General features: G+C 42.9%; 2 protein-coding genes across 2 annotated transcripts; both read right to left on the reverse strand.

Moving 5' to 3' along the window:
* Positions 1–2,864: 2,864 nt before the first annotated feature.
* On the reverse strand, positions 2,865–39,971 carry LOC130463051 (uncharacterized). The gene is made up of 4 exons (XM_056832070.1): positions 39,384–39,971; positions 38,292–39,152; positions 38,153–38,195; positions 2,865–3,061 (listed from the first exon to the last, which is right to left on the reverse strand). Exons 1-4 carry the CDS (start codon positions 39,969–39,971, stop codon positions 2,865–2,867), a joined length of 1,689 nt encoding a protein of 562 aa, XP_056688048.1.
* An 80-nt stretch (positions 39,972–40,051) lies between these two features.
* On the reverse strand, positions 40,052–42,282 carry LOC130463052 (uncharacterized). The gene is made up of 3 exons (XM_056832072.1): positions 41,568–42,282; positions 40,847–41,451; positions 40,052–40,759 (listed from the first exon to the last, which is right to left on the reverse strand). Exons 1-3 carry the CDS (start codon positions 42,280–42,282, stop codon positions 40,052–40,054), a joined length of 2,028 nt encoding a protein of 675 aa, XP_056688050.1.
* Between the last annotated feature and the right edge of the window lie 29,807 nt (positions 42,283–72,089).

A 72,089-nucleotide genomic window follows, 5' to 3' on the forward strand; every position in this document is an offset into this window, starting at 1 on the left:
CATGTGACTACCTTGACCATGGCAATGTCGCACAATACAACATTTACAAGAGAAGTAGCAAATCACTACTCGAGCGTACCTCACACTAAACGAGTCTGGTTCAAACTATTCATGATCCATGTCACCATGAATGCATAAAAACGTATGCCAAGCATTATAGCACCAAGCCAATCCCGAAGCTACAATTGGGGGCTTGAGAAAGACACTCTAAAAATGCTTGAAATGACGATTTTATCGCAAATTCTCGACGCTAATGCTATACACACGTCATAGGGGCACAATCCTAAGGTTTGATCGTGTAAAACGAACCTTAGAATGGCTACGCCCCCCCCCCCCCCCCAAATTCTAAGCGCTACTTAGAATATATAAAGTCACCCCACTAACAAGGGTAACTAAAAATCGCGAGTCACCAAAACTCCGATCATACTACTGCACATAACGCTCGCCCTACAAGCGCCCGTTACACAGTCTACGCGAATGAAAAATCAAGGATAAAAAAGAAAGAAAGAAACATCTATGAATCCTTGCATCGAACGAAGTAATAAGACGTGCACACCCACCCAGAAGGTGCTACACTTGTTCGAGCACCTGAACGAGGCGTGATGAAGTAGTCCAATGCAAAAAATAATAATGATATCCCAACACCTGGAGGAATGTTCTAAGACACGCTGTTAGGCCACACAAGCCTACTTCGCACCATAAGTTCAACCATCCCACTGTACAAGTCTAAAAAAAAAAAGAGTAAGGCATATTGCACTAATGCGGGCACGACCAAGAGTATGAGGCAAAGACTACTTATCGCCCAAATTCAAAATGCAAGCCACACGACTTCTACATTAAGGATTAAAGGTAGCAAAATATTACCTACCACGGAAGGGATAGCTCGCACCTACACGAGCGGGACCCCAATGCATCTTTCTCGAAAGAACCTACAAAAATCGTACGCCAAAAGGAAGCATCCCAACATGCATATTTGGGGGCTCCAAGCTACGAAACAACCATAGCAAAATAAAAATCTCGAAGAAAATCTTTGAACAATCAAAAGGGCACGATGTTTTGAAGGAAAGGAAGCATCCCAACATGCATAATTGGGGGCTCCAAGCTACGAAACGACCGTAGCAAAATAAAAAAATATATACGCGATCAAAGTCTTACGCCTCAAGGTATGTTCCTAGGGCCATATAGACTCTCCCAACTATTGCAATAATTGTACGCCTTAAGAGCGACAATTCCTTTAAATAATTGCCCAAAGCGACAAACACCGTAGTCCACCAATCGGCTACGGCTTCTCGAGAAATCATCACGATCACTCAACTCATTGTGATCTCTAATAAAATTCTACGTTCCAAAAATAAAGAAAAACAAAAGAGAAGAGAATACGTAGAATTTCCAAGTGAAATAAACGAACGAACAAGAGGCCAACTGTGTCATCAAAAGACCAGCCCAAACAATATTTTCAACGCCCCACTTGGCCGTGAATTATTTCTAACGCCCAGGCCTGGGCGCCGAAAATGAGCCCAGGCCCAAAAGAAGCCCTGACTTCTATAGGGTCCTGCCGTATCCATTCGACTCGAAAATTGCCGATTTCTTTACTGAAAGTCGCACCTCACGGCTTTGTTAAGAGTAGCACACCACTACAAAGATCGCTCGCACTTACGAGCACGATCCCAAACACGATCAAGGACATTACAAAATGCGTATCCCCAAGGAACCTCTTTGACAAGAAATGACCGTCAAGAACGAGTGCTTGGGGGCTCGAAAGAAAATATATATTTCAAAAGAGAATATGCAAAGTTAAAACAATATTCCCAGACTCACTACAAAAAAACACGACTCATAGTGACGCTTTTTTGGTCGAAAAGTGGCGCTAAAAAGCGTCACAATTTTCTATAATGACGCTTCACAAAAGCGTCATTATATTTTGGGCCACTATATAATGACGCTTTTAGTAGCCACAAAGCTCAAATTTTGTGACGCTCTTTTTAGCCACTCCTTCAATATAAGGACGCTTTTAATGGTTGATTTTTGTCGGGCTACATTTGAGCCAAATCGATTGTGATGCAACAAAGCGTCATAATTTACCTCCCCATATTTCCCAACAAAACAATTATGATGCAAAAAAACGTCACAATTTACCTCCCCAATATTTCCTACCAAAACCCTTTTGATGCAAAAAAGCGTCACAATTTACCTCCCATATTTTTTTAATGCTTGAATTAATAATTATGTTGAAACTAATTAAGAAGAATCAAATATATGAAATTAAATAATATATCTGATCATAATCACACTTACTTTTCTAATCAATTAAAATTACAAGTCGATATATATATAGCTATAAATTAAAATAACTACATAATTTGAAAACACACTTAATTTAATTAAAAAACATCCATGTGCATAGTTGCATTGTCCAATAATCAAAATAGCAATAGTTTATAGATCCGTACATCAAATTTTTGAACTATTAAATCACACTAGAAATAAAAATAACTTCTTAGGATTATCCAACTAACGTAACATTTGTTCTTGTAACATAAAAAAATGATTGTTCCTAAATCCCCTATGATTGAGACCGGAGCTTCAATGTCTTGATCTAATTATTATCTTTTCCACCTGAATCATCGTTAATGTACACATAAGAAAATATTTCATATATATGCAATATAAGAAACATTATAACACTATTTTCTTTGAGGAGATACTTTCATAAAAAAATCAGACATATATAGGAAAAGTATAATATTTCCAAAAGGTTATAATATAATAAGTTAAATAAGTAATAATTCCAGCCTTCAATAACAAGACAAATCTGAGTAGATCAGCATTAGATAGAAGCCAAAGTAAGAACAAAACAATAACAGTCAAGAATAACAGAAGCCTGAAACATTGATTTGGAACACATCAGAGACACTAAGCACACCATAAGCAACAAAGCAGAACCCGCAGAACAGCAGCAGATCAGGGGAAGAACCGGAAGAACAGAAGCAGAATAAAATCCGCAGATCAGAATAAGAAGGCAGAACCATAGCAGAACAGAACAACAAGCAACAAAAGCAGTCTGCAACAGGTATAACAACAAAGAAAACAACAGCAATAACACTTTCCTACAACTGAAAATAATTAAGAAAATAAATTGATTTTTCTTATTCTGAACTCATCACGATATTTATTGATAACAAGGTTAATGGACCTATACATAGTCAAAAGAATGTCACCAGATTCTTCTAAAGATCTCTGAGTTTCATCCTGAATGTCATCTTGAGCATTCTCTAGAGTTTGTTGTTCGACTCGAATTTCTTCGAGGTCTACTTTTCTCCCACTTGTCATTTTGGAAATGTGATCCTTCTCCAAAAAGACACCATCTCGAGCAACAAACACTTTGTTCTCAGATGTATTGTAGAAGTAATACCCCTTTGTTTCCTTTGGATAGCCCACAAGGATACATTTGTCAGATTTTGGATGAAGTTTGTCTGAAATTAATCGTTTGACGTATACTTCACATCCCCAAATCTTAAGAAAAGACACATTTGGAGGCTTTCCAAACCATAATTCGTATGGAGTCTTTTCGACAGCTTTAGACGGAGCTCTATTTATAGTGAGTGCAGCTGTATTTAGTGCATGTCCCCAAAATTCTAATGGAAGTTCGGCCTGACCCATCATTGACCTGACCATGTCTAGCAAGGTTCTGTTCCTCCGTTCCGACACACCGTTCCATTGTGGTGTTCCAGGAGGAGTCAATTCTGATAGAATTCCACATTCTTTCAGATGGTCATCAAATTCATAGCTCAGATATTCACCGCCTCTATCAGACCGCAGTGCCTTAATCTTCTTGCCTAATTGATTCTCTACTTCACTCTGAAATTCCTTGAATTTGTCAAAGGATTCAGACTTATGCTTCATTAGGTAGACGTAACCATACCTACTGAAGTCATTAGTGAAAGTGATAAAGTAGCTGAAACCACCTCTAGCATTTGTACTCATTGGTCCACATACATCTGTATGGATTAAACCCAATAGTTCATTTGCTCTTTCTCCAACTTTAGAGAAAGGTTGCTTTGTCATTTTGCCAAGTAAACATGATTCGCATTTACCATAATCCTCTAAGTCAAATGGTTCTAGAATTCCTTCCCTTTGAAGTCTTTCTAAGCGTTTCAAGTTTATATGGCCTAATCGACAATGCCACAGATAGGTGAGATCTGAATCATCCTTTTTGGCCTTTTTGGTATTTATGTTATATACTTGTTTGTCGTGATCTAATAAATAAAGTCCATTGACTAATCTAGCAGATCCATAAAACATCTCTTTAAAATAAAACGAACAACTATTGTCTTTTATTAAAAAGGAAAATCCCTTAGCATCTAAGCAAGAAACTGAAATGATGTTTTTAGTAAGACTTGGAACATGGAAACATTCTTCCAGTTCCAAAACTAGCCCGGAGGGCAACGACAAATAGTAAGTTCCTACGGCTAATGCAGCAATCCGTGCTCCATTTCCCACTCGTAGGTCGACTTCACCCTTGCTTAACTTTCTACTTCTTCTTAGTCCCTGTGGATTGGAACATAAGTGTGAGCCACAACCTGTATCTAATACCCAAGAAGTTGAATTAGCAAGTATACAGTCTATAACGAAAATACCTGAAGATGGAACGACTGTTCCGTTCTTCTGATCTTCCTTTAGCTTCAAGCAATCTCTCTTCCAATGCCCCTTCTTCTTGCAGTAGAAGCATTCGGATTCAGAAGTGGGTTGACTGACCTTCCTCTTTGCAGATTTGGCGCCAGTTTGCTTAGTTGGGCTGGCCTTGTTGCCACCTTTCTTAGCATTCCTCTTCTTTCCAGATTTCTTGAACTTGCCCCCACGCACCATAAGCACATCCTGCTTATCACTTTTGAGCGTCTTTTCAGCGGTCTTCAGCATACCGTGAAGCTCAGTGAGCGTTTTGTCCAGACTATTCATACTGTAGTTCAGTTTGAACTGATCATACCCGCTATGAAGAGAATGGAGGATGGTGTCTATAGCCATTTCCTGAGAAAATTGCTGATCCAGCCGACTCATATTCTCAATGAGTCCAATCATTTTGAGAACATGTGGACTTACGGGCTCGCCTTTCTTAAGCTTGGTCTCAAGAATTTGCCTATGAGTCTCGAATCTTTCGACTCGAGCCAGATCTTGGAACATGTTCTTCAACTCACTGATGATTGTGAAAGCATCTGAGTTGATGAACGTTTTCTGCAGATCCGCACTCATGGTGGCGAGCATTAGACATTTCACATCCTTGTTGGCATCAATCCAACGATTGAGGGCTGCCTGAGTGACCCCGTCGCCTGCAGCTTCGGGCATCGCCTCATCTAGGACATACTCCTTTTCTTCCTGCATAAGAACTATTTGCAAGTTCCTTTGCCAGTCAAGGAAGTTTTTCCCGTTCAACTTCTCCTTTTCGAGAATTGATCGAATGTTGAATGAATTGTTGTTTGCCATATTAAAAACTACAATTGAAAAGAATAAACAAATAAATAACCATTCACAGTTTCTCTTAATAAACTTAAATTCTAGCATACATGCATAATTCAATGTTTATTAAGCATTTTATTCAAATTATGTGTTCCGGCAGGTGTGAATAAAATGATTCCAAGATCCTAAAATCATTGAAGAACTAAGCACAGTTTGTCGACTTAATCCTAGAACATCTTAGGTAAGCAAAAGCCTTTTGCTAATAGTCTAGAAACTATTCTTGGTTGATAGGTACGTCTAAGAACTTATTAGGTAAACCTATCTCATTTGCCACGACATAAAAGGACTCCTTACTTATATCGTTGAGTTTCACCAAAACTAACATGTACTCACAATTATTTGTGTACCTTGCCCCTTTAGGACCAATAAGTAACACCTCGCTGAGCGAAAACTATTACTAGATTGATGTAAAGGATATCCAAGCAAGTGTATATTTTGGCATGGCACCTTTTAACTCAATTTTTAAGTTTGGAACTTAAGGCTCTTACTATGTTGGTTAGATTTTAAGTGAACTAAAATCCTTAATCATGCTACATAATCAAGCTTTTGATCTCATGCATTTTAAGACATATTTAAAAGCAATAAATAACTTAAAACATGCATAAGATATTTGTGATCTAGTATGGCCCGACTTCATCTTGAAGCTTTGACTTCAAAGTCCGTCTTGAAAATCTCCGTGGGAGGCACCATTTTCTTCAAATAGGATAAGCTATAACTAATTACAACTATTTGATGGTTCGCAGACCATATTTGAATTGAAAAATAACTTTGGTACTTTAGACCAATTACATTCAAATTAATGGTACGCAGACCATATTTTCTATCCTATTTGGGCCATACTAGTCACTTCATAACCTGCAAAACAGTACATATACAATATATACCATTCACCCATTCATTATCATGAATGGCCCACATAGCTGGTTAGTAAAACACATTATGCATCACGTAAACATTTGCAGCAATTAATCAAGGGCACCAATAATCTACCAATTATTCAGTCCTTATTAATTCTAATCAAGTTGTTTTAACCTTAAGGATTTGTAGACCTAATCAAGAGTTTATGACTAAAAAGCGCTCCCACTTAAACCAATAAATTCATATGCTTTACTAATTTTAAACATAAAAATGTATTTCTAGTCTAACCGGAAACATACAAATTTAATTAAAATTTAAAGCTCATATAAATTTATAATTGAATCCAAAAAATTTAATTTAATTTCAGTCGTATTTAAATTAATTCATGATTTTAATTTTAGTAAAATAATTAGAATAAATAACATTTATTATAATTACAATATTCAAAATTAAAATCCAAGAAAATAATTTAAATTATTAATTTTAAAATTAATTAAAATTACGTGAACTGAAATTTTCAAATTAAACATTCAAAACGATCTAATCGTAACGCAAACACCCTACGCATTGCACGCCCATGGGCCGCTCGCACACAGCCATCGCTGGCCATGTGCGCGCAGCCCATGCGCTCGTCGCATAGCTGCTGCATTTCCATTGCAAGCCCTCGCACGCTGCGCGCGCGCCAGCGCTCGTCGCACGCGAGCCATCGCTCGCAGTGCGCGCGAGCCATCGCTCGCTGTGCGCGCGACATCGCTCGCTAGGCGCGCGACATCGCTCGCTGTGCGTGCGAGCCATCGCTCGCTGTGCGCGCGACATCGCTCGCTGGGCGCGCGACATCGCTCGCTAGGCGCGCGACATCACTCGCTGTGCGCGCGAGCAACGCTGGGCGCAGCGCTCGTGGCACGCGAGCTTGCGCTCGCTGCGCGAGCTTGCGCTCGCTGCGCGCGAGGCTGCGCGCTCTTGCGCGAGGCAGCGCGCGTTGTGGCGCAGCTCGCTTGCTGCCCACACGCGACTTCCTTGGCTCGCCCTTCGCCCATGCCCATTCGTCCATTGTTCGTGGCATACGACACAAGGCAGGGCTGCTGCCTTGTGCTCGTGCACTACGCCCTTGCTCATTGCATTCGTGCCGCACGGGCGACGAGCACCCTTGCTCGTCGTCGCATGCCCGCATTATACAACACCCCTTAAGGGTAACACGAAGCGTCCATTGCTTCGTGCGTGCAAGTTTTATGAACGAATCGCATAAAAATTTAAAATTTATATTTAAAATTAATGACAAATTAATAAATAATATTAATTTCATAATTTTAGGGCGAAAAAATCGAAAATTTATTATCCAATTGATTTCCGATTGTTATGGATTCAAGTCTAGGTCATAAAAATTTAAAATTTATCATAAATTTACAATTTTTATGGTGGTTTTTAATCATAGGTTTCTAATTAAATTACAATTAATTATGAAAATCAAATTAATTCTAAATTATTCTAATTTTCAACAAATTAATCATAATTACAAATTAGATTGCATAATTAACAAGACTAGGCATTCAAACTTGTTAAACATATGCAGTAGGTCAATCAAAAATTCAAGATTTATCAACAAGAATCGCAAATATTTAATTTAACATCTTAAATTTACGAAATTTTGCATTCGAAAAACTAAAACCTTCGAAAAGTCATACTATTTTTGTCAAAATTTTAGAATGCCTTTTACATGCGGAATTGACACAAAAATCACTCAATTCGGATGAGTAACGAAGAAACTGCCGAAAAACTGCGTACGTATAATTAAATAAACGCAATTTGCAATTAATTAACAATTACGAAAATTAATCACCCTTTTTAATTCTTGCAAATTTGTAATATTTAACCATGTTCATGCAATTTAGATTATGAAAATAATAAGGGGCTCGTGATACCACTGTTAGGTTATGATACATATGACATTACATAGATCATGCGGAAACAACCATTAACCCAGGACAACATATTATTTACACATAATCATATAGCATAATTTAGATGCATACTCTTTGTTGCGTGCCCTCCCTAGCTGCGCCCGAACCGAACAAGAAAAAGTCTTTAGGACTCCAAGTGTCGTCCCTCCGTAGATAGTCCACAGCACGTCCGGATCCGCCTTAAGATTGACCAACTAGAATCGCCCTTAAGGTACTAGAAAATTTCGGCAATTTGAGCAAGATGTGTGTTTGATTTTTCTCTCAAAAAACTCACTTTGAATACTTTGAAAACTTGTTATAAATTGTGAGCCCTAGCCTCATATTTATAGGGGTATGGAAAGGGAATCGAAATCCTATTCAGATACAAATTAATTAAACCTAGAATCCTACAAGAACTCTAATTTAATTAATTTTATCAAATAGAAATAGGAATTTAATCATTAACCGAACTCTGCATGTTTTAGGAAACGTGCACGAACACAAACACTTGCACACACACGCACGGCTGCCACGATGGGCCCCATGCGTGCGCGCGAGCAGCAGCCCACACAGCGCCCGCGCGCGCTGCGCGCTGCGCGTGTTGTGCGCGCTGTGCGCGCTGTGCAGCCTGCTGGGCCTGGCCTTGCGCTGGGCCTGGCGTGGCTGTTTGTGCGGCGCGCTTGGCTTGCTGGGTGATGGCCTTGCTTCGTGCTGGGCCTCGTCCGGCAGGCCTCGTCCGATGCTTATTCGTACGATGCGCTTCCGATTAAATTTTCCGATTCCGGAATTCATTTCCGATACGAACAATATTTAATATTTCCGATTCCGGAATTAATTTCCGTTTCGAACAAATATTTAATATTTCCGTTTCCGGAATTATTTTCCGATTCCGGTAATATTTCCGATTCTGACAATATTTCCGTTTCCGGCAATATTTCCGATTCTGGCAATATTTCCATTTCCGATAATATTTTCCGATACGTACCATGTTTCCGTTTCCGGTAACATCTACGACTTGGATAATATTTATATTTCCGATACGATCCATATTTCCGTTTCCGGGAATATCATCGTTTCCGGAGTATTCATTTCTTGCCTGTGACGATCTTAGCTCCCACTGAAACCAAGATCCGTCGGTTCCGAATATTCATAGATGGAGTATTTAATGCCATTTAAATACTTGATCCGTTTATGTACTATTTGTGTGACCCTACGGGTTCAGTCAAGAGTAAGCTGTGGATTAATATCATTAATTCCACTTGAACTGAAGCGGCCTCTAGCTAGGCATTCAGCTCACTTGATCTCACTGAATTATTAACTTGTTAATTAATACTGAACCACATTTATTAGACTTAACATAGAATGCATACTTGGACCAAGGGCATTATTTCCTTCAGGCATACGAGTCGACAAGGCTCATCGAAGAAATGCACGAGGGAACTTGTGGAAACCATGCCGGCGGGAAACCACTCGCCATTATTTGCCAAAGATAAGGCTATTACTGGCCAACACTGTTAGAAGACGCCCGGGCATACGTGAAAAAATGCGATAAGTGTCAAAAATTCTCCGCGGTCATCAACTTGCCGACAAATGATTTGATGCCTATTCTAAACCCAAACCCGTTCGCACAATGGGGAATGGACATTGTAGGGCAATCCCCAATGGCGGCGGAGGGACGAAAGTTCCTAATCGTAGCCGTTGACTACTTCACCAAATGGATTGAGGTTGAGCCAGTAGCTAAAATAATGGCAAACCAGGTGAAAAAGTTCATATGGCGAAATACATAACAAGGTTCGGATTACCATAGGCAATAGTCTTCGACCATGGAACACAGTTTGACTGCACACCCATACAATGCTTCTTGGGGATTGTAGGGGGTTTTTTCCCGTTTCCTACAATGGGGGGTTTTGCACGCGGCGGTTCGTTTAGAGAACTGTTGAATTGTTTTTGCACCTCGAAGGAGTCGCCACCAAACTTATTTTAGGTCTCGTTTGGGAAGACCGCACAATGACTCTATTTTTGGATAAGGCCTTGAATCCTTGAAACAGATGGGTGAGATCCGGGCTCGGGAACGAAAATGCTTATTCGGCGAGCTTTAGAAATATTCAAGTACGTTGGCACAAAATTGTTTCGAAAATAAACCCTAAGATTAGACTATGTGGGTTTGCAAATTAGGACAAAATAGAATTTCTTATTGTACGGTGGTCACTTTGCTTTAAAGATTGATTTAAGGAACCTAAGGCCGGTTTGTCCAAAAATATCTTCGTTAAGCGTGGTGTAACCTTTGTATTTTGTTGTATTTAGCATGTTGGTGATGAAAGCGATAAAGCACATAAAGCAACATTACAATACTAAATAAAGTGCGGAATTAGTAAATACAAGACCCCTAGAAAAGGACTAGGGAGTAGGTCCACATTGCCTAGAAATGGACTAGGCAAGTAAAGGTGCGGAATTGAAAGTGCGAAATTGAAATTGCGGTATTGAAATTGCGGTATTGAAAGTGCGATATTGAAAGTGCGATATTGAAGTTGCGATATTGAAATTGCGATATTGAAATTTGTACTTGGGCACATGAGATTCGAACGCCAAGCGGCTCCTTAAAAATAAGTGCGCCCAACACGAATTCAAAGCCAAAAATCTCAACTTGGGAGAGGTTGCTCAACCCAAATGTCCTAGATTTTGCATATTGAACTTAAAATTGAAAGCTTGAATATTGAAAGGTTTGAACTTGAAAAGATTGAAACTTTGAACTTAAAATGTTTGAAATTTAAAAACTTGAACTTGTATGTTGAAATTTGAAGACTTGAACTTGTATATTGAAAAATGGAGTTTTGAATCTCAAAAGATTAAACTTAAATTCTAAAAGGTGTCATCTTTGATTACTCCATGTTTGAAGGTGATTCTAATTCAAAGAGAGGAATGCACGCAACTTTGAACATCTTTGAATCTTGAAAGTTTGTATTTTGTATTTTGAAAAAGTTTGTATTTTTGAAAAAGCATGTATGATTGTTGCAAGTGGTGATTTTTATGACAAAAAAGACACCAACTTGCTAATCATTTGAAATCAAAATAGCATGATTAATTGAAATGGGATTCGGATTTACCTAGTTAAGCTTAGGCTCGAGCTCCCAATTGCTCTTGAATTTAGGACTTTTTGTATGTGTTTTGAAGAGTTTTGAAGTTTGTATTGTGAGGAGTAATGTCGAAATTACGACGTTATGTGTGGTGTGCTCCCCCTTTTTCGAAGGAAATGAGGGGTATTTATAGGAGGGAAATGGTGCAAAACGCCAGCACACTCCAGCGCCTGGCGCCAGGCCAGCGCTGGGCGCTGCTGACGTGGGGCCGAATGCCACCAAAAAGGACGGAAAGATGCCGTCCTTTATTTGTCTTGTATGGGTGTACCTTCGTACGAATAGTACGATGTTTGGCACGTAGTGTTTGCTTGGAGGTTAAGGCTTGAATTTGCGTCTAAAAACAAACCTTTCTCGGGTTTTTGAATTCTGGTTTTACGGGACGGGGCCCGGCATGCTCGGTTTTGTGGGTCGGCGCCCGAATTTGACTTGCCTTATATGATTTTGAGTGGAAAAGGCCTAGTAAGACCAATGGGATGGTCCACTAGTTGAGATTGAACTTGGATTTTGAAATTGGATTTTGTAAGTCGTATTTTGTACCGAGTTCCGGGAGGGGAACGGCCTCGGGGATTGGATTTTGGACCTTGGATTTTGGAGGTATTCTTAGCAATTGGGATTTCTGCCTGGAGTTACTCCAATCGCCTAACAAGGATAATGGTTTCGTCATCATCCCAAAGGGGAGACACAAATTAGGTGTCTACAGAAGCCCCCACTTTGACTGAGCGTTCGGTTAGGAAAGAGCAAGTCAAAGTATTTCGAAAGGGACGGAGAATGGTCAAGATGTTCTGCAATCGAGACCACTCTTTGTACGCCGGTACCTGCACAAAACAGGCGTTAGAAAAAGGATAGAGTCTACCTCGGTGCGGTTGGTGATGACTCCGATTTGTACTTGCACTTTTCCGCCTTCAGTTCAGGATGGAGCTTGGCATCGAAAATTTGAATTTTTGAATCTTGAATTTTGAACTTTGACACCCGGAGTTAATCCGTTGGGATGTTCTTTGCTGGGGATAAGAGCTTTTTACTGGCCCTTAAAATTTTGAACTTTGACTGACTTTCCCGGAGCTTGGGTCCGTTGGGAGTTGGGCGCCTGAGTCGTTGTATTTTTTGGACTTTGTATTCTTGAAATATTCATCTGTTTGTACTTGGAGATATAGGTGTATACCCGTATTGTCGATGGATGGTTCGATGCGACGTTTGATGCTTGGTGCGGAAGACTGTAGCAGCAAAGGGCGTGCAATCAGAACGGGAGACCGCGCGCGGCAGACCTGCGCATGCAGCAGGTCAGCGCTGGTGCGGTGCTTGGCACTGGGCTGCACTATATAAGTGCCCCCTTGCCGTGCCATTTTGAGGCACATTCACTTGACATTTTTCCTTCTTTTCTCTCAAAGGTCGACTAGCTTCTCCCCTTGGTCTTGTTCTTGCCTTGTCCATGTAAGTTTTTCATGTTTTTTGCTTATGAAATAACTCTAGGATTGCATGTAGTTTGATCTTCTCGTACTTTGAAATGATGCTTGTATGCTTTAGTTTCTTGAATCTTGTAGAAAACTGTTTGATAGCCACTTGAACTTGAACTGTTGGAACTTGTACTTTTGAATTTTTGAACTTGTATCTCCTTTGGCACGGATAGCCTAGGCGTTGACGTAGAGCTTGAATACCTGCTTCGGCGTGGATAGCCTAGGCGTTGGCGTAGAAATTTGAATACCTGCTTCGGCGTGGGTAGCCTAAGCGTTGGTGTAGAACTTGTATCTTGAATTAGAGGTCCACTTGGTTTTTTTTTTTTTGAATTGAATTCTTTTTTGACTTTGTTTGGGCTAGTATAGGATAGCCCCCAGTTTAGAATTTTGACACTTTGTATGCTGCTCGATTTAGTATGCCTCGTCACACTCGAAGAAAGCTCGCTGAGTCGTATGTGGTTCGAGCTACCGAGGAAGATGCTTCGGATGATGAAGCGGCTGCAATAAATGCACCAGGTGGGGGTATGGTTCCCCGAGATGCGCCTGCTATCCCTGGTGCTGGTTGGACCCCTTCCGACCTGGTGTTTCGGCCGGATTTGCACTTGTCTCAGCGGCCTCGCGCTGGTATGGTGAGTCTTGTACTGTGTTTCGAATTAGTACTTTGTATTTGTATAGGTTTTGAGCTAACTCGTTCACCTGTAGGCCGACGGAAAGCCGTTTCGTACTTACTGGTCCTTGGTGGAGGTTCAGAGGGCCTTTAAGGCTCTCCGTGCTGATGAGGAGGCTATGGGGATTTGGTCGCAGATGGGCCTAGCCGATTTCTGGCGCACCATGGGAGGTTCCTCGAGGAGAACGGGGATTTAAAACCGTTTGTGGGCTTTGTTGGAGCTGTGGTGGGATACCACCAACACCTTCCACATGGCATGGGGGGATATTACTATTACCCCTCTTCAGTTTTCTATGATTACATGTCTTCCTTTTTCTGAAAGAAATGTGACCTTCGATTCTGAGCTGACGTGGCGCTCGGCCGCTGCCAGGGACTTGCTCGGCCCTGTTGTTGACTTGTCAGAGGACGACTCTCACGCTTCTGTGACGGTGCTTGTAAATGCTATATGTGGTGAGGGTGTGTCCACAGAGCAGAGGGTTAGGCTCTTCCTCTTTGTTTTGGTTAGCAGAGTGATTGCCCCGAGTAGGAACAGTCGGGTGCATATTAGTTTCTTGTCCGCTCTGAGGGACTTGAGAGCTATTCCGAGTTATAACTGGGGTGGTTTGGCCAATAGCCACCTCTTGTATGAAATGGGGCGGGCCTCCCGGACTGCACTGGGGAGTGACCCGAGCATGGCTGCTCTGTGGAGCGTGCTGGAGGTATTCGAGACTCCTTGTACTTTGTACTTTGTATTTGTACGCTTGTATCTTGAACTTGACTGATGTTTTGTTTGTTCCTTGAAAGATTTGGATCAATGAGCACTTTCCGACTTTGGCGCTGGAGCGTACTAGAGACGCGGCTTACCCGTATGCTGCCTCTTGGATAGGAGCGGTGCGCGTTGGTGCGTCCCTGGCGGCTTCTCGCAGAGCTTGGAGAGTTTTGCCTGCTGATAGGGTAATCTTTTGTACTGTTTTTCTTTCTTGTATTTGTATTTGAAATGTTGCCTGAGTTGTCTGCTTTGTAGGTGGTATGGTGTCCTTTTGCCAATGTAGTTGTACCTGCCTCAGCTGCTCGTGCCCATTTCCTGTCTGGGCGGCGTGTTTTGCTTCCAGGGCTGTACCGCCATATGTGGTATCTAGGGGAGCGAGTGTCCCTTCATCACAGTTCAGGGGATAGACTTGTCCACAAGGATCCGCCGGAGTCCATGCTGGCGTTGGATGAAGAGTTGGCCCGGCTCTATGCGGAGGCTAGGGGCGAGGCTGTTTGCCGCTCTTGGAGGGAGTTTGTACACAGGAAGGGGAGCTATGACGACTTCCTGAGGAGGCTGGCTCCACCAGTACGCTTCGTACTGCCGGTGAGCTTTTGAACCTTGTATTCTTGTATTCTTGTATTCTTGCATTCTTGTATTCTTCAGTTGATTGCATGATTGTATGATTGTATGATTGTATGTAAATGGAGGAGGTTGATCCTGAGGACATTCCTCATGCTGATAGGATCCTCCGCTATGAGAACTCGGACGGGGAGGAGGTGGTGGAGACCATTCCGTGGGCTTCTCCTCTGCACCGGAAATCATATGATGCTGTACCCGAGCATTACGCCCCTGTAAGTACTGTTGCATTTTTGAAACTGTTTGTGACTTGTATTTGGAAATTGATCTTGAATTTTGTATGCAGGCGCCTCGGGCGAGAGTGCGTTGCTGGATGCTCTTGCTTGATTCTTGGAAGAGGCATTGCGCCAAGCTGACCCGGAAGCTTTCTGGCCGGAACAGAGAGGTACCTCACTTGATTTTGAAACTTGTATACTGGAAATTCCAACTGGGAAATTGATTCTTGAAATTGTATCTTGTATAGGAGCGGCGTCGAGACTGTAGAGACTCTGTTGACAGGGAGCCTCATGCGGAGACGTCCTCGAGACAGGAGGGACCGAGCTTGGAGCTGGGACAGGGGTCTGGTGCTGGTGCTCATCAGAGGCATTTTGATGCTGAGTGGGGAGCTTCCCCCTTCGTACATGTTGACCCCACCAGGCATTCATTCGGAAGTGCTAGCGGTTCACGCCCCTTTGTTCCTCCTTCCGGCTACTACTTCGGAGGAAGTGGTCCTCAGCCTTGGGGTGCCGGTTCATGGGCTTGCTACGCGGGGATGGATAGGATGCGCCAGGCTCAGATGTATGGGTCGTATCCGTATATGCCGATACCGCCGCCGTATCAGTATTCCTCCCCTCAGCAGGGAGTTCATCCCTCCACTGGCACTCTTCGTATCTCAGAGCAAGATCCTAGTACCCCTGCGACGGAGATGGATCAGGAGCTGGAGCGCCTTAGGAGGCGTAATAGGGACAAGGCACCTGTGGTTGACGTCACTGCTGATGATGACTCAGACTTACCCTGCATGGTAGCGAGTTCCAGCTTGCCTGGATTGATTTTGTATAGGCTAGATTGTATTGTATTTGTATGGATTGAAACTTGAATTTTTGTGGTTTCTATGGCTTGATTTGGTTTGTAAAATTTGAAGATTAGCTTTTGTATGTTTGAATGCTTGAAATTGTATGTGTAGTGTGTGCCTTGAAATTTTGTAGCTATATGCATGCATGACAATTTTGCGAAAATTTTTGAAAAAATTTACCCTTTTTTTTCGGGTGTATATACCCACTATAAGCCCCCACTTTGACTGAGGCTTTTTGGTTAGGAAAAGCGCAAGTCAAAGTATATTAATCTCTTGCTTATGCATATGCAGACTCGACTTAGGACGCCGATCTAGGACTAGAATGCTTGAATTTTGAAAAATCGACCCGAAATCGATCTGCCCGAAGCGTTGATCCGGACTGCTTGAAATTGCGCGGCTTGCGGCATTGGAATCTTGAATAATGGAGGTTGTACTCTGCTGTCCGAAACACTAAAGAGTGTGTACTCGGAGTCATAAGAGAGGACAGTGGCCTCGTCCTTAGATGCAGGCCCCTGCGCCTGGCGCAGGCTTGGCGCCTGGCGCCTGTGAGCTGTCGTGCAAGCCAATTCTTGTATAAATAGGGAGCTTGTTGGATCATTTCTTGCATCAATCCTTCTCTGCTATCACTGCATACTGCTTCCTCTCGAAAAGAAAATATGGCTGTGTCTTTTGAAAGTGCCTTGAACTCGTGGCTTGGTTCGCTAGGCAAGTTGGAGAAAAGGGAGCTTGATGGCATGCATCTTGGGGTGCCCGTCTCTTTCCGGTTTGTAAAATTGGATTTCCACTTCATTCTTGCTGCTCTGGAGGGTTGGGAACCGAATCATCATGTCTTTCGCTTTGGAAATAATGAGGTATGTCCCCTCCCTGAGGAATTTAGTGCCATATTGGGGTGGCCCTTGATGCTGGAGCCATGCATGCCTAGTGCTGAAGAACACTTTTTCTTGAATTTTGAAAGGTATTTGGGCCTGAAGCCCCAACTTTTGAGTGCTGTTGTATATGGAAGAGGGGTGGATTTGTCCCTCTTTGTCACCTACTTTGTTGGGCTTGATGTTCCCAAAGTTTTCCGCTTGAGAGCCTTGAGTTTTTGTATATTTGCTCGCTTTCTCTTTTCGAAGCAGGGGTTTGGCAATGGTGATGCCTCCCTAATTGAGATTGTAGAGCAGTTTGCTAATGGTCGGGACCCAATGCCGCTCGTGATTTGCGAAACATTGATGGGCCCTGACATGCTGAAGTCGGACCCTTCTTCATTGCCGTCGGGAAGTCCGGTATTACTCCAAGTAAGGATTTGGAGCGTTCTTTGTATTGTTGAACTTGTACTTGTACTTGAATTTTGAATGTTGAATATTGAAATGTGCTTCTTGTATACTCCCCAAGGTTTGGCTTATGGAGAGGCTCATGTTGGTGGCACCACCGGAGAACATGGCGAGCTATAATAGAAAAGGATTCACCGTGCGGCCCATGGTGTATGGTCGGCTTCCATTGGATGAGTGGAGATGCGCACTCTCTGGGATTGAATCTTGTATAAGGTGGGTAGTTCCTTGGTGGGGAATTGCTGCTATGAAACATGCCCTTGGTTCTGCTGTTTTGAGGGTGCCAAGCCTCACAATGCTAGTCTTCTACTCGCCTGCTCGAGTGATGAGACAATATGGCTTGAAATTGGAGATCCTAGAATGTACTGAAGAGAACCCGAAACCTGTTGCGCTGAATGCAAATCGACTTGAAGTTTGGAGGCGGTATTGGATCGCCAAACCATTCTGGAGTATCCAGTTCCCACCTGAACCAGTTGCTCTGTCTGCAGGGTACATTGTATGGATGAGAGGCCTAGGTTAGAGGGACATTTCTCTCTCCGGACCAGCTAGAGTCCGAGGTTCTAGAGCTAGACGTCCTGCATCAACTGACAATGAGGAAGGTGACGGGAGTGTGGCCCATCCGGTGCTTGCCCGTTCGGAATCCAAAGGAGGTTCGTCGTCCTCCCGTCTTGGAAGGCTTGCAAGTTCCTTCTCCCGCCGCTTGGGCAAGGGGAAGGTTGATGATTGATTGCGGGAGGAGCCAGGGGATAGTACTCAAGGTGCCAAGACTCAAGAGCATAGTCGCCCGACCCTAGATCTTTGTAAGCCAAATGTGTTTAAAATTGTATTTGAAGGAATTGTGTTTAGAATGTGTTTGGAAAATGTGTTTAGAACATGTGTTTAGGAAGTGAAAAGGCTTTTGAACTTTGCTTCACTTGATCCTGACTTTGTATTTGAATTAGCTTTGAAGGCCTTAGGGCCAAATAAAGAGATATTGTGTTAAATTCCGCTTGAACATGCTTTGCTTTGAATTGGCACATTTGGAATAAAGCCAACAACAATTTGAGTTTTGAAATTTGATTTGATTTTTAGGATGCCCTTAATTGAGGAAATTTTGAATTTTTTTGCATTAAAGTGGCCGGGCCTCGAAATGAGGTTGCCTACGTGTCCCGTTAGGGTATCAGGCCGGGCGTAGTTCTGACTACCTTACAAGACCTGAATTTGGATTCTTGAATTTGAACATGGAACTTAGACATAGAACTTCTTGAGTTGATCGAGGTTGGTAATAGATCTGAATTCTGTTCCGTCGATGTCTGTTAGTTCGACTGCTCCCCCGGAGAGGATCTTCTTGACAATGTATGGGCCTGCCCAGTTGGGTTTGAATTTTCCCCTTGGGTCCATGATGCTTTTGCAAAGGGCTTTTAGGACAAGCTCGCCTTCCTTGATGTTTCGGGTTCTGACCCTTTTGTTGAAATGTCTGGCCACTCGGCGCTGATAGACTTGTACATGGTGAGCGGCTTGAAGCAGTCGCTCATCGAGCATGACTAGCTCGTCATATCTTGTTTGTACCCATGCATCTTCTAGGATTTTGCTTTCTAGGACTATCCTTAGAGAAGGTATTGAAGGAAATAATGCCCCTGGTCCAAGTATGCATTCTATGTTAAGTCTAATAAATGCGGTTCAGTATTAATTAACAAGTTAATAATTCAGTGAGATCAAGTGAGCTGAATGCCTAGCTAGAGGCCGCTTCAGTTCAAGTGGAATTAATGATATTAATCCACAGCTTACTCTTGACTGAACCCGTAGGGTCACACAAATAGTACGTAAACGGATCAAGTATTTAATGGCATTAAATACTCCATCTATGAATATTCGGAACCGACGGATCTTGGTTTCAGTGGGAGCTAAGATCGTCACAGGCAAGAATGAATACTCCGGAAACGATGATATTGCCGGAAACGGAAATATGGATCGTATCGGAAATATGAATATTATCCAAGTTGTAGATGTTGCCGGAAACGGAAACATGGTACGTATCGGAAAATATTGTTGGAAATGGAAATATTACCAGAATCGGAAATATTGCCGGAAACGGAAATATTGTCAGAATCGGAAATATTACCGGAATCGGAAAATAATTCCGGAAACGGAAATATTAAATATTTGTTCGAAACGGAAATTAATTCCGGAATCGGAAATATTGAATATTGTTCGTATCGGAAATAGATTCCGGAAATGGAATTTTAATCGGAAGCGTATCGTACGAATTAGCATCGGACGAGGCCTGCCGGACGAAGGCCCAGCACGAAGCCAGGCCATCGCCCAGCAAGCACGCACGCCACAGCCCAGCGCGCACAAGGCCACGCATGCGTGGGCCGCGCTGCGTGGGCTGCTGCTCGCATGCGTGGGCAGCCCTTGTGGCTGCCGTGTGTGTGTGAGTTTGAGCTCATGCGAGATTCCTGAATCTGCAAGAGTCAGTGTATGATTAAATGTCTATTCCTATTGGATAAATTGATTAAGTAGAATTCATGTAGAATTCTAATTCCAATTAATTCGCATCCTACTAGGATTACGATTCCTTTTCCATAACTCTATAAATAAAGGCCTAGGGGTCATAATTTATACACAAGTTTCAAAGTATTCAAAAGTGAGTTTTTGAGAGAAAATTCAAACACCCATCTTGCCCCAAAAGTGCCGAATTTTCTGAGTACCTTAAGGGCGATTCTAGTTGGTCAATCTTAAGGCGGATCCGGACGTGCTGTGGACTTTCTACGGAGGGACGACATTTGGAGTCCTAAAAGACTTGTTCTTGTTCGGTTCGGGCGCAGCTAGGGAAGGCACGCAACAAAGAGTATGCATCTAAACTATGCTAAATGATTATGTGTAAATAATATGTTTCCTGGGTTAATGGTTGTTTCCGCATGATCTATGTAATGTCATATGTATCATAACCTAACAGTGGTATCACGAGCCCCTTATTATTTTCATAATCTAAATTGCATGAACATGGTTAAATATTACAAATTTGCAAGAATTAAAAGGGGTGATTAATTTTCGTAATTGTTAATTAGTTGCAAATTGCGTTTATTTAATTATACGTACGCAGTTTTTCGGCAGTTTCTTCATTACTCATCCGAATTGAGTGATTTTTGTGTCAATTCCGCATGTAAAAGGCATTCTAAAATTTTGACAAAAATAGTATTTTTCTGCCGAACCCAGAATTCTCAAATTCGAAGCCTAACTATGACTTTTCGAAGGTTTTAGTTTTTCGGATGCAAAATTTCGTAAATTTAAGATGTTAAATTAAATATTTGCGATTCCTGTTGATAAATCTTGAATTTTTGATTGACCTACTGCATATGTTTAACAAGTTTGAATGCCTAGTCTTGTTAATTATGCAATCTAATTTGTAATTATGATTAATTTGTTGAAAATTAGAATAATTTAGAATTAATTTGATTTTCATAATTAATTGTAATTTAATTAGAAACCTATGATTAAAAACCACCATAAAAATTGTAAATTTACGATAAATTTTAAATTTTTATGACCTAGACTTGAATCCATATCAATCGGAAATCAATTGGATAATAAATTTTCGATTTTTCGCCCTAAAATTATGAAATTAATATTATTTATTAATTTGTCATTAATTTTAAATATAAATTTTAAATTTTATGCGATTCGTTCAAATAACTTGCACGCGCGAAGCAATGGACGCTTCGTGTTACCCTTAAGGGGTGTTGTATAATGCGGGCATGCGACGACGAGCAAGGGAGCTCGTCGCCCGTGCGGCACGAATGCAATGAGCAAAGGCGTAGTGCACGAGCACAAGGCAGCAGCCCTGCCTTGTGTCGTGTGCCACGAGCAATGAACGAATGGGCATGGGCGAAGGGCGAGCCAAGGCAGTCGCGTGTGGGCAGCAAGCGAGCTGCGCCACAACGCGTGCTGCCTCGCACAAGTGCGCGCAGCCTCGCGCGCAGCGAGCGCAAGCTCGCGTGCCACGAGCGCTGCGCCCAGCACTGCTCGCGCGCGCAGCGCGCGATGTCGCTCGCCCAGCGAGCGATGTCGCGCACCAGCGAGCGATGGCTCGCGCCAGCGAGCGATGGCTCGCGCGCGCAGCGCGCGATGTCGCTCGCCCAGCGAGCGATGTCGCGCCCCAGCGAGCGATGGCTCGCGCGCACAGCGAGCGAGCCAGCGCGCCCAGCGAGCGATCTCGCGCGCGCACTGCGAGCGATAGCTCGCGTGCGATGGGGCGCTGTGCGGAGGCTTGCGATGAGACAGCAGCAGCTATGCGACGAGCGCATGGGCTGCGCGCACATGGCCAACAATGGCTGTGTGCGTGCGGCCCATGGGCGTGCAACGCGTAGGGTGTTTGCGTTACGATTAGATCGTTTTGAATGTTTAATTTGAAAATTTCAGTTCACGTAATTTTAATTAATTTTAAAATTAATAATTTGAATTAATTTTTTGGATTTTAATTTTGAATATTATAATTATAATAAATGGAATTTATTCTAATTATTTTACTAAAATTAAAATCATGAATTAATTTAAATGCGACTGAAATTAAATTAAATTTTTGGATTCAATTATAAATTTATATGAGCTTTAAATTTTAATTAAATTTGTATGTTTCCGGTTAGACTAGAAATACAATTTTATGTTTAAAATTAGTAAAGCATATGAATTTATTGGTTTGAGTGGGAGTGCTTTTAGTCATAAACTCTTGATTAGGTCTACAAATCCTTAAGGTTAAAACAACTCGATTAGAATTAATAAGGACTGAATAATTGGTAGATTATTGGTGCCCTTGATTAATTGCTGCAAATGTTTACGTGATGCATAATGTGTTTAACTAACCAGCTATGTGGGCCATTCATGATAATGAATGGGTGAATGGTATATATTGTATATGTACTGTTTTGCAGGTTATGAAGTGACTAGTATGGCCCAAATAGGATAGAAAATATGGTCTGCGTACCATTAATTTGAATGTAATTGGTCTAAAGTACCAAAGTTGTTTTTCAATTCAAATATGGTCTGCGTACCATCAAATAGTTGTAATTAGTTATAACTTATCCTATTTGAAGAAAATGGTGCCTCCCACGGAGATTTTCAAGACGGACTTTGAAGTCAAAGCTTCAAGATGAAGTCGGGCCATACTAGATCACAAATATCTTATGCATGTTTTAAGTTATTTATTGCTTTAAATATGTCTTAAAATGCATGAGATCAAAAGCTTGATTATGTTGCATGATTAAGGATTTTAGTTCACTTAAAATCTAACCAACATAGTAAGAGCCTTAAGTTCCAAACTTAAAAATTGAGTTAAAAGGTGCCATGCCAAAATATACACTTGCTTGGATATCCTTTACATCAATCTAGTAATAGTTTTCGCTCAGCGAGGTGTTACTTATTGGTCCTAAAGGGGCAAGGTACACAAATAATTGTGAGTACATGTTAGTTTTGGTGAAACTCAACGATATAAGTAAGGAGTCCTTTTATGTCGTGGCAAATTCGATAGGTTTACCTAATAAGTTCTTAGACGTACCTATCAACCAAGAATAGTTTCTAGACTATTAGCAAAAGGCTTTTGCTTACCTAAGATGTTCTAGGATTAAGTCGACAAACTGTGCTTAGTTCTTCAATGATTTTAGGATCTTGGAATCATTTTATTCACACCTGCCGGAACAATAAAATCGAATAAAATGCTAATAACTTGTTTGAATTGCATGGTTGCTTTAATTTCAAGTTATTATTCATGATAAATGTTTAGACTTTGCATGCTTCAATGTATGTTTTAATTATTGTTTATAATTAAATATCTTGCACTGCAATAAATCCTTTTAGAAAGGTAACAGTAAATTTCCTCGATTGGTAGTGAATCCAAGAACGATTCACGGAAAAGAGAGAAAGTGAGCAATTTAAAATGTACGTTTCTTATAGCGACTTTTATGGTTGTTTTCGAATATCAAAATCGAATGGCAAACCAATTGGTGCTTGTGAATTCAAAATACACTGTAGTTTTGAGATCATAAAGCATTGAGTTTAATACGCTCAGCTTTACCAATGGTTAACAACCTAATATCTTTTTCCATTTAATTCTCGAATGAATCTAGTCCCTAGACATTCGAATAGATCGATGCTTAGAGAACTTTAGAAGCTTCTGGTAAGATCATCTAGTTGAAACAAAATATTCAACATAAATGGTAAAGAACCTTGTTTGGGTGACATTGGACATGTCTAACAAAGTATAAAAGTCAACACTAAAGAATTCAATTCTTAAGACTATAAGAAAGGGTACAAGAAATAGGAAAACAAAGGAACAAATGAAAGGAATTTACGATTCCGGTTCTACCTATAAGTTTAAAGAGAAGTGACCTAGCAATCAAACTTCCTTGGTAACATATACCGCTTGAGGTTCTTACTTCGGTAATAACTCAAACAAATGAAGCTAGGATACACTAATGACCTACAAGTGGGAAATGAAGCATGGCAATGCTACATTAGTTGTAGGGTCATCTAGTTTGTTTTAAGTCCTTTCAAAGGCTGGAACTTAATGGCTATTTTGTTCCATAATCAGCATACCTAAATTTCTGTTTTTCAAAACACAGAAAAACTCACATTCAAGAAAAACAAAAACAATGTTTGTTTGTTTATTTGAATGAAATGGTCAATTACAGATTGAGTCAATATGCTTGATTAAAACAAACAACTCTTTAAAGAACTTTACTAAGGTTCAAATCAACCCCTTGATTTGAGTTCCACTAATCTTTGGCATTGTTGCTTAGACCATATCAACAAGTTAACATTCAAAAACTCTATTTTAATGGACTTTTGAAAGTTGGTTGATTTCTAGATCAACTTAAGACAAGCTAGTCTTACTTGTTGAAAGTAACAAAAGATGTGAACTATTGTTAGAACGCCTAGACAATAGAGTTCAAAGCTAAAGAAAGATTTTATGACTTTATTATTTCGCATGGATTTGAGTGAATGTAGGTTTATTTACTCAAATGTGATATAAGTTGAATCTGTTTGGCTAGTTCAAAGATTCAGAAGTATAAAATCCACTTGGCAAGAAATCATAAAGATCTAGGTTAGATCATGTTGATGATTACTTGACACCAAATATGATCATCAATGATTGTGTGTTGTAATTTCACAATCTAGGTCCATAAGATATGGCATATCTTAGTTGGAATAATCGAAGTCAATTAGTACTTGATTCGATCAATGATGGATCATAAAAACTTTTCCTATAATTTCTAAAACAAAATGCTCAACTACCACCAAACTAAACCAAATTCGTCAAAGCTATTGAAAAGTAAATTCAGGATATCTTTTCAATTATATATCTAAAGAGTTGCTAAACTCAGTGGGAGCTTAGTGTTTGTTATTCAACAAACTAAGGCCCAAGTCTAGATATATGTTTCATTGTGATTTATTCAAATGAGACACAAGGGTATTGTTTCTACCACGAATTTTTGAGAACATAATGTTTGTTTGCTCGAAATAATGTCCTTTTGGAGATTCGTTTCCAAAATGACAAGTGGGAGAAAATAGACCTCGAAAGTTTTCGAGGCGAACAACAAACATAAACGGACATTCCGGAGCTTTTCGAAGTGCTTCAGAAAATCCGAACTTATTCTTTAAGGACTTTAGAAGTGGCTTTAAAGAATAGACATCTCTTAGAAGACTTTACAAGTGCTTCAAGGAGAACAGAATATTCAAAGGACTTTCAAGTGGCTATTGATATTCTGTTGTTTGATGTTCTATACCCAAGTAGGCATAGAATTCAAGTCACTGAAACTATGAGATTCTTCTATTAGATAGTAAAGAAACATAGAGATCAGGTCAATGAAACTATGAGATTCTTCTATTAAATAGTGAAGAAACCTACAACTTGCAGTCAAACTATTATCATGTAGATTAATGAGTTTGTGACTTGTAAGAAAGCTATGACGAAACCTAGATTCCCTAAAATGGTTAGAGGCCATATATAGACTCAAATGTTTTAAATGGTTAGAGGCCATAAAACATACTCAATGTTTTGATGACAAAATTAAAATTTTGTTGATTTGCAAGAATAGTTTCACATCTATTGGTTGCAAGTTTGTTTTAAGGATAAAAACCATCAAACATGGAATTGTGTTCACACACAAAGCTAGATTAGTTGCTAAAAGTTACAAGCAAATTCACAATGTGGATTGTGTTGAAACCTCATGCAAAATCGTAATGCTTCAAGTCTATAATTCAAGCAATGATTGCGTATTGGTAAATATGGCAATTGGATGACAAAAGTATTCCTCAATCAAATGTTGGAATAAACTATGTACATGGTATGTCATAGGATTTGTGGATCCAAATAAATGCTTGAAAAAGAAAGCTAGCTTATGAAATCTAAGTACAGATTTAAGCAAGCAATTGGGAATTAGAAATGTATTTTAGTGAAGCTAATAAGTATTTTAGTTTCATAAAATGTACATGATTCTTATAGATATATAAGAAGTTTAGTGGGAGTACTTAAAACTTAATTGGTCCTATGTGTATTACACACATATCTCTCTATTGTGAAATAACATTCAAATGCTAATGACTTAGATTTGAAATTATTCATCAATGATGGACCATGGCGAAACTTAGTACATATTGGGTATTAAGATCTATTTACAAAGATCTTATAATATTGTTTTAGATTAAGTAATGGCATTTACTAAATCAAACACGAAAGTCTCCATTGGAGATATTCGACCCATGTGAATAAATCTAAGTAAAGAATGTTTGAACTATGTATAAGCATTTACTAAGTTAAACATCAAAGAGTCTAAATGAGATTCTTAACCTATATTATATGTCAAAGAATTTAGCTGGATTCAGTATCTACTAAAATTGAATGAGCTAAAGTTACATGAATAGAATTCAATTGGGAATTATTCTGCAAAAGAATTTATCATGTATGATATAATATGAGGATCGCCAAAAACGTATCGTATGACTTTAGCCATGACGAACATATACCAATCTCTATTGATCTAAGTAAAGATCAACTAGATTGAGATCAAGAATACTTATGGTACTTGAAAAGGTACATAGAATAGTTCTTGATTCAAGGAAATAAAGATACGCTAAATATTGATGCTACACGCATAAACACTGGCAAAGGATCAAGCAAGACCCTTTGGAGTTAACCATTGATAAGGACGAGCTATAGAGCATCGTGTTTTGAAATGGCAACATGGATTGGAGACCATGAGTTGTTGCGTGGGAAATTAAAATATTAATTTCTATGTTCTAAGATATAGTTGGAGAGTCTTCCACATATCTATGAACTGCTTGGATAGGTAAATCCAAACAAAGCATCACTAGCAACCTATGCAGTTGAAGTAAAAGTAATTATTGCCTAAGAAGCAATAAAACAGGGTTGTTTAAAGTTCTTCACTGAACTTGGGTAGATCACCTATCTGCTGGCTTGATGGTTCTTCATTGAAAAATGCGTAGAACCACTCTTGAAGCAAGAAAAACGTCTGCTAACTTGATGGTTCTTCATTGCAAAGTGAGTAAAACCACCATCAAAGTAAGAAAGACTAGATCACATAATAAACAAACTCGAAAAGATCTTATCATCATATCTCGAAGAACATTCGATGAAAAGGATATTAAGATTGGCAAAGCATGATAACTAAACCTATGCAACAAGTGAGAAGCAACACTCACATTGTAGCACTGGAAATCAAGCATAGCTTTGAATTCCATGAATTGTTTTAGAAGATGGGTTTGAGGCCCATGGTTATAAAACATTGGGGTTGAACATTTATCATATATGAAAATGTATTTTCATATTCCATTTAATCTTGGTTTAGTATTAAATGATGAGTCCCTTCAAATTTGACGATATATTCAAGATAGACTGTCAGGACCAGTCCTGTGACTAAGAAATGTCTATCAAGTGAACTTGAATGTCAAAGGTTGAAAATGGTCCCTAATCGGAGTTTTCTATAAAATTGGACGCATAGAAAACGTTAGACGATTAGAATGCAAGATGACTAGTAGTTCTGTTTCTTGAACTATGTGGACATGGCAATGTCATAATCATTTGCATAGATACTTACTTTGGGAAGACTAGTATCGGACAAGACCTATGAAACTTTACTGTAAGAGATGAAAGTCTGTCATAAGTAAATTTCATTAAATTATTAGACACTAAATCCTCAATACCTGAGTGATTTGAGATTACTTGTTTGAGAACTGGTTGCTTTGACGTTGACCAACCGTCGCACCGTAAAAGGAGGCTATAAAGGCAACGCTCAGGTAATCACCTATCAAACGAAGTCTAATCTCAAGATCGCAAGATTGGGATTGTCCTCCCATAAATCGGGATGAGATGCTTAAAAGTTGTACAAGGCCACTCGGAGAGCTAGAAACTGTGAAATGCATGGCCGTGCTCGGATGAATCATAGGCTATGATTATCTGTTTATTTGATCAGTTGAACTCTGAAACCGAGGAACACCTCTGGACATAATAAGGATGACAACTCTTACCTTATGTTCAAGAGCAAGCATCGAGCGACAAAGGAATTAGGAAATGCACACTTGTCCCTAAGGACAAGTGGGAGACTGAAGGAAATAATGCCCTTGGTCCAAGTATGCATTCTATGTTAAGTCTAATAAATGCGGTTCAGTATTAATTAACAAGTTAATAATTCAGTGAGATCAAGTGAGCTGAATGCCTAGCTAGAGGCCGCTTCAGTTCAAGTGGAATTAATGATATTAATCCACAGCTTACTCTTGACTGAACCCGTAGGGTCACACAAATAGTACGTAAACGGATCAAGTATTTAATGGCATTAAATACTCCATCTATGAATATTCGGAACCGACGGATCTTGGTTTCAGTGGGAGCTAAGATCGTCACAGGCAAGAATGAATACTCCGGAAACGATGATATTGCCGGAAACGGAAATATGGATCGTATCGGAAATATGAATATTATCCAAGTCGTAGATGTTGCCGGAAACGGAAACATGGTACGTATCGGAAAATATTGTTGGAAATGGAAATATTACCAGAATCGGAAATATTGCCGGAAACGGAAATATTGTCAGAATCGGAAATATTACCGGAATCGGAAAATAATTCCGGAAACGGAAATATTAAATATTTGTTCGAAACGGAAATTAATTCCGGAATCGGAAATATTGAATATTGTTCGTATCGGAAATAGATTCCGGAAATGGAATTTTAATCGGAAGCGTATCGTACGAATTAGCATCGGACGAGGCCTGCCGGACGAAGGCCCAGCACGAAGCCAGGCCATCGCCCAGCAAGCACGCACGCCACAGCCCAGCGCGCACAAGGCCACGCATGCGTGGGCCGCGCTGCGTGGGCTGCTGCTCGCATGCGTGGGCAGCCCTTGTGGCTGCCGTGTGTGTGTGAGTTTGAGCTCATGCGAGATTCCTGAATCTGCAAGAGTCAGTGTATGATTAAATGTCTATTCCTATTGGATAAATTGATTAAGTAGAATTCATGTAGAATTCTAATTCCAATTAATTCGCATCCTACTAGGATTACGATTCCTTTTCCATAACTCTATAAATAAAGGCCTAGGGGTCATAATTTATACACAAGTTTCAAAGTATTCAAAAGTGAGTTTTTGAGAGAAAATTCAAACACCCATCTTGCCCCAAAAGTGCCGAATTTTCTGAGTACCTTAAGGGCGATTCTAGTTGGTCAATCTTAAGGCGGATCCGGACGTGCTGTGGACTTTCTACGGAGGGACGACATTTGGAGTCCTAAAAGACTTGTTCTTGTTCGGTTCGGGCGCAGCTAGGGAAGGCACGCAACAAAGAGTATGCATCTAAACTATGCTAAATGATTATGTGTAAATAATATGTTTCCTGGGTTAATGGTTGTTTCCGCATGATCTATGTAATGTCATATGTATCATAACCTAACAGGTATCTCCAGTTCGACAGGTTGTACTGCTTCCATTCCATAGACTAATGAGAACGGAGTTGCACCAGTTGAAGTGCGAATTGAAGTTCGATATCCCCACAATGCGAAATGCAGCTTCTGGGGCCAGTCCTTGTAATTGGTAGTCATTTTCATGATGATTGTCTTGACATTCTTGTTGGCTGCTTCGACTGCCCCATTGGTTTGTCGGCGATAAGGTGAAGAGCGATGATGTTGAATCTTGTACTCGGTGAATAGATCTTCACACTCTCCTTGAAAATGGGTTCCCTGGTCACTGATGAACTCGTGAGGAACACCATATCTGCATATAATGTTTTCTTGTATGAATTGGGCTACTTGCTTGGAACCCAATACTTTGAATGATCTGGCCTCGACCCATTTGGTGAAATAGTCGATGGCGACCAGTATGAACTCATGACCCCCGGTGCCTGTTGGAGTGACTTTGCCGATGACGTCGATACCCCAGGCTGAGAATGGCCACGGTGATGATTGAGAGTATAGTAGTGATGGGGGAATGTGCTTCAGATTCGCACACTTTTGGCATATGGGATGCTTCTTGACGAAGAAGTAGCAATCCTGTTCGAGGGTAGTCCAATAGTATCGTGCCCTGACGATCTTGAGAGCTAGCATTTTCCCATTCATGTGGGTGCCACAGACTCCTGCATGTATGTTGTCCATGACTCTTTGAGCTTCGTGCTTGTCAACACATCGGAGATTAGGACCGTTAAGGGACCTTTTGTATAGAATGTCGCCTTTTATGACGAAATTGGCTGATTGTGGTCGTAGAGCCCTTCGATTCTTGCTTGAAAAGTGTGGGGGATACTCCGAACTTTGTAGATACCTTTGGATGTCTGTAAACCAAAGTTCATCTTCGTCTTGCTCGACGTGGTCAATAGCATGGACATATGCTGCTTCTTGACGGGTTTCAATTGTAAGTGGCATTTCAGCCATGCTGCTTGGAATGTTGATCATTGAGGCCAGTTTTGCCAGTGGATCGGCGAATTGATTCTCCTCTCTCGGGAGGTATGTATAGCGGAGCTCTTCTATTTGTTCAGACAACTGCTCAAGGTAAGACTGGTATGGAGCCAGGCTCTCGCTCCTTACTTTCCATTTGCCGGAAATTTGATTGATGATTAGGGAGGAATCCCCGTACACTCGAAGTCTCTGGACACCTAAGGCTAAGGCGGCTTCCAGGCCCATAATGCATGCTTCATATTCTGCCGCATTGTTTGTGACGTTGAATTGCAGTTTTGCTGATATAGGAATGTGTGTGTCGTCTGGGGCTACTAGAATTACTCCAACACCACATCCGTTCTGATTGGAGGCCCCGTCAAGATGCATTGACCAACTGTCATCACTGGTCATTAAGATTTGCTCGTCGGGTAAGTCGTAATCTTTCTCTTCTGCCTCGACATGACAGTCGGCTAGGAAATCTGAGACTGCTGAACCCTTGATTGATTTCTGTGGAATGTATTTGAGGTCGAATTCTGCTAGCATGACCAACCATCTGGACAAACGTCCGTTGAGTGCTGGCTTCTCGAATAGATATTTAAGAGGATCAGCTTTGCTGATCTCATGTATTGTATGGGAGAGCATGTAGTGCCGCAGTTTCTTTGTGGCCCAAACCAAGGCGATGCTGAGTTTCTCGAGCTTAGTGTATTTGATCTCGTACTCAATCAGCTTTTTGCTTATGTAGTATACGACGTTCTCCTTGCCTTCAATTTCTTGAGCAAGCATAGCCCCCACTACTGAATCTGTTGTTGTGAGGTAGTGTTAGGTTATGATACATATGAATAAACATAAATCATGCGGAAAAACCATAATGCCAGGAAACATATTATTTACACATAATCATATAGCATAATTTAGATGCATACACTTTGTAGCGTGCCCTCCCTAGCTGCGCCCGAACCGAACAAGAACAAGTCTTTAGGACTCCAAGTGTCGTCCCTCCGTAGATAGTCCACAGCACGTCCGGATCCGCCTTAAGATTGACCAACTAGAATCGCCCTTAAGGTACTATAATTTTCGGGTATTATAGGGCAATAATATGACTGAATTTTTGCTCTCAAAAATGTCACTTTGAATACTTGAAAAACTCGTTATAAATTGTGAACCCAGGCCACATATTTATAGGGGTATGGAAAGAGAATTGGAATCCTACTAGGATACGAATTAATTAAATTAGAATCCTAGTAGAACTCTTATTTAATTAATTTATCTTTTAGGATTAGGAATTTAATCATTAAACGAATCCTATACGCTTTAGGTTTCGTATGTGAACACAAACACACACGCACGCACAGCAGCCCACGAGGGGCGCCATGCGCGCGCGCGCACAGCCCGAGCAACGCAGCCCACGACTGCCGCAGCCTAGGGCGCGCGCTGGGCCTGCCTTGCGGTGGGCCTGGCGCAGCCTTGGGCTGGCATGTTGTGGCGCGCGTTTCCTTTGCTGGACGTGGGCCTGGCTTCGTGCTGGGCCTTCGTCTAGCAAGCTCGTCCGATGCTAATTCGTACGATGCGCTTCCGATTAATTTCCCGATTCCGGAATTCATTTCCGATACGAACAATATTTAACATTTCCGATTCCGGAATTAATTTCCGTTTCGAACAAATATTTAATATTTCCGTTTCCGGAATTATTTTCCGATTCCGATGATATTTCCGATTCAGACAATATTTCCGTTTCCGACAATATTTCCGATTCCGGCAATATTTCCATTTCCATTAATATTTTCCGTTACGTACCATGTTTCCGTTTTCGGCAACATCTACGACTTGGATAATATTTATATTTCCGATACGATCCATATTTCCGTTTCCGGCAATATCATCGTTTCCGGAGTATTCATTTGCTTGCTTTTGACGATCTCAGCTCCCACTGGAACCAAGATCCGTCGATTCCGAATATCCATAGATGGAGTATTTAATGCCATTAAATACTTGATCCGTTTACGTACTATTTGTGTGACCCTACGGGTTCAGTCAAGAGTAAGCTGTGGATTAATATCATTAATTCCACTTGAACTGAAGCGGCCTCTAGCTAGGCATTCAGCTCACTTGATCTCACTGAATTATTAACTTGTTAATTAATACTGAACCGCATTTATTAGACTTAACATTATATGCATACTTGGACCAAGGGCATTATTTCCTTCAGTCTCCCACTTGTCCTTAGGGACAAGTGTGCATTTCCTCATTCCTTTGTCGCTCGATGCTTGCTCTTGAACATAAGGTTAGAGTTGTCATCCTTATTATGTCCAGAGGTGTTTCTCGGTTTCAGAGTTCAACTGATCAAATAAACCGATAATTATAACCTATGATTCATCTGAGCACGGCCATGCATTTTACAGTTTCTAGCTCTCCGAGTGGCCTTGTACAACTTTTAAGCATCTCATCCCGATTTATGGGAGGACAATCCCAATCTTGCGATCTTGAGATTAGACTTCGTTTAATAGGTGATTACCTGAGCGTTGCCTTTATAGCCTCCTTTTACGGTGCGACGGTTGGTCAACGTCAAAGTAACCAGTTCTTAAACAAGTAATCTCAAATCACTCAGGTATTGAGGATTTAGTGTCTAATAATTTTAATGAAATTTACTTATGACAGATTTTCATCTCTTACAGTAAAGTTTCATAGGTCTGTCCGATACTAGTCTTCCCAAAGTAAGTATCTATGCAAATGATTACGACATTGCCATGTCCACATAGTTCAAGAAACAGAACTACTAGTCATCTTGCATTCTAGTCGTCTAACGTTTTCTATGCGTCCAATTTTATAGAAAACTCCGACCAGGGACCATTTTCAACTTTTGACATTTAAGTTCACTTGATAGACATTTCTTAGTCATAGGACTGGTCCTGACAGTCTATCTTGAATATTTCGTCAAATTGAAGGGACTCATCATTTAATAAACCACAAATTAAATGGAAAAATGAATTCTATTCATTTATTGTGAATGATTAACCAATAATGTTTTACAAAGAATTTAAACTCTAAAACTTTAAAACATTAAACAAGGACATCAAAGCCATTCTCCAATATGCTTGATTCCCATAGCTGCAGTGTGCGAGTTGTGCTTCGCCTGCGGCAGAGGTTTAGTCAATGGATCTGATATGTTGTCATCAGTTCCAATCTTGCTTATCTCGACTTCTTTTCTTTCAACGAACTTTCGTAGAAGGTGAAATCTACGTAGTACATGCTTGACTCATTGGTGGTGTCTAGGCTCCTTTGCCTGTGCAATAGCTCCGTTATTATCACAATACAGGGCTATTGGTCCTTTAATGGAGGGGACTACACCAAGTTCACCTATGAACTTCCTTAGCCATATAGCTTCCTTTTCTTCTTCATGTGCAGCAATGTACTCCGCTTCAGTTGTAGAATCCGCAATGGTGCTTTGCTTAGCACTTTTCCAGCTTACTGCACCTCCGATGAGGCAGACGACAAACCCAGACTGTGATCTGAAATCATCTTTGTCGGTTTGGAAACTTGCGTCCGTATAGCCTTTAACAATTAATTCATCATCTCCACCATAGACCAGGAAGTCATCTTTGTGCCTTTTTAGGTACTTCAGAATATTCTTGGCAGCAGTCCAATGTGCCTCTACTGGGTCTGACTGGTATCTGCTCGTAGCACTGAGTGCGTACGCAACATCCGGGCGTGTACATATCATAGCATACATTATTGAACCAATCAATGATGCATACGGAATCCCATTCATTCGTCTACGCTCATCAAGTGTTTTTGGGCACTGAGTCTTGCTTAGAGTCATTCCATGAGACATGGGTAGGTAGCCTCGCCAGAAACTTCTTTAGATTGTCCATGATTCTCACCAGAAACTTCTAAAGATCTGTGAGTTTCATCCTGAATGTCATCTTGAGCATTCTCTAGAGTTTTTTATTCGACTCGAATTTCTTCGAGGTCTACTTTTCTCCCACTTGTCATTTTGGAAATGTGATCCTTTTCCAAAAAGATACCATCTCGAGCAACAAACACCTTGTTCTCAGATGTATTGTAGAAGTAATACCCCTTTGTTTCCTTTGGATAGCCCACAAGGATACATTTGTCAGATTTTGGATGAAGTTTGTCTGAAATTAATCGTTTGCCGTATACTTCACATCCCCAAATCTTAAGAAAAGACACTTTTGGAGGCTTTCCAAACCATAACTCATATGGAGTCTTTTCAACAGCTTTAGACGGAGCTCTATTTATAGTGAGTGCGGCTGTATTTAGTGCATGTCCCCAAAATTCTATTGGAATTTCGGCCTGACCCATCATTGATCTAACCATGTCTAGCAAGGTTCTGTTCCTCCGTTCCGACACACCGTTCCATTGTGGTGTTCCAGGAGGAGTCAATTCTGATAGAATTCCACATTCTTTCAGATGGTCATCAAATTCATAGCTCAGATATTCACCGCCTCTATCAGACCGCAGTGCCTTAATCTTCTTGCCTAAATGATTCTCTACTTCACTCTAAAATTCCTTGAATTTGTCAAAGGATTCAGACTTATGCTTCATTAGGTAGACATAACCATATCTACTGAAGTCATCAGTGAAAGTGATAAAGTAGCTTAAACCACCCCTAGCAGTTGTACTCATTGGTCCACATACATCTGTATGGATTAAACCCAATAGTTCAGTTGCTCTTTCTCCAACTTTAGAGAAAGGTTGCTTTGTCATTTTGCCAAGTAAGCATGATTCGCACTTACCATAATCCTCTAAGTCAAATGGTTCTAGAATTCCTTCCTTTTGAAGTCTTTCCATGCGTTTCAAGTTAATATGGCCTAATCGACAATGCCACAGATAGGTGAGATCTGAATCATTTTTTTTGGCCTTTTTGGTATTTATGTTATAAACTTGTTTGTCGTGATCTAATAAATAAAGTCCATTGACTAATCTAGCAGATCCATAAAACATCTCTTTAAAATAAAACGAACAACTATTGTCTTTTATTAAAAAGGAAAATCCCTTAGCATCTAAGCAAGAAACAGAAATGATGTTTTTAGTTAGACTTGGAACATGGAAACACTCTTCCAGTTCCAAAACTAGCCCAGAGGGCAACGACAAATAATAAGTTCCTACAGCTAATGCAGCAATCCGTGCTCCATTTCCCACTCGTAGGTCGACTTCACCCTTGCTTAACTTTCTACTTCTTCTTAGTCCCTGTGAATTGGAACATAAGTGTGAGCCACAACCTGTATCTAATACCCAAGAAGTTGAATTAACAAGTGTATAATCTATAACGAAAATACCTGAAGATGGAACGACTGTTCCGTTCTTCTGATCTTCCTTTAGCTTCAAGCAATCTCTCTTCCAATGCCCCTTCTTCTTGCAGTAGAGGCATTCAGATTCAGTAGTGGGTTGGCTCACCTTCTTCTTTTCAGATTTGGTGCCGCCAGGTTTCTTAGTCTGGCTGGCCTTGTTGCCACCTTTTTTAGCATTCCTATTCTTGCCAGATTTCTTGAACTTACCCCCACGCACCATAAGCACATCTTGCTTATCACTTTTGAGCGTCTTTTCAGCGGTCTTCAGCATACCGTGAAGCTCAGTGAGCGTTTTGTCCAGACTATTCATACTGTAGTTCAGTTTGAACTGATCATACCCGTTTTGAAGAGAATGGAGGATGGTGTCTACAGCCATTTCATGAGAGAATTGTTGATCCAGCCGACTCATATTCTCAATGAGTCCAATCATTTTGAGAACATGTGGACTTACGGGCTCGCCTTTCTTAAGCTTGGTCTCAAGAATTTGCCTATGAGTCTCGAATCTTTCGACTCGAGCCAGATCTTGGAACATGTTATTTAACTCACTGATGATCGTGAAAGCATCTGAGTTGATGAACGTTTTCTGTAGATCTGCACTTATGGTTGCAAGAATTAGACATTTCACATCCTAGTTGGCATCAATCCAACGATTGAGGGCTGCCTGAGTGACCCCTTCGCCTCCGGCTTCGGGCATCGCCTCTTCCAGGACATACTCCTTTTCTTCCTGCATAAGAACTATGGCGGAAAACTATTACTAAGATCGATGAAAAAAGGATATCCAAGTAAGTGTTATTTTGGCATGGCACCTTTTAACTCAATTTTTAAGTTTGGAACTTAAGGCTCTTACTATGTTGGTTAGATTTTAAGTGAACTAAAATCCTTAATCATGCAACATAATCAAGCTTCGATCTCATGCATATTTAAGACATATTTAAAAGCAATAAATAACTTAAAGCATGCATAAGATAAATGTTATCTAGTATGGCCCGACTTCATCTTGAAGCTTCAACTTCAAAGTCCGTCTTGAAAATCTCCGTGGGAGGCGCCATTTTCTTCAAATAGGATAAGCTATAATTAAACTAATTACAACTATTTGATGGTACGCAGACCATATTTTAATTGAAAAACAAATTTGGTGCTTTAGACCAATTACATTCAAATCAATGGTACGCAGACCATATTTTCTATCCTATTTGGGCCATACTAGTCACTTCATAACCTGCAAAACAGTACATATACAATATATACCATTCACCCATTCATTATCATGAATGGCCCACATAGCTGGTTAGTAAAACACGTTATGCATCACATAAATATTTACAGCAATTAATCAAGGGCACCAATAATCTAACAATTATTCAGTCCTTATTAATTCTAATCAAGTTGTTTAACCTTAAAGGATTTGTAGACCTAATCAAGAGTTTATGACTAAAATTTCTCCCACTTAAACCAATAAATTCATATGCTTTACTAAGGCTGCGTTCTATTCACCTGATTTCCACTTATCTTATCTGAACTTATCTTATCTGAACTTATCTGAACTTAACTGAACTTATCTGAACTTATTAGAACTTATCAAAACTTATTTTAGTTATAAATTGTACTTGGCCAACCCTTATTTTTCCTGAACTTATCTTATCTGAACTTATCTGAACTTATCTGAACTTATCTGAACTTATTTTTCCTGAAATAAGTGAAAATAAGGTGAACAGAACAGGGCCTAATTTTAAACATAAAAATTATTTCTAGTCTAACCGGAAACATACAAATTTAATGCATTCGTACAAACATAAAAATGTATTTCTAGTCTAACCGGAAACATATAAAAATGCCTTGCCCCTCGCCCTCGCCCATCGCATAGCACACACGGCCAGCTCCTTTGCTTCGCGCGCGCGCCACGCTTTGTTGCTCGCTGCATTCGTACCGCACGGGCGACGAGCTCCTTTGCTCGTCGTCGCGTGCCCGCACTATACAACACCCCCTAAGGGTAACACGTAGCTTCCATTGCTTTGTGAGTGCAACATTCATGAGCGTTTTCATAAAAATTTAAAATTTTTAATTTAAAATTAATGACAAATTAATAAAACATATTAATGTCATGGATTCAAATTTATTAATCAATTAATTTCCGATTAACATGGATTCAAATCTAGGTCATAAAAATATTTAACATAAATTAACAATTTTTATGGTGGATTTTAATCATGGATACCTAATTAAATTATTAATTAATTATGAAAATCAAATCAATTCTAAATTATTCTAATTCCAACAAATAAATCATAATTACAAATTAGGTTGTATAATTAACAAGTCTAGGCATTCATAATTGTTAAACATATACGGTAGGTTAATCAAAAACTCAAGATTTATCAACAAGAATCGCAAATACTTAATTTAACATCTTAAATTTACAAACTTTTGCGTTCGAAAAACTAAAACCTCCGAAAAGTCATAGTTAGGCTTCGAATTTGGGAATTCTGGGTTCGGCCAAAAAGTACTATTTTTGTCAAAATTTTAGAATGCCTTTTACATGCGGAATTGACACAAAAATCACTCGATTTGGATGAGTAACGAAGAAACTGCCGAAAAACTGTGTACATATAATTATTTTTTTTTTGGCAATTAATAATGGGATATATTAATAACCAAATCCTTGAGAAACCTCAAGGGGTAGAGCAGAAATTACAACCTACAAAACACCAGCAACAGCTCAAAATAGCTACAACAGCAGCTACTAAACATACTCTACTCTACTTCTAAGATCATCAGAGCATCTGCAGCACACTCTAAAGAGAATGTCTTTAACAATACTATAAATAGATCTCCTAGTCTGTCTAAAAACAGCAGCATTTCGAGCAAGCCAGATATGGTAGACAGTTTCAGTGAAACACATGACATAAAGCACAGAGCAACCACTAGTCTTCCTGCTCCTCTTAACAACTGCATTTAGCTCACTAGCAAAGCCATTCCCTCTTCTAGAGATCCCAATGCATCTCAAAACTCTCTGCCAAACAGCAGCAGAAAATAGGCACTCAAAGAACAGGTGCTCAACAGTTTCCTTCCCAGAATTGCAAAGAACACACACATCACTACAGTTGATACCACAAGCCTGAATTCTGTCAGCAGTATATAATCTGTTAAGAACAGCTAGCCAAGTGATGAAAATACTTCTAGGGCTTGCATGATTATTAAAAATCACTCTCCTCCAAGGAACTTTAGTATGATCACCTTGCAGCCCTCTATATACTTTACTAATAGAGTATTTGCCATTATGAGTAGAATTACTCCACCCACCAATCTGCTGAATAAAGGTTCTGCAACCCAAAATCTTCTTCAAAGCCCAAGAACAAGTATTAGGAACATTACAAGTCAGTGGATCCTGACCTTTCATATAATATTTGTCTACCCACTGAACCCACAGTTTATCTTTCTTAAAAGCCAAAGCCCAAAGGAGCTTACCAATAGCTACTTTATTCCATACTGTGATGTTTTTCAAGTTCCAGCCACCAGCTGTTTTAGGTAGGTACATCTTTTCCCAAGCAACCAAGGCCTTCTTTGAGCTAGCAGTACTACCAGTCCAAAGAAAAACCCTACAAAAACCTTCAACTTCTTTTATAATCTTTTTAGGGAGAATGAAAATCTGGCACTAGAAAGTTTGCATCCCAAATAAGATAGTTTTTATCAATAACAACCTGCCAGCATAGGAGAGGAATTTAGCAGACCAAATAGTTCAGTTTCTTGGATGACAATGGAACTCCCAAATATCTAAAGGGAAGAGATCCCTCAGGGATAGCAGTAGCATTCAGAATCAGCTATTTCTCTGAGTCCAGAATGCCACCAAAGTAGATATTGCTCTTGTTCATATTTGCTTCCAAACCAGAGGCAGAAGAGAACTTATGGAAAGCAGCAAGAAGCATTTTAATGAGATCATATCAACTCTTGCAAATAACAGTAAGTCATCTGCAAACATCAAGTGGGTGATGTTAAGCCTCTCACACTTAGGATGAAAGTTAAAATCTGGAGAAGCCTGTAATTGCTGCATACACCTAGTCAGATACTCCATCCCAATAGCAAAAAGGAAAGGGGAGAGGGGATCCCCTTGCCTCAAACCTTTCTTAGCCTGGAAAGGTTTATTAGGTTTCCCATTAATGAGGATTGAGTAGGACACTGTAGTAACACAGGCCATAATCCATTGCACAAACAGTTCAGGAAAACCAAGCTCTTGCAACACTGTATTGAGATAGCTCCACTCAACTGAATCATATGCTTTTTTCAGATCAACCTTTAGCACACACCTAGGAGAGAGATGAGCCCTTCCATAGCCTTTGATTAGATCTGTAGCAAGTAGAATATTGTCAGCAATATATCTACCTGGTATAAAACCAGATTGACACTCACTTACAACTTCTGAAATCACTTTTTGAAGCCTAATAGTCAGAATTTTGGAGATGATCTTGTATACCATAGTACAACAAGCTATAGGTCGAAAATCCTTCACCTGAGAAGCATTTGGCACTTTAGGTACTAGAGTAATAGAGGTGCAATTCACCCCTGGCCACATCTGCCTTGAGAGAAGAAAAACTTGACTGCATCATACATTTCCTCTTTGATTATATGCCAGCACTTCTTGAAGAAAACAGCATTGTATCCATCTAAACCTGAAGCTTTGCTATCATCAATTGAGCGAAGTGCAGCATCAATTTCAGAGTTAGTAATAGGACAACACAGAGCCATAGCAGCTACATTTGATAATCTAGGGCCAGCTCTCAAAGTGGGAATATCAGCTTTTGGTAACACAGCAGCAGCAGACCCTAACAACTTCTTGTAAAAAGAATGGATCTCTTTACTTATTTCATCAGGTTCAATCAATTGTGTTCCTTGATCATCATATAGCATTGAGATTTTGTTCATATTTCTTCTTTGCTTCACAGAAGCAAAGAAAAATTTGGTGTTAGAGTCACCATTAGAGAGCCATAAAATTCTGGACTTCTGTTTTAAAGCAGACTCCTCAACTGACAGCCATTTTCTAAGCTTATCAGTTAGTCTTTTTTCCTCAACTTGTAGCAATAAATCAGCAGAGTCCACTTGTAATTGCCCTTGAACATGCTCCAGCTCTTGCTGAGATTGTTGAATTCTGGATTCAATACCTGCAAATTCCTCCTTATGCAAATGTTTGAGTTGTAGTTTAAGTCTCTTTAACTTAAACCATATTCTACTGAGAGGGTTACCCTGAATAGGCTTTGACCAATCTTGCTGCACCAGTTTCTCAAATTGTGAATGCTGGGCTAGGTAATTGAAAAATCTGAAAGGTCTACCTCCACTCTATTGATCACTACCAACTTTAAGCAGTAAAGGAGAATGGTCTGAAATAGAGCAATTTAAGTAATCAACTGCCAAATGACCATACTGAATCATCCAACAGCTATTCCCCAATGCCCTATCAATCCTACTAACCACTCTAGCATCTCCTAACCCCTTATTGCTCCAAGAGAAATAATGCCCTGTACTTCTTAATTCCCCAACACCAGTTTGGAACATGAAATCAGAAAAATCTTTTGTTTCATATCTACTAACATCCACCCCATTCATTCTGTCTTGACAGCCCAAAACAGCATTAAAATCTCCTTGAATCAACCAAGGAGCATGACTAACTGTGGCAGCAATACCAGCAAGAGAAACCCATAAAGGTTTCCTAGTTTCTACAGTATGCATACCATAAACTGTAGTAAAATAACACACAAACCTCCCTCTGTTATCTAAAATTTCACCATGAATGAATTGCTCATGAACATCTAGGATTTTTACAGTAACATTCATCATTCTCCAGCCTAACCACACTCTACCTCTAGGATTACAGCTAGAATTACAAACCCAACTCCAGCCATTCCCTAGTTTTTGTTTTATCTTATCAGCATTGTTCTTCTTAACCCTTGTCTCCAACACACCTATAACATCAAAATTATTCTCAAACAAGAAAGATTTCAGCTTCCTTGTTTTAATAGGGTCATTTAGACCCCTTATATTCCAAGTACAGATGATCATCATGGGGAGGAATGATCACCAAACTGCCCCCCATCTCCTTCCTCTTCATCTAACTCCTCATCATGAGTTTCATGGTGTGTTTGAGTCAGCACTCCAAACACATTCTGAACAGGAGTAATGGAGGGAGGAACCCTCTCCTCTCTGTGTTTCACCCTTCTAGAGTCAACTCTCCAACCTGCATCATCATTTGAGTGAATCACACTAGAAGTGCCAACTGGTGTGGCCTGAGTAGGAACTACTTGAGTCTGAGTGGACTGAACCACCACTGGTTGCTGTTTTTTAGGAACCCATTTCTTTGTCACCTTCTTCACTGGTACATCAGCTTTCTTTACCACTCCAGCTTTGGTTTCACAATTATGCCCTACCATACAACACACCTTGCAATAAGGTGGTTTCCAATCATAAGTAACACTCTGCATAAACTCCTCACCTGAAGCATCAACCACAACAATACTACTAGGTAAAGGTCTGGTGACATCAACCTCCACAAGTACTCTAGCAAAAGAAACCCGAAGTTGTTGTGAGGTACATTCATCAGCATAGAGAGGTACACCAATCACACTACTCATCCTGCTAAGAGAATCAGTCCCCCAGCAATTGAGTGGCAAATTAGGGAACCTAACCCAGAGAGGGATAACCTTTAACACTTCAGCATGAAACTTAAATGTAGCAGACCATGGCTTAATGATAGCTGGTTTTCCATAGAAGAAATGAGGCCCTGCATAGAATCTCATTCTTGTCCTCCATAGAAGCAAATTTCACTAAGAAATACCCTTCATCATGTAAATACACAGTTGGGGTGGCCACTTGGTTCCAATCCTTAGCAATAAATCGCATTACAGAAGCAATAGTGGGTATTTCCCCTAAAACAAACTATACTACAGCAGTAGCCCAGTGAGCATTATACTTGTCCAGTTCATCAGCTTGCAATTGGGCAACAGATTTCCCTTCAATAGTCACAGGAGCAACATATGAGAGAGCTCGACCTTTAGTGGCAAGAGAGCTACCCTTAAGAATACTAGACCAAGTTTCAGGAGGTTTCTGTGGATTAGCATCACCATTTTCACCCCCCATCTGCAATCTCCTACTTACAGTATGCGCAGAATCAGATCTAACAGGACTTTCAATTTCTGGAATAACACCCATTATTCCAGTACGATTTAATCTAGCAGATTGGCTTTTATCAACAGGGAAAATCGAATCATGGTGTTCACGAATTACCTCTTGTAGCCTGATTGAAACTGGTCCAGCACTGGGATGAACCAATTTCGGGTCAGCAATGGAGGTTGGTTCAGCAAGCAGCTCCTCCATCATAGCATACGTGAGTTGTTGCGTGGGTTCCAAGTTAGACGCTTGAGTAGCAGAATCATGAGTACCAATATCAGGAGAAGAAACTCCATTATTTCCTAGCTTCAAGACCGTCGTTACCTTCTTCTTCCTCCCCATCTATGGACGTGGTGCAGGATAGCAGAAACCCTTATCGTGCGCCACTCACCATGAGAGAGATTTTTAATGACTATGATATCTGTGTACATATAATTAAATAAACGCAATTTGCAATTAATTACGAAAATTAATCACCCCTTTAATTCTTTGCAAATTTGTAAAATTTAACCATGTTCATGCAATTTAGATTATGAAAATAATAAGAGGCTCGTGATACCACTGTTAGGTTATGATACATATGAATAAACATAAATCGTGCGGAAAAACCATAATGTCAGGAAACATATTATTTACACATAATCATATAGCATAATTTAGATGCATACACTTTGTAGCGTGCCCTCCCTAGCTGCGCCCTAACCGAACAAGAACAAGTCTTTAGGACTCCAAGTGTCGTCTCTCCGTAGATAGTCCACAGCACGTCCGGATCCGCCTTAAGATTGACCAACTAGAATCGCCCTTAAGGTACTATAATTTTCGGGTATTATAGGGCAATAATATGACTGAATTTTTGCTCTCAAAAATGTCACTTTGAATACTTGAAAAACTCGTTATAAATTGTGAACCCAGGCCACATATTTATAGGGGTATGGAAAGAGAATTGGAATCCTACTAGGATACGAATTAATTAAATTAGAATCCTAGTAGAACTCTTATTTAATTAATTTATCTTTTAGGATTAGGAATTTAATCATTAAACGAATCCTATACTCTTTAGGTTTCGTATGTGAACACAAACACACACGCACGCACAGCAGCCCACGAGGGGCGCCATGCGCCCGCGCGCACAACTCGAGCAACGCAGCCCAATTGCCACGGAGCCCACGACTGCCGCAGCCTAGGGCGCGCGCTGGGCCTGCCTTGCGGTGGGCCTGGCGCAGCCTTGGGCTGGCGTGTTGTGGCGCACGTTTCCTTTGCTGGACGTGGGCCTGGCTTCGTGCTCGGCCTTCGTCTAGCAAGCTCGTACGATGCTAATTCGTACGATGCGCTTCCGATTAATTTCCCGATTCCGGAATTCATTTTCGATACGAACAATATTTAACATTTCCGATTCCGGAATTAATTTCTGTTTCGAACAAATATTTAATTGTTCCGTTTCCGGAATTATTTTCCGATTCCGATAATATTTCCGATTCAGACAATATTTCCGTTTCCGGCAATATTTCCGATTCCGGCAATATTTCCATTTCCATTAATATTTTCCGATACGTACCATGTTTCCGTTTCCGGCAACATCTACGACTTGGATAATATTTATATTTCCGATACGATCCATATTTCCGTTTCCGGCAATATCATCGTTTCCGGAGTATTCATTTGCTTGCCTTTGACGATCTCAGCTCCCACTGGAACCAAGATCCGTCGATTTCGAATATCCATATATGGAGTATTTTATGCCATTAAATACTTGATCCGTTTACGTACTATTTGTGTGACCCTACGGGTTCAGTCAAGAGTAAGCTATGGATTAATATCATTAATTCCACTTGAACTGAAGCGGCCTCTAGCTAGGCATTCAGCTCACTTGATCTCACTAAATTATTAACTTGTTCATTAATACTGAACCGCATTTATTAGACTTAACATTATATGCATACTTGGACCAAGGGCATTATTTCCTTCAGGTGGAGCCTGAGGGGAATCCCTGGCATTGCTGGTTTTAGTACTGGTGGGTTGGAAAGGTAGCTTTTGATTGTTTCGAATGCATGCTGACAATCGTCATCCCACACTTTGGGCTCGCTTTTTCGAAGCTTTCGAAATACTGGTTCACAGATCATTGTGAGTCTTGAAATGAACCTACTGATGTATTGTAGTCTACCGAGAAAACCCCGAATTTCCTTTTCATTCGTTGGTGGTTGCATCTCGAGAATTGCTTTGATTTTTGAAGGGTCAGCCTCTATGCCTCGAGAGCTGATGACATATCCGAGCAACTTGCCTAACGTTACCCCGAATGCGCACTTTTGAGGATTGAGCCTCATATTGTATTATCTGAGCCTGTTGAAAAACTTTCGAAGTACTGAGGTATGCTCATGTCGTTCTTTGGATTTGACAATCATGTCGTCGACATATACCTCAATTTCCCTGTGAATCATATCGCTCATGATAGTTGTTCCTGTTCTTTGATAAGTTGCTTCTGCGTTCTTTAGTCCGAACGGCATAACTGTATAGCAATATGTACCCCATTGAGTGATGAAGGTTGTTTTCTCCATGTCTTCCTCTGCCATGGGAATCTGATTGTAGCCTGCGTACCCGTCTATAAAAGAGAGTAAGGCATGATTTGCGGTGTTGTCGACCAGGATGTCGATGTGAGGCAATGGAAAATCGTCTTTAGGGCTGGCCCTGTAAAGATCCCTGTAGTCCACGCACATTCGTACTTTGCCGTCTTTCTTTGGAACTGGGACGACATTTGCGATCCATTCTGGATATTTTGCTTCTCGAATAAACCCGGCCTCTAACTACTTGAAGACCTCTTCTTGAATTTTGAGGGAAACATCCGGTTTCATGCGACGGAGCTTCTGCTTGATGGGCTTTGGCCCTGGAATAAGGGGAATTGTATGCTGACCGATGCTTGGATCAACCCCTGGCATATCATGATAGGACCATGCGAAGACGTCTACATACTCTGAAAGTAGCTTGATAAGATCGTCCCGCTCTGATGGAGAAAGAGTTAAACCAATCTGAACTAGTTTTGAATCACTGTTGTTAGAGAGGTTGATTTTTTCTGTTTCCTCAATTATGGGCGTCCCGTTTTCATGATTTTCGATAGCTTTTAGAAATTCAAAGTCAGTTTCTTGTGAAGCAAAGTTGTGTGGATTAGGTTTTGATTTTGAATTAGGACTCGAGGAGTAAGTAGAAATTGAAGTGTTATTGAAATCAGCAATCATTACATCGACTGTTTTGACTTCAAGCTCGGCCTTTAGAGGCACTTGATTGATGCAAGACTCTAGTTCTAGACACTTAGACTCATTGCTAGACTCGAAAATTGAAAGACAGACTCTGGACCTGGACAAAGACACTAATCGAAAAGATAGTTCTCAGGGTATTCCCAGACATCTGCATTGTAATCGTCATAATCCTCGAAGACAGGACTGCATGCACAGATTTTCAGGACTTGATCCCAGACTTGGTTCCATGTGCTGTAAGGAAATGCGGCGAAGCTTCCCTTGCATGAAGTGTTGAGCCATAAGAGAAACATTCTCACCATTTTTCCCTCTGGTAGCTCAGGTTGAATTGCACGAGCGGAGATTGCCCATCCGTGGTAGTATTCTTGAATGCACTCATCCTTTTCCTGGCGTACAGCCGGTTTTTGCTTGATGAGAGTCTCTCGGAGGCTTGAACCTTTGAGGGTGAGGCAGGCAGGGCCGTCTAGTATTTCCTCGAACCAAGGCTCTCCGAATAGTAGGTCGAAGTTAGTAGGCACATCGATTACCAGAAACTCAGCATTGTCGTAATAGGTGTCAAAGGGGAAAACCAGCTCAAGGACTCCCAAGACTTTGTATGTGACACCCTGGAGTTTGACAGTGTGTTGGGCACTCAGCATGAGATCGTACTCGGAGAACCCTAAAGCCTTCACGGTGGCGAGCGGACAGATGTTCTCTTGAATGTCGGTGGTTACCCTAGGTTCGGGGATCACCCAGTTTTGAGCACTTGGAAGTAGATGGAAAAAGCTTGGAACCATAAGCTCGTAACTTGGCTTGCATATTGTGGAGATCATATTGCATGGAAACTCCTCTTCTTCATCTTCGCAGTCACAGGAGATGGCTTGTACAAAGGGGGTTTGCTTAGCCCCTGGGGGTAAGGGTAAAATCTTGTTGTCGACCATGTTCTGGATCAAGTGTTTGAGTTTGTAGCAGTCCTCGATGTCATGACCCTTCCCTTGATGGTATTTGCAATGAGCTGTGGGATCCCAGCTCTTGGATCTCTTGTCAACTGGAGGATCGGGTGTTGGACCGATTGGTGCTATGACTTGTTTCTCGACCAGCCGATCAAATGCCTCACTGTAAGACATCCCGAGGTTTGTGAATACTCTTTGGGGCCTGCCTTGATAGTTACGCTGGTTAGCGTTGCTTTTGAAGTTGTTCATTCTGGGACCTTGAGGAGCCTCTAGGGCGTTGACCTCATGAACTTTATGTGTTGCTTCGGGTCTCTTCCCCTTCCATTTCTCAGTTTGCGGAGCTGGGGCTGCGTGTGCTTTCATTAGGTCATCCTCTATGTCGACCCCGATGTCGTAGGTTCTCTTAAAGCTTTCCAGACCTAGGTACTTCATGTAAGCATTGTACTTTGGAAGGAGACCGGCGATGAAAATCTTGACTAACCCTCTCTCGGATGGCCGGGTTACCATTTGGGATGCCATTTCCCTCCACCGGTTGAGGTAATTAGTAAAGCCTTCCTGAGGCCCTTGCCTGAGCACCTAGCTCCCTTAGAGTGGTTTGCAGCTGAATGTTGGGCTGATATTGCTCCATAAATGCTCGAGTAATCACTTCCCATGTACTCGTTTGATGTTCCTTGAGTGAATAGTACCATTTCTGGCAGACAGGTTCTAGAGACATAGGGAATACCACTGGGTATAGCTCAAGTTCGACCCCCTTGATGGCCATTGTAGCTCTGAAGTTCTTGAGATGGTACTTGGGATTGTCAGTTGATTTGAACTTCGGAATGTCATTGGCGGAGAATTTGTCTGGCAGATTAGCCTTCCCCTTGAGGATGTCCTCCATTGAGGTGTCAAAGTAGTTCTCTTGATTGGTAACCTTGTTGACAAGACTCTCAATCTTCTTGGTTAAGTCATCAGTGGGCGCACCCTGTTCCACGACACCCAATCGGTTGCTTATGCTCTCCACATTGGCACTGAAGTTGGCGAAAGCCGCTAGGAGTTGAGCGCGTTGTTCGGAGGCATACATTTGGACTGTTCCTTGAATGGGGCTGGGAGTCTGATTTGTAGGAGACGATCTGGCTGCTTGCTCAACACCGGCTATGTGGGAGGCTAGGGCTGCTGGAGTCCTTTTCAACCTCTCCCCTCTTCGGCGACACCACAGGATCTTTGGACTCCTAGTTAGGACACACCAGACAATCTTAGAACTTGGAATTCCCGACACATGATATGATATGCATGCTGTGAGGGGGTCGAAAAAGCGCGAGGCTAATGCGTGACCTGTCCCTCGTGGGTGTGACGATTCTTTTTATTCAATCAAGTGTAATTGGATTTCCTGTGAGTATACACCCAATTGACTAGTAATATAGGAGTCGCCATTCAGTTTTTAACGACAATGAGAAAAACTGACAAAACCCGGTTATCGTGACATAAAGGGAGTGCAATTATGTTTGACCACGATGGCCGTAGGTTCCCTTGTGATCCCTGGTGTGGGGATCTCTCAATATACACCCGCAAGGTAGAGATTGAGGGTTCGGGGGACTGTAACTACCTAGAGGAGTAAGTCGCTCGTCGATAACTCCAGAGGCAGGATATCCTTACTAGCTCAGCATAAATAATTGAAGGGACATGCGTTAACTATTAAACTAATCTGAATTGATTTTAGCAATATACAACATATAATACTAATTCGATCGTGATTATCTGATTTAAATAGCATTAAGGGACCTAGCATGATAATCCGATTTCCCAAAAATATTATATTTATTAGGCGTGATAGAACAATCATATTAGGTTAGTTTAACAGTTCATAAAAAGGGCGAGGAAAGCAGTTAAATCATCGAAAAAGGACACATTACGACGCACCCTTGAGAGGTGCGTCAGGGTTCTCAGAAAACTAACCACTTTGACTTTGCTATTTCTCCTTTTTATTTAACGAATCTCGATAATGGGACAGGATACGTTCTGTTCGATTTATGGATCGATTGCGACAGAACGCGTGAAAAGTTTCGCAGCGAGAGGCTTAGGATAAGGGGTTTAGAGTCAATACTCAGAGCATATTATGTGTTGTTGTGTTGTTTCACGTCGAAACTAGGGGTCTATTTATAGGGAAGAGTTCGTGGAAAGATAGAATTGCAGAGTTCTAATCCACAAAGAATTAGGAAAAGAAACGTACGCAGGTATTTTCAGCGCCCAGGCCTGGGCGCCGAAGATTTCGGCGCCCAGAGCCAGGCGTTGAAAATAGGGTCTGGGCAATTTTTGTTTAGTCAGATTTGGATTCTAAAATCCGTAGAGTTTGAGATTAATTTGAGTCTCTTAGCGCGTATCAATTTGTGACGGAATGCGTCTGGGCCCGTTACGAACTCTAGGCTCGTTAGGATTTAAATTAATACGTAACTCTTATTTCCGAACCCTATTAGGAATAGGATTCTCGCGGTTTTCTATCTCATTTAGGATTTATGTTGGAATGCAACACCTAATTCTGACAGGTTTCTATCTTTTATGATTTTGCCACTTTTAGAAGCTACCTTTTACGGCAATTACTATTTTTAGCAGGTTTTCCATAAATAGCAGGTTTCGGGTGAAATGAAATGGGGAATCGAGATTCGTTTATTTTATAGGAGATGCGTTGTCAAGTGGAGTTTTTATGCTCTCATCATCGAACCTTTCCCTTGCGGGAATGGGGACAAAAGTAGGTGTCTACAGTTAGCCCCCACTTTGACTGAGTCTTGGAGTAAGACGATGGTCAAAGTATTAGACGGAGTGCGTCACACAAGCCATGGTGTATGTGACCTGTTTTGCGAGGGTCTCACGAGCCCCCGAGTGATAATATTTGACTTAAGGGTCATCACTTGAAGTGTCGACATATCCCTCACGTGTCATTGGGATTTGTCAACTGATAGTATAGAAACTTCCTCACTTTGTCATTGGAAGGATCTAAAGGTGCGTAGAAACCCCCTCACTTTGTCATTGGGAGTAACTACAGATGTTGTCGAAATTAAAGCTGTAAAGTGTAATTGGGCCTGGCCAAGCCCAATCACGAGGTAAAACGTTTTTAAAGATTCTCATTTTCAGGGCTGGCTAAACGAGAAAACCCCCTTCTTTTTATAGGAAGTAAAACGAAGGAAAATCAAGTACCCTTGTTTTTATAGGAAGTAAAACGAAGGAAAATCCAGTAAAAGTTATCGTTGCAGCGACTAAGGACCTGCGTTGTTAGTGACGCAGACCCCGCCCGCTGAAGGTGGGCGAGCCTGTCCTCTGAGGGGGACCCCCCGTCCGATAGAAGTGGACGAATCTGCTTGATGTTTTTTGAAAATAAGGACCTACGCGGTTTGTGACGTAAACCCAGCCCGCTGAAGGTGGCGAACCTTGTCCGCTGAGGGTGGACACCCTGTCCGCTGAAGTGGACGAATCTGTTTGAAATTTTTGAAAATAAGGACCTACGCGGTTTGTGACGTAGACCCCGCCCGCTGAAGGTGGCGAACCTTGTCCGCTGAGGGTGGACACCCCGTCCGCTGAAGTGGACGAATCTATTTGAAATTTTTTTGAAAATAAGGACCTACGCGGTTTGTGACGTAGACCCCGCCCACTGAAGGTGGCGAGCCTATTTTAACTTTGAAGATTTTATTTCTTTCAAAAAGTGAGGACCTGCGCGGCTAGTGACGCAGACCCCGCCCGCTGAGGGTGGGCGAGCCCATTTTAAATTTCTTATTTTGCCTATGTAGAAGGGCTTTTGTGATTACAATCTGTTGGTGGGTCGTAATTTTTCCTGATCAGATGTGTCCTGTAAGTGGGTCCACATTGTGTATATTTTTGTAATTTTTTTTTTTTTATACCGTTTTTTCTTTTTTTTGGATAAGAATAAGATAACGGATATCTTTACACAAAGTAGGGGAGTACGCGTGCCCGACAGCGAATATTCGCTGTCTGGGAAGCATTTTCAGCGCCCAGGCCTGGGCGCGAGAATTTCTAACGCCCAGAGCTGGGCGTTGAAAATGCGAAAAGGGGGGCTGGTCTTTAAATTCGCGGACCGTCTCCTTCCTTTCCCATTTCCGCCATTTTCGCTCAAGCTCTCCACTTCTCTCTACTGTTCTTTGCTCGTTTCTTTCACTTTTCTTCACGAGTTCTACTACAAATCACTTCCTAACCTTCCCAATGTAAGTAATTTCCAATAATTTCGAGCTTTTTTGTCAATTTCAGTATTTTGTCAAGTATTTTTGTGCATGAAATTGATTTGGGGGTTTTTGATTTTGTGCCCCTTTTCTCCAATTAGATAGTTGGAAATGTTCCACATAACATGTTAATTAGTTTGTGCATGTTAATTTTTGCAAGTATGCTGATTTTTGTTGAATTTGGGCGTTTTCATGCTAGCCCCCAAGTATACCTACGAATCTAGTATTTTCTTATAATGTAGGTGTTCTTGGTATATTGCTTGCGTTCCTCATAATTCATGAATGACAAATTATGGGAGAATTTTGATTTTTCTGGAGTTAATTTTTACTTAGGGAATTTTGCTAAGTATGAACTTAGTATCATGTTTTTTAGGGAATTAAAAATTGTATGACTCCATTTCATGAGCGAAATGCACTCTTTTAAGGGATCGGTATGAGTGCCGATTTTGTCAAAGGTATAATGCCTTGTTGTATTGTTGATCAGCATGTCTGACAAGTCGTTACCCCCTCCTGGCGGCCACGAGGTGCGTGGCATGACGCGTCAGTCGACTAGCCCGGGTCCCCTATGGGTGGGCCCTGAGCTTTACAATGGTCGTGATCTACACTACGACCTAGAGCACCATATGACTTCCCGCCTTCACGCGAGGAGACAGACTACGGTTCGCGGCTATGGCGCCGCGACGAGTGAGACCATTTTCAGCTATCTGAGCTCGGACGCCCAGGCCTTGGTGAGGGTGAGCTCACTGTTTCCGGTGGTTGAGACCTTCTGGGAGATACTGCGGCTCAACATCTCCCTGTCCTTTCTGCGGTCGTTCATGAGGTGGTGGTGGGATACCACCAACACCTTCTGTTTTGGGTTTTTTCCGGTGAGATACCTTGGAGGTTTTCCGGTAACTTTTAAGGATTTCACAAGATTGTATTTTTATAGAGAGAGAAAGTAGAGAGAAGGCAGAGCAGCAATTGCTCTTGAATGTATTGATTGTGACCCCTTTTTCTAGGGAAGTGGGACTATTTATAGTACAAGGTTTTTGTGGGAATGACCTAATATTCCCTTTACATGATTGGCTAGGGTATGGGAGGAGGACATGTGTCCTTTCTCCTTACAATTCCCTGGCCCTTTTGGCAATAGTGGGCTTTTTGGGCCTATTGTGCTTATTCATACCACTTGGAATACCTACTACCTAGGCCCCTTTTCAGGTATAGGTACATTACATACATTTATACATTCTTAAATACAAATACATATACGTTGTAAATACGCAGATTGATACCCATGCTGTGGTCTAGTCTTCGTATGGTTTCTGCTTAGGGGGCGTAATACGTGCCATGTGTCGCATCCTCATTGGTACACGAAGGCATGGTAATTTTGCCCACAACATTTGCCCCTCAAGAAGGGCATTTCTGGAAACACTTTCCGGGTATCGCTTCTTGACCTTTGATTTGCATCTTCGTCTTTGGGACAGGCGTTGAGGTGGTGACAAGTGTCACCTTTCTCCATTTTTCCCCTCCCTATATATAGAGGGGGGTAAAATTCATTTATTACATTTCGTTTTCACAGAGCTATTCACAGGCGATTTCCGGCGAACTCCCACCACCAGCAGGCGATTTCCGGCCACCGCGAGACTCAACCTGTTCTTCACCAAACTCAACCTGTTCTTCACCAAACTCAACCTGTTCTTCACCAAGTACTTCACAGATCCTTCAAGGTTAGTTTTCGCCTTTCTTCCTTGTTTTTGTTATCCCCTCGTCATTTTTTTCCCTTTGTTAGCGGCCGGCCTCCTAGTACTAGGTAAGGGTTTGAAGGTTTTAATTGAGATTTTTCCGCCGTTCGTCTTTTGTCGGGGCGGACGTCCAATCGCGTCTTTTTCTTCTTTGTTGGTCACTCCTAAGCCGTGCTTCGTTCACTATGCAGAAGGCATGGCTAGAACCAAGCAAACGGAAGATCCTACGCGCCTGCGCTTGCGGGAGGAAACATTCACACCGCCTAGGGAGAGATATTCTTCCACCGCCCCGGAAGCCGACGAAGAATATGCCGAACTCTTTCAAGAGATCGATGAATATGTCGAGGTGGAGGAGCAAACGGCAAGCTCGTCAGGGGGTACAGCGAGCCAGGCAGTTGGGGAGTCGAGCGTCGCTCCATCGCCATCGGCCGACGAGGAGCAAGAGGCCGCTACCCAGCCTATTAGGCCCAGAGGACGGGAGGAGGCCCAACTGCTTCCGTCGGAGATTCACCCAGACATGGGCTGGATGCGGTGGCTGGACAAGCATGGAGCCCAGATGAGGGACGACCTCTACGTGGGGGAGGGGTACCAGATGCGTGTGCCGGCCGGTCTGGACTCGACCGTCAGCCTGCTTGCCGAGGGAGAATTCCCAGTGTATGCCGCATCCATCAAGCTCGACATGAGATTCCCTCCACACCCCTTCGTTGTGGAAGTGTTAGATGGCTTTAACATTGGGGTGGCCCAGCTGACCCCCAACTCGTGGGCTGATATCTTTGGCTATATTGCCAAATGTGCGCTGAACGACGTGGAACCGTCTTTCAACGCTTTTTTGCATCTGGTCTCCCTCTCTCGTTCCCCCAGTGCCGCCAAAGGGTGGTTCAATCTGAGCAGCCGTGGTACATACCAAACAGTGGTCGGCAATCTCAGCAAATGGCATATGTGGAGGAAAAGACGGGTCGTGTTTTACACGGACGACCAGGAGATGTACGAGAGGATGAGCCGCTGGAATTGCAATGCCAACTATATGTACCGTGACGAGCCCCTCCCACCCCTTACTGCCGAGGAGTGGGATCAAATAATGGTCCTGTTCAAGGCCAACACTTACCAGTTAACCGCGGACAAGACTTTCCATGTGCCGGCCGAGTGGTTGCCGCACATTAGTCAGTTTCGGAATGAGGCCTTTCTAGCGGCCGTAGGCTTAGGATATTCTATGACTCGAGGTTGTATGCCAAATTATGTGCCGTCCCGCGTTGGTCTATTCATTTTTTTCTAATTTTGGATTTATTTTGTTCACAGCGGAAGGGATCAGCAAGTTATCGGTGGCGGATATTGGGAAGGGCGACATGACCGATTGGATGGCCGACATCTATGAGGCCAAGATGCAGAAGGCCAAGGCCGAGTTGGAGGAGAAGGTGAGTATTCTCTTAGGTTGTTGTCTTTGCAAGTTAAGCTTTTCCCGTCCAGTGCCTACAGTGGGCGTCTTTTTTAGTGACGAGCCGTTATCTTGGCGTGTGACCCGTGTTTGCTAAGGTAGGCCTCGTCACTTTTTAATGACGGGCCCCCTAAGTTAGTGTTTTTCTTGCGGTTGCCAAGGTGCGCCTCGTCACCTTTTAAGACGGGCGTCCCTTTGGTGACGAGCCATATTTTTTTTTTTGCAAGTGACTCGTGATTGATAGGGTACGCCTCGTCATTTTTGAGACGAGCGTCCTTTTTAATGACGAGCCACTATTCTGTGAGTGACTTGCACTTGATAAGGTACGCCTCGTCATTTTCTAGACGGGCGTCCTTTTTAATGACGAGCCACTATTCTGTGAGTGACTTGCACTTGATAAGGTACGCCTCGTCGGTTTCCGGACGGGCGTCCTTTTTAATGACGAGCCATTATCTTGTGAGCGACTTGTGATTGATAATGTATGCCTCGTCATTTTTGAGACGGGCGTCCTTATGAATGACGAGCCACTATCTTGTGAGTGACTTGTGATTGAAAGGGTACGCCTCGTCATTTTTGGGGCGGGCGTCCTTTTGAATGACGAGCCACTATCTTGAGAGTGACTTGTGATTGAAAGGGTACGCCTCGTCATTTTTGCGACGGGCGTCCTTTTGAATGACGAGCCCTTATCTTGAGAGTGACTTGTGATTGAAAGGGTACGCCTCGTCATTTTTGAGACGGGCGTCCTTTTGAATGACGAGCCACTATCTTGTGAGTGACTTGCGATTGATAAGGTACGCCTCGTCATTTTTTAGACGGGCGTCCTTTTGAATGACGAGCCACTATCTTGTGAGTGACTTGTGATTGATAAGGTATGCCTCGTCATTTTTGAGACGGGCGTCCTTTTGAATGACGAGCCGCTATCTTGTGAGTGACTTGTGATTGATGACGAGCCACTATTCAGTGAATGACTTGTAATTCATCACGAGGCCCAATATCTGACTGTCCTTTACGCTCTTTTTCTTTTTAGCAAGCTAAGGACGCGGCTAAGGCGTCAGGGAAGAAAAAGGGGACGACTCTGTCCCAATTGAAGAAAAGGGTCGTGCCAGCTGGCTCGGAGACTCCGAGTACCTTCAAAAAGCCCAAACCTATACCCCGCCGTCTGGTGAAGAAGGGCGAGTCAAAGGTTGCTGAGGGGGGTCGCCCTGATGACGATGAGATTGGCGTGGACAAGCCGTCTCTGGTTGTGGACTTGGTGTCCAAATCAAAGTCTGGTGGGCATCCTGACGAGTTGGAGGACCCTCTTTCGGGAATTCCGGCCGACGTCCGTTCCCAGATTCCTGCGGAGGTGGCCCGCCGAGCTAGGTCATCGGGCGGTAAGTATTATTCGAACGTCGTTCAGACGTATCGAGCCTCCTCTGGCAGTTCTTCTTACTCTCCGCGTCATCCTAAGGCCGTTGTTTTTCCTATAGCTAAAGACAAAGGGAAGGATGCAGCTGCTGCAGAGGACGAGAACGTACCCGCTACTCCTCACTATTCGTCAAAGGATAGGGTGGCTATATGCCGTAAGGTATTTAAGGCCGTCCCTGCAGAGTATGTTGCTTCTCTTCTTGGCCGCAAGACTGACGCCCAGTTTGGTGCAATCCAGGCCACCCTACTCGACGTGAGTCTATTTCCCACTTTGCTTGTACTTGTTTTTCTTTTCTTGTACTTGTTTTTTCTTTTCAAGTCATTTACTAACATGTAGCTCCTTTTGCAGTTGTTCTGCCGCATGGAATTCTGCAAGAGTTGGAAGACGCGCACTGCTGAGGAGCTCAAAGCTCAGGTGGCTGAGTCCACCCACCATGGCGACTATGCGTTCAAATCCATTGAAGAGGTCCGCCTGCAGATGCAGACGACCATAGACCTTCAAGCAAAGGAGGTAGCTTCATTGAGGTCTGACAAGGCCGAGCTGCTTAAGAAGATCTTGGCGCAGGACAAAGACATGGTGACAATGGTCGAGGAGGCTAAGACAGCGGCGGCGGAAATACGGACGCTTCAGGACCAGTTGCGGGAGTACCCTCAGGTCAAAGAGGCGGCTGATGAAGCCGAGCATCTTCGAGGGGAGCTGGAGACGGCCAGGTCGCAAGTTCGCACCTTGCGTGAGCGTCTTCTGGAATCCTATGATCAGGGGGAGCAAGCGACCAAGGACGCTGTGAAGCACGCCTGGGAGAGCCACATGCCAGAGTATGATCTCGCGTGGTTGCAGCGGCGATTGGAACACAGTGCCGCTGTGTTGGCTGCTGAGCGTCTCGGTCAGCCGCCCCCTGAGTTTGTACCTTCTGATGATGAGGACGATGCGGCTGCTCCCTGTTTTGCTTCCTTCCAAGTTCTTCAAAATTTTATTCAAGTGTTCCCATGCCTAAGGGCAAAAACAATTATTTTGTTAAGTTTTGGCGCTGCTGGCGTCTGTACCATTGTGCTTGCTGAGCACACAACAATTTCTTTCTTTTTTGTTTTTGAATTCTGGGCTACTTTTACACGCCTTTCTACGGGCGTTGTTTTATAAGTAAATAGGTTATTTTTGTTGCTTCTTTTATCTCGCATTTATTTGCTCTTCGTAATTTGATTATTCCTTAATCAATAGGCTTAATCAATAGGTATGGTAGCCAAGGTGCAACTGAGTATACACTAAGCACGTTGGTGCCGCAGGCAACTGAGCATGCGCTAGGCACTACTGTGGTCGTCTCTTTCTTTGGCGAGCGTGTCTATAACGATGTTGATTGACGCAAGTCAATCAATAGGTATGATTGCCGCTAGACATGCTCGTCAAATGGGCTGGACGGCCAAACGTTCGTGCCGCCGAACTTTTGGGCAAACAACCTTTGTTTCAAAGTTATTGGTGCCCCAGGCAACTGAGCATGCGCTAGGCACTACTGTGGTCGTCTCTTTCTTTGGCGAGCGTGTCTATAACGATATTGATCGACGCAAGTCAATCAATAGGTATGATTGCCGCTAGACATGCTCGTCAAATGGGCTGGACGGCCAAACGTTCGTGCCGCCGAACTTTTGAGCAAACAACCTTTGTTTCAAAGTTATTGGTGCCGCAGGCAACTGAGCATGCGCTAGGCACTACTGTGGTCGTCTCTTTCCTTGGCGAGCGTGTCTATACCGATATTGATTAACGCAAGTCAATCAATAGGTATGATTGCCGCTAGACATGCTCGTCAAATGGACTGGACGGCCAAATGTTCGTGCCGCCGCACATTTGAGCAAACAACCTTCGTTTCAAAGTTATTCGTGCCGCAGAGCTTTTGAGCAAACAACCTATGTTTCAAAGTTGTTCATGCCGCTGAGCTTTTGAACGAACAACCTATGATTTAAGGTTATTTGTGCCGCTGAGCTATTGAGCAAACAACCTATGTTTCAAAGTTGTTCATGCCGCTGAGCTTTTGAACAAATCACTTTTTATTTGTGCCGTTGGCACTTACTATGCCGTACTGGTTGGCCAGCGGCTTGCTATACTGGGAAGGGAGTTGGATAGGTGATCAGCCTACAACTTGGTGCTAATCTGGGCCACTTCTTAGGCTTCAAACAATTAGTCTTGCTGAGAGTTTTTGCTAATCTGGGCCACTTCTCAAGCCGTCATACAATTAGGCTTTGGTTATGCATTGGAGTGTACATTTTTATATTCATTGTGCGAGCAATAAATATTACGAGACAAATAGAGTAGTATTATTTATAACTTTGCAAGGCGAATTTAGCCGGTTACAAAAGTAATTACTACCCTACTATGACCATTAGAGGCCGCCCCTTGGGCAATGGATCGTGGTACGTAAGACAAAGCTTAGCACATATTTAGAAGAAATACTTCTTGAGATTGTCGGCATTCCAAGTGCGCAAAATAGGCCGGCCCTGCATGTCTTGAATGCGGTAGGTTCCATCTCTAACCTCATCATAGATCTCATAAGGTCCCTCCCAAGTGGGCGTCAGCTTACCCTGTTCGTTTGCTCGTCCTGTGGATTCCATTTTCCTGAGGAAAAAATCTCCCACTTTGAGCACTCTATTAGAGACTTTCTTGTTGTATTCTCTTGCCATTCTTATCTTGTACAGCTATTGTCTGAGCGCTGCATTTCCTCTAACCTCGGGCAGGAAGTCCAGGGCTGCTTTCATTGTCTCCCAGTTAGCATTTTCGTCATACAGCATGACTCTCAACGTTGGTTCACATATTTCTATGGGTAGGACAGCCTCGGCGCCATAGGCTAGCAAGAAGGGTGTTTCACCGGTTGAATTCTTAGCCGTGGTGCGGATAGACCATAAGACATTTGGCAGCTCATCAGCCCATAGACCTTTGGCTTCGTCAAGCTTCTTTTTCATTCCTTCGGAGATAATTTTGTTGAACGCCTCTACCTGACCATTGGCTTGGGGACGTCCGACTGATGCAAAACAAGTGTGTATGCCGTGATCTGCCAGCCACTCTTTCAGCTTAGGCGTCTCAAACTGGGGCCCATTATCGAAGACGATAGCCTGTGGAATCCCAAAGCGAGTCATGATGTTCTTCCAAATGAATGCTCTCACATCAGTAGTTTTTATGTTTTTGAGCGCTTCTGCCTCCACCCATTTGGTGAAGTAATCTACAGCAACGATGACATAACGCCTTCCTCCTGGTGCGGCCGTAAATGGGCCTAGAAGATCCATCCCCCACTTAGCAAATGGAATTGGGCTTGTAATGGGCGTCAGAACTCGTGCCGGTCGGTGTATTAGGTGAGAAAAACGCTGGCATTTGTCACACTTCTTGACCAGTGAAATTGCGTCCTCCTTAAGAGTCGGCCAGTAATAGCCGGTTCGAAGTGCCTTTTCAGCCAAAGCCCTTCCACCAATATGCGAGCTGCACAACCCCTGATGAAGGTCTTCTAAAATTTACTGCCCCTTCTCAGGTGTTACACATCTTAACAAAGGACGGGAGTAGGCCTTTTTATAGAGGGTGTCGTTCCACATTTCAAACCAAGAGCATTTCTTCTGAAGTTTTGCCGCTTCCCTTGAGTCTTCGGGCAAGACTCAATTCATTTTGAAGTTTACTATGTCATCCATCCATGTGGACGTCCTGTCAAGAGTTTCCACCTCCATTTGCTCAACACTTTTGTGCTCTTTTACCTCCCAAAACACGTGCCGAGGGGTATCACAAGACGCGGAACTTGCCAATTTTGACAGGGCATCAGCTTGGTTATTTTCCGAGCGAGGGACTTGCCTTACTTCAAAACTTTTCAGTGGCTCTACTTCCTGATGGACGGCCTGCATGTATTTGACCATAGTCGGATCCCTAGCTTCGTAGGTCCCATTAACTTGGCTCACAATCAGTTGGGAGTCAGATAGTGCTACAATCTCCTCGACGCCTGCCGCCTTACACATTTTAATGCCACAAAGCAGGGCTTCATATTCCGCTTCATTATTTGACGCCTGGAAGTTAAATTGCATAGCATACTCAAAAGTATCTCCTTCTGGGGAGTGACAGATTATCCCAGCTCCACATCCATTCTGTGTCGATGAACCGTCTACATACACTGTCCACACCGTGTTTGTATTCTTGGAAAAGTCTGGCCTCGTCATTTCAACAATAAAGTCGGCACATGCCTGCCCCTTGACAGCTTTCCTCGTCTCATAGGTGATATCAAAGGCGTTCAGCTCTATTGCTCAATTCAGCATTCGTCCTGACGCCTCCAGCTTTGTGAAGGGCAGTTTGAGCGGTTGATCTGTGTAGACCACTATTTTGTGAGCTAAGAAATAAAGACGGAGCTTTTTGCTTGCCATGAACAGAGCCAAGCCAAACTTTTCCACTGTAGGGTATCTAACTTCAGCATTTTGAAGAACATGACTGACAAAGTATACCGGCATCTGTATTCCCTCCCTCTCTGTCAGTAGAACGGTACTCAACGAGTGCTCGGACACGGCGAGATACATGTACAAAGTCTCTCCTAGCAAGGGGCTAACAAGTCGAGGCAAGGTATGCAAGTGCTCCTTTAATCTGACCAATGCCGCCTCGGCTTCGTCCGACCATTCAAACTTGGCCTTCTTTCTGATTGCCCTAAAAAAGTAGTGGCACTTGTCTCCAGCCCTGGAAAGGAATCTGCCCATGGCGGCCAAGCAACCTGTGAGCCGCTGGACCTCCTTCACTGTCTTTGGTGAGCTCATATCAATTACTGCCTGGATTTTGTCTGGGTTGGCTTCAATTCCTCTTTCATCAATCAAGAAACCTAAGAATTTGCCTGCCGTCACCCCGAACACACACTTCTTAGGATTCAACCTCATGTTGTAAGCTCGAATAGTCTCAAATGTCTCCCTGAGATCAGTTATGTGCGCTGCCCTCAGCTTACTTTTTACGATCATATCATCAATATAAGCTTCAATATTTCTGCCGAGCTGCTTAATGAACACAGTGTTAATAAGACGCTGAAAGGTGGCCGGTGCATTCTTTAACCCAAACGGCATCACTTTGTAGCAGTAAAGGCCTTGTTCAGTAACAAATGACGTTTTTTCCTGGTCGTCAGGCCACAACGGAATCTGATGAAACCCTGAGTATGCATCCATAAAGCTCATCATAGCATGCCCTGCTGTAGAGTCGACGAGCCGGTCAATCTTGGGCAATGGGAAACTGTCCTTGGGACATGCCTTATTGAGGTTGGTGTAGTCAATACACATTCTCCAGGTACCATTAGGTTTTTTGACGAGGACCACGTTAGCAACCCAGTCGGGGTACTGACTAGGCCTGACGAACCCTGCCTCCATCAACTTTTGTATTTCCGCGGCTGCCGCCTGATTTCTATCTTCCCCATGGTTCCTTTTCTTCTGACGAACCAGTTTGAAGTTTGGGTCCACATTCAGCTTATGGACGGCCACAGCAGGATCAATACCCGGCATTTCATCCACTGTGAAAGCAAAGATATCTTCAAATTCTCTCAAAAGGTGGACCAACTCTGCCGCCAGCGGGTCGTCAGGAGAAATCCCGATGGGCACTACTCTGTCAGGTTTATCTGTGTTTAATACCACATTGAAATGAGCCCCAACAGGCTCTGGGCGTCTCTCTTCCATGTGCCCTGCTGAGATAGTTAATGTTTCTTTGACGATCTTGGGTTGTGTGTCGCCACATTTTCGCTTGTTTCCCGATGTCCCTTTCTCTTCACCCGTCCCCCATGCTTCTGGACTCAAGGTGGTTAGGTAGCAATCTCTAGCTTGTTGCTGGTCACCATGTATAGTACTGACACTCCCATCGTCACAAATGAACTTAAGAAGCATCAGATGAGTCACAGTGACAGCCTTTGCCCTATTCAAGGTGGGACGCCCCAAGATGATGTTATATGGCGTCAGGTCTTTCACTATGAGAAAACGGACGTCCATTTGTCGAGATTCCTTTTTATTTCCCATCCTCAGAGGAAGGGCAATTATGCCGACTGGGTGGATGATACTACCTCCGAAGCCTATAATGGGATAGTGGATTTTCTCAATCTTTGAGGAATCATGTTGCAGCCGATTCAAGCACTCTAGACTAATTATGTCCGACGAACTTCCTGTATCAACCAAAATACGCCTAACCCTCAGATTAGCAACTTTTAACTCAATTACCAAAGGATCGTCATGCGGGGTGGAGATTTTCCCACGGTCGGCCTCGCCGATTTCCACTTTTGGAAACGGGTCAACTGTGGCCTTGCCGGACAGCATCACTTGCCCCAATCGCTTGGCATAATCCTTCTGGCCCCTCATGGTCGGCCCGCCGGCGGCCAATCCTCCGGAGATGACTGCTACGCACTCTGGGTCGGTACGATTCCCATCTTCCTCCGAGGGAGGGGATTTGTTTTTCTTGTAGAAGGGTTTGCCAGAACCTCCCATGTTCCTGCTGATATAACTCTTTAAGAATCCCTTGGCGGCTAGGCCGTCCAATGCCCTTTTCAAGCTCTTACATTCTTTGGTGTCATGCCCAATGTCACTGTGAAAGTGACAGTACAGTTTTGGGTCCCTACTTTCTGGTGGCGACTTCATGGGAAATGGACGATCAATATCATATTTGGACCCGACATCCATCAGAATTGTGTACATGTCTGTGTTATACTCAAATCGCTCCCGATCATAAGTTCTGGACCGTTTCTGGCCTACCTCCCCGGGAGCCCTGTCTGACTCTTTTGCAATAGCCCACGTCCCTTTAGGCCGACTCTTCTTTTCGAATTTCTCCTTTTTTGCCGCCGGTTCGGCGGTATCACTTTCTCTGGGATCTTTCGGGACGCTGCAAATCTCTGTTGCATGGATGAAGGCCTCGGCCTCATCCAGCACTTCTGGCATTGTTCGGACGCTTTTCCTTACCAGATCAAACTTGAAAGAGCCCTTTTTAAGCCCTCGAATGAAGTTATCGAATGCAACACCATCTGGCAAATCCGGAATTTGCCCTGCCTCTAGATTGAATATCTTCACATAGCTCCTCAGAGACTCGTCTTTCCCTTGCTGAATCCTACTCAGATGCATGCTCGTCTTCTTTTCTTCCTTGTGAGCCATGAACCGAGTAGAGAACAATAGCTCGAGCTCCGAAAAAGAGCGAATAGTTCCGGCTGGAAGTCTCTCGAACCACTTAGATGCTACTCCTTTGAGTGTGCCCGGAAAATACTTACACCAGGTTGAGTCAGTTGTTCCTTGGACATACATGTGATGCCAGTAAACCAAGAGGTGCATGTCTGGATCTGTGGTCCCATCGTAAGCATCAATGTTGGGCGGCTTGACTTTGGGTTCCCTCGGGGCTCTCATGATGGAGTCTGTAAAAGGGGTGGTGTGTCCTAGGGCCATGTTGGACACTCCCTCCTGAATGTGATACACAGGATCTTGACGCCTTGAGTAGGGTACCCGCTGGGAAGACTCGCGTCCGCGAGTTTGACGGGTTGGACGGGTGACCCCTGGGCGCGCCTGGCTCAGATGCGTATAAGTTGGATGAGGGAGAGGTCTATCCGGCATGACGGGGGTTGACCCAGTGTCAGAAAGTTCAGACTCAGAGTCAGGCAATTGCTCTGCGCGTGGCTGCTCACGTCCTCGGGACGTTTCTCCAATCAGCCGCCGTGGCAGTCGGCGTGGTAGGTAAGACATTGCCTGATTGGGCTGACTCGCTGGCGGCTGCCTCCTCAGGTCCTCGCCTGTCTGCCTGGTCCAGACGTTTGGGGGGCGCAAAGAAAGTGTTGGCCTATTGCTTGCCGGCCCCTCCTGATTTGCAGCCACAGTAGTGGTGTAGATCAGCATACTCTTCTGTACCTCAGCATTAACTGTCTTTCCCATATCAGCTTGGAACTCAGCCAAAATAGCCCGAAGAGCACCCACAGAGACAGGCATATCAGGGTTTTCCTCTATTACTGTATCCGCCCGAGGATCCAGGTGCCCTCCAGGAGGGGTGCGATTGGCCTGGTCGTCCTCCTCGCTGAGCACCTCTACCTCGGCAGCGTGACGAGGGGTGTGCCCGGCCGCAAATATACGCGCGGCATCTCCAGTGATTCTCGTGGCCGGCGTATGATGTTCAGTCGGCATTTCTCTTTCGAGGGGTGGCCGCTCTACCCGCGTAGGCCGCCCAGCATCGTTGTCCTGTCGTTGATCTTCCATGTTACCGTACCTCCCCACAGACGGCGCCAAATGTTGTGGGGTTTTTCCGGTGAGATACCTTGGAGGTTTTCCGGTAACTTTTAAGGATTTCACAAGATTGTATTTTTATAGAGAGAGAAAGTAGAGAGAAGGCAGAGCAGCAATTGCACTTGAATGTATTGATTGTGACCCCTTTTTCTAGGGAAGTGGGACTATTTATAGTACTAGGTTTTTGTGGGAATGACCTAATATTCCCTTTACATGATTGGCTAGGGTATGGGAGGAGGACATGTGTCCTTTCTCCTTACAATTCCCTGGCCCTTTTGGCAATAGTGGGCTTTTTGGGCCTATTGTGCTTATTCATACCACTTGAAATACCTACTACCTAGGCCCCTTTTCAGGTATAGGTACATTACATACATTTATACATTCTTAAATACAAATACATATACATTGTAAATACGCAGATTGATACCCATGCTGTGGTCTAGTCTTCGTATGGTTTCTGCTTAGGGGGCGTAATACGTGCCATGTGTCGCATCCTCATTGGTACACGAAGGCATGGTAATTTTTCCCACAACACCTTCCATTTTCCTTGGGGCGAGATGACGATCACTCCTGAGGACTACACAGCTTTGACGAGTTTGACCTTTACAGGGAACCCCGTTCGTCTAAGGTCGGACGGCCCATCACCGATTGTTGATGAGGGTACCAGGCTCCTGGGCTCGTGGATGGGTAGTAGGTTACCTTCGTACCAGCCCCGTGGGATACCTTTCGCTGACCTGATGTGGGCTTTGGAGCACGGGGTAGAGGAGTCGCCTTCGAGACAGGCTCGGCTGTTCTACCTCCATTTTATTACTTCCACTTTTCTATCGGGTCCGACTGACACCTTTGACCCGAGGTGGATAGGCATGGTGGAGGACGTGTCTACACTAGGTGACTATCGCTGGGGCGATTTGGGCTATGCGACGCTTGTCGGCCAGATGAGTTTGTCGGTGCGCGTCTCGGACCCGAGTATACGTCACTTTGTGATTACATTAGCGGGAGTGCCGCGTTTGATCGACATATGTGCCTAGATTTTCTTTTGTTTTTCTCGCTTTTATCCGGCCTCTTTTTTATTAACGCTTCATTATCCTTTTCTTTTGCAGTTGTGGGCCTTTGAGCACTTACCCTGGCTGGCTCCCCGAAAGGGGCAGAGGCCTTTGGAGTTCCCTGCTGGTCGCCGTTGGGGTTGGAAGAAGAAGCTGACAGTGCGTCCGCCGCCCGATACCGTGTGGGATCTTATCCTGGACGGGAACCCTGAGCATGTACAGAATCTTATCCTCTATCTCGTATTTCCTTATTCTTTTCATGTGCGAGATCTGACTGCGTTTTGTACGAAAACAGGTGGTTTGGACCCCATGGCTCTCTTTTAGGGGTACCCATGCTTCGGTCAGAGAGAGTTATGCCCTGAGCCAGATGCGGGTCTTGTTCGTTGGCCGCCGGGACCCTGTCTGGTACCTGGGAGAGCGGGTACGTATGTAGACGGTCGGGGTTTTTTCGGTGCCCAGGCCTCCGCCTGTGACCATGCTGTCTACTCGCTCGATAGGCGAGTCGTGGAGGGTCCACTCGAGGACTGGTGTGCCGGCGACAGAGTTGGTGATAGAGGGAGCTAGCTATTACCAGTTCATCCAGGATTCTCTTCGTCTCCCGGAGCCTGGCGCTGTAAGTTGCCTCCTCTCTTTGTATTGATTTTAGTGTTTTCATGTTCGTGCCCATGTGTTTATGCCTACTGTGTTTTGTGCAGGAGGGTCCTGACCCTTTGTTGGGGGGATGGGTGCTTCCCGATGCTCGGATCTCGTTTACCGGAGAGAGTGGATCCGAGATTATGGAGACTTTCCCGGAAGACCGGGTTTTCCATGCTCCGCTCCCTGAGGGAGTAGAGGCGGTATGCACCTTTCATTTGTGTACTCTTCTTTATATTTTTTCTTTCTTCTTTTACTGACATTCTTGTTTTAGGTTCCGGCCCGTACGGCCAATGCGATGGTGGGGGTGATCAACCGGTTGAAGTCCGCGTTGGTTCGAGCTCGGTCTGCACTTTCCTGCAGGAGCCCCCACTCTACTCGGGTAATGTGCCCTCTCTTTTCTTTTGATCTGTACCTATGGTTTGGCTTTCGGTTATTCACTCTTTTTTTTTTTTGTCCCCTTTTTATAGACGGCTACTGGGTGTGCTGGGGCCGACGACGCGGGTCCCTCGGGCGGGGGACACGGTTGTCGCGAGAGAGAGAGAGCACAGCACTCGCCCCTTCGGCATCGCCGTTCTGACGCGGGGGCGAGTTCTTCCGGGGAGAGGTCCGAGCCGAAGCGTAGGCGGCGTTCCGTGTAGGTGGCCCGAGAGCCTATCCCCGAGTTGCAGTCGCAGCCTCATTTTTGGGGTGACTCTGGCTGGGGTCCCTCATACCACGGGGAGTGGAGTGGGTGGACCGGCGAGGCTTTGAGACATGGAGCCGATGACGAGTCTTAGGCTTACCTCCTTGCTTTATACATATTCATTCTTGTGTTCCGCATGTATATATATATTTTTTGCGATTTTTGGTGCAAGAATGTTTTGAGCCTTCCGTGGGCTTTGTTTTAACATATTATAGCAATATTAGCTTCCTAAACCAACGACGAATTTTTAAAAGGAAAAGACTTTCGTAAAAATAATGAGTTCATATAAGAGTGCACATATATTTTTAGACTAACCGACTACTTGGGGTATTACATATGCATGTTCACTATTTTTGTTTTTTGCCGACTCGTGTCATACTCCTTTGTTGGGCTTTTTCATGGAAACTCTTGTGGCTTTTTCATTTTATTTGGTCTTGCCCGTGTATGGGTTAGGGTAGAGTGCCCTTTGCGATATCTTTCCTTGATGTGTTGCATGACTTTATTATTTTATAATTTTTTATTGGACCGAATCCTTGAGAAGGATTGCCTACGTATCTTGTCAGAATCAGGTCGCGCGTAGTTCTAGCTTTTTGAAAAAAACTTTTTTTTTTGAAAGGGTGTTCATTACTCGTCTGCTTCCCCCCCAAGTGTTCGTGGTTCTTTTGAGGGTTAGAAAAAGGAGTACGAACACTTTGTAGAAGCGGAAGGGTAGGTGGCAAGAGAGAATGACGCCCGATCTAGGGCGAAGGAAATATCAGTGCCCATACCTGGGCGTTAGAAATAACAGCGCCCAGTCCTGGGCGTTGAAGTTTTGTCCTTCGCTTTTTCTACTTTATCGAGTTTTATGCCGTTTGTTTAGAGTAATGCGCAGAATGTTTGCTTATGAGTTTTAATGTGTTTTATTAGATGCCTTAACTCCGGACTGAATTTTATTAAATATAGTACTTTTTCAATTGGTCTAAGTTCGTGAGGTTAGCGAATTCCGCTCCATCTATGTCGGCTAGTTGGACCGCTCCGCCAGGTAGGATGGTCTTTACAAAATATGGTCCTGTCCAGTTAGGCCGGAATTTTCCTCGAGGGTCCGTAGTAGGTGCGCGGACTTCTTTTAATACAAAATCGCCTTCTTTGATGTTTCGAGGTTTGACTCTTTTGTTGAATTGCCTTGCGATGCGCTTTTGATACACTTGCACGTGATGTAGAGCTCTCAACCTCCGTTCGTCTAAAAGGACGAGTTCGTTGTACCTAGCTTGAACCCAATCGGCTTCGGGTAGCTTGCTTTCTAGGACGATCCGGAGGGAGAGAATCTCCAACTCGACCGGTTGGACTGCTTCCATTCCGTATACCAAGGAGTAGGGTGTTGCTCCAATGGAGGTGCGGATTGAGGTTCGATAGCCCCATAATGCGAAGTGTAATTTGTTGGGCCAATCCTTATAATTTTCGGCCATTTTTTCGATTATGACTTTAATATTTTTGTTGGCCGCCTCTACCGCGCCGTTCATTTGCGGCCTGTAGGGAGAGGATTTATGGTGTTTGACATGATATTTTTTGAGCAGGTCTTGGACTTCGGCCCTGAAGTGGGAACCTTGGTCACTTATGATTTCATGTGGAACCCCGTATCGACAGAATATGTTCTTTTCTAGGAATCGGGCGACATGTTTGGCTGTTAACTTTGCATAGGAGACTGCCTCTACCCATTAAGTGAAGTAATCAATTGCAACTAAAATGTACTCGTGTCCCCCTACGCCTGTTGGTGTTACCTTGCCGATTATATCTATACCCCAGGTGGAAAAGGGCCATGGAGAAGTGAAGGTGTATAGTTCTGAGGGAGGTAAATGGTTAAGGTTACTGAAGATTTGGCATTTTGGGCAAGTTTTTACAAAGTGATGGCAATCGGTTTCCATAGTGGTCCAATAGTACCCTGAGCGGGATATTTTTCGGGATAGCATTTTTCCGTTCATATGGGGTCCGCACACGCCGTTATGGTATTCTTCCATTAGTCTTTGGGCTTGGTTTTGATGGACACAAAGTAACTTGATTTTATTCGGCGTGTATTTGTACAGTTCTCCCAGAATTATGCTATATTGTGAAGCGAGGCGGCGCAGGGCCTTCTCTGCTCGCGGGGAAGTGTTTGGGGGGAATTCCCCACTTGTTTTGTAACGAAGGATGTCCGTGTACCATGGTTCTTCCTCGGTGTTTTCAGGTTCGGAGTCTATGGCGCAACAATAAGCCGGCTCTTTCTTTTGCTCGACCCGAAGGGTCATTCCGTCCCATTCATTCGGGATGTTGAGCATTGAAGCTAGCTTCGCTAGTGCATCCGCGAATTGGTTGTCGTCTCTTGGCAAGTACGTATACTCGATTTTTTCAAATTGCTCGACTATTTGGTCCAAGTGAGCTTGATATTTTGAGAGACTAGTGCTTCGGACCTTCCATCTTTTGGATATATGGTTGATTATTAGGGAAGAATCCCCGAAGACTTGTAGGTATTTGACTCCGAGGCTAACTGCAGCCTCTAGCCCGACTATGCAGGCCTCGTATTCGGCGGCATTGTTTGTGGCCTCGAAGTCAAGTTTGACGGAAATTGGTATATGGGCTCCTTCGGGACTGACTATGAGAACTCCAACGCCGCATCCTTTTTGGTTGGACGCGTCATCGAAGTATAGTGTCCAATAGTCGTCTTGTATCATCAGAAGTTCCTCGTCGGGGAGGAGGTAAGCTTCCGGGGTTTCCTCACTCGTGGCATGTTCGGCCAGGAATTCGGCTACCGCTCTTCCTTTTATTGTTTTTTCCGGCATGAATTTTAGGTCGAATTCTGAGAGCATGACTAGCCACCTGGACAGGCGACCACTCAGGGCGGGTTTTTCGAACACGTATTTTAAGGGATCTAGTTGTGACACTATATGAACAGTGTGGGCCAATAGGTATTGTCTGAGTTTTTTGGATGCCCAGACGAGGGCGAGACAGGTTTTCTCAAGTTCTGTGTATCTCGTCTCGTAATGTATGACCTTCTTGCTCAAGTAGTAAATGGCTCGCTCGGATCCATGTACACACTGTGAGAGCATAGCTCCTGCTGCAGTATCCGTGACGGTTAGGTATAGGCGCAAAGGGATTCCAGGCAAAGGTGGGGAGAGGACGGGTGGCTTGCTTAGGTATTTTTGATTTTATCGAAGGCAGTTTGGCATTGTTCATCCCATTCGGCCTTTTCCTCTTTTCTTAATTTTTTGAATATTGGATCACAAGTCATAGTAAGCTTGGAAATGAACCTACTAATGTATTGCAGCTTTCCTAGGAAGCCCCTTATCTGTTTTTCAGTTTTTGGTGGGGGCATTTCGGTAATGGCTTTGATCTTAGATGGGTCAATCTCGATTCCTCGCGTACTAACAACATATCCTAGCAATTTTCCCGAGGTTACCCCGAACACACATTTTTGTGGATTTAGTCTCATGTTATATTTCAAGATTCGAGTGAAGAATTTTTTAAGTGCCGGGAGGTCACCGCGCCGGTCTTTAGATTTGACGATCATGTCGTCCACGTAGACCTCGATTTCTTTATGTATCATGTCATGGAGTAACGTGGTGGCTGTTCTTTGATAGGTGGCCCCCGCGTTTTTCAAACCAAAAGACATTACAGTGTAACAATATGTTCCCCAAGGGGTAATGAAAGTTGTTTTTTCCATGTCTTCTTCTGCCATTAGTATTTGGTTATATCCGGCGTACCCGTCCATAAAGGAGAGGAGCGCGTGTTCTGCGGTGTTGTCTACTAGTATGTCAATGTGAGGTAGGGGGAAGTCGTCTTTAGGACTGGCTTTATTGAGGTCTCGAAAGTCTACGCACATTCGCACTCGTCCATCTTTTTTAGCTACAGGGACAATATTGGCCACCCATTCTGGGTAGTTGGAGACTTTTATAAAGCCGGCATCTAATTGTTTAGTGACTTCTTCTTTTATTTTCAAGGCTATCTCTGGTTTGAGCCGCCGTAGCTTTTGTTTTACTGGCGTCATTTTGGGATCTAGCGGAATTTTATGCTCAGCGATTTCTCGATCTATTCCCGACATGTCTTTGTAGGACCAAGCAAAGACACCCTCGAATTCCCGCAAAGTGGAGATTAGATCGGCCTTTTCAGTGGGAGTTAAGGTGAGGCCAATTTTAATAATTTTAGGATTTTCTTCTGTTCCAATATTTACCGATTCTGTGTCTTCAATTATAGGAGTTTTGAGTTCTTGTTCATTTACAGCTTTTATTAGTTCGGTATATTCCTCTTCTGACTCTTTTTCGCGTTCATTAGTGGCGAGACATTCTGCATTATTACTCTGTTTTTTAAGCGGCATATACTCAAAAGTTTTGTTTATCTTATTAAAGTCATGAAGCATTACATCAAAAAGATCTCACGGAGTAGAGATTTCCGGGTCTAAACTATTTTTGGGAGGGGTTACAATTTTGCTAGGTTCGGACTCGGAGTCAGACTCGGATTCAGACTCTAATTCTTCGTACATCGGACCCTCTCCCGCAGATATCTTGAACTTCATCCCACGAGCATTAGTCCATTTGAAAGTCTTGCGCCACCCTAGTTGGATTTGGTCATCTTTTGAGGGTGATGGAGCAATCAATTTAGTAGGATCGAACACTTCATCTTGGAGAGCTAGTGCCATAATTTCTGTTTCTTTCTTCGCTCTTTTCTTTTCTAACCCAAACAATAGCCCGAAAGCATGTGAGTTGGGGAGCGTTTTTGGCATAGCATGGTTCTTTGGGGCGAGTGGCCTTTGAGAACGTAAAGGATCGCGTCCCAGAGCATGCATCTCTAGGGTTTGTGCAACCTCTAGGTATAGATGTTCGGGATATGTTTCTTCCATCGTGTTTCTTGATGGCTATCACGGGCAAGTACTCAGGGGCCCTGCATTATTGTTGTGGATTAGGAGACACATTAGTTTGTTTTGTGAGTCGGTTTTTTTAGGCATTCTATGACTACCCTTAAGTCGGACTAGTATATTTGGACTGTTATGTGTGCACTTTGAACTCTTTATGTTTTTGAAAATCTCTGCCCGTGTGACATTCATGATTATTTGCATGGTCGACTTTTTGTGTCGAGCATTGCCGTCGTAGGAGGCCTAACAACGACGCAAAGAGTTATTAATTTTTCGCGAGTCGCTTTTGAAATCGAGTGCTTTTCTTACGCCCTCGTAGCAATTCTTTTGCTGAGTATTTTTTTGTGCTACGTACTTTCTTTTTGCTTGGGCAACGAGGCTGCTGCGCCTGACCAGAAAGTCAAGCAGCAACTTCAGCGCCCAGCAGTGGGCGTGAGAAATTTTGGCGCCCAGCCAGGGGAGTTGAAAATGCGTCCCTGGCTGGTTCTCGTTTTCTGTTTTCTGTTTATGCGACTTTGATTTACGTGCTTGCCTAATAACGTCCTTTACGCGTGACAACGTTTGTGGGATTCGTTACAGGCCATCCCGAGCGTCGCTTGTTTTGTGGCGATCATTCGGGTTTGCGGAACACGTGCTTCGGTATAACTCTTTGGCAAATTAGTCTATGAATGTTTGGGCAATTTTTAAGGTCATTGGTTTTCTAGGATAGTTTGTCACACAATCACATATTTCGCTACACATAACTACATTACGAACATGGATTTGAAAATTAAATATGCCACGTAGTTTATGATAGGCTTCTATGGGTAGTTTATTTGCGCCTGGCTTGGTACCGCTTCTATCGTAGATCCAACACATGCCCCGGTCGAGGTAGTGTCTTCAACAGACGAATTTCGCTCAAGAGGCCAACCCGCAAGTGCAAGCCAAGGGGGCATGCAGGCGAGAGGGACCTAATGGGCGAGCGATTGGGTTCGGGATAGGTGTACTACCTGCACAAGTACCGAGTGGGAAACATGCGCGGCGTATGCACCCCCCTATTGGCGAAAAAAGGTATCCTTA

Source organism: Spinacia oleracea, chromosome 6 (assembly GCF_020520425.1).
Source record: "Spinacia oleracea cultivar Varoflay chromosome 6, BTI_SOV_V1, whole genome shotgun sequence".
NCBI lineage: Eukaryota > Viridiplantae > Streptophyta > Magnoliopsida > Caryophyllales > Amaranthaceae > Spinacia > Spinacia oleracea.

Bases quoted from the DNA above. Each gene is read 5' to 3' on its own strand.
- LOC130463052 (XM_056832072.1), bottom strand. From the start codon at position 42,282: ATGAGATTCTATGCAGGGCCTCATTTCTTCTATGGAAAACCAGCTATC. The intron at 41,452-41,567 runs GTGATCATTCCT...TTGATGTTATAG, and splicing joins AGGAGATGGGGGGCAGTTTG to GTGTGTTGGAGACAAGGGTT. The intron at 40,760-40,846 runs GTTGGTAGTGAT...AAACTGGTGCAG, and splicing joins ATTCTCCTTTACTGCTTAAA to CAAGATTGGTCAAAGCCTAT.
- LOC130463051 (XM_056832070.1), bottom strand. From the start codon at position 39,971: ATGGTATACAAGATCATCTCCAAAATTCTGACTATTAGGCTTCAAAAA. The intron at 38,196-38,291 runs GTGTGCTGCAGA...GGTGTTTTGTAG, and splicing joins TTAAAGACATTCTCTTTAGA to GTTGTAATTTCTGCTCTACC. The intron at 3,062-38,152 runs GTTATTAATATA...TACCTGTTGCAG, and splicing joins TGAGGTTTCTCAAGGATTTG to ACTGCTTTTGTTGCTTGTTG.